The sequence below is a fragment of the Pongo abelii genome, chromosome 2 (assembly GCF_028885655.2).
Source record: "Pongo abelii isolate AG06213 chromosome 2, NHGRI_mPonAbe1-v2.0_pri, whole genome shotgun sequence".
In the NCBI taxonomy this organism is placed as follows: domain Eukaryota; kingdom Metazoa; phylum Chordata; class Mammalia; order Primates; family Hominidae; genus Pongo; species Pongo abelii.
The window spans coordinates 3,048,763-3,120,851 of record NC_085928.1 but is presented as its reverse complement, the minus strand read 5'-3'; positions in this window follow the sequence as shown (position 1 = coordinate 3,120,851).

The window sequence follows — 72,089 nt, the reverse complement described above, 5'->3', positions numbered from 1 at the left end:
TCAATTTTTTAATAAAACTCTTGAAGAAATGATAACATTAAATATTAATAAACTTACATGTTTAACTCATTTTTTAAAAAATATAGGTATAAATAAATACATGAATTACATAGACAGCCTTTTCTGAACATGTGTATAATGAATAAGTTGTTAATCTAAATGCCTTATCTGAAATTCTGTTTCTCACATTGAAGAACTACATACAAATCGGCATAAACATTATAAGACAATATAGGTATCTTTAAATTAATCAGATATTCTCAATAGAAATTTTAGACTTGTAAGTTTAAATAATTGCTTGGCCTTTTTGATATAAGCTTATGTGGTTGTACAGATAAGTGCATAAAGGAAAGATGAATTAAATGTTTTGGCTGACAGAAAAGGGAAAAAGAAGATAGGGGAGAGAAAAGAGAGAAGTTATGTAAATTCCCCCAAAACCTATTTATAATTCAGATCCATTGACATGTACCACTGTATTTTTTCAGGCTTGTTCAAAATGTGAACAAATAAGGGACTTACAAACTCTTTCCTTTATTCATAATCACATGCTATAGTTTAATAAATATATCAATTGAGTTCAGGATTTCTTATGAAGTGTTTAATAACTCACAACAGGTGTTATTTATACTTTTTATTATAGCTTTATTTCCTTATTTGGAGCCTGGCTATAAATACTGATGTTTTGAATACAGTGATGGAAAGTTCTCTGCTAGGTATCAGGAAACTTCACTTACTGGCTTGGATTTCCCACTTAACAGAGATAAGGAAGCTATGGCAAGTTACGTATTTCTGACCTCAACCATAAAATCTGGAGATTGCTCTAAATTGAAGTTGTGTCTCGTTACCAGGTCATAGGATACATTTGGTAACTCTCAATCAAATATGTTTTAATCAAATAAAAAGAACACAAAATATCAGCATGTACCTATATGGAAAGTCTATTTTGTTCATATAACTTTTAAATTTTTTTACATGTACACATTTTCTACTAGTGGTTTATTGTCAAATTTGAAAAGCATGCATAAGTAATTTGTCAAACAATAAACAGGGTTTCATTAGTAGAATATCACAGAAACTTTCATGCAATCTTACCAGAGAGAGATCAGAAGGAAATTAATCTCAATCTCTATTTATTCAATGATCCATCCAATCATCTACTCTGCAATTGTTATGATGAGTGCGTTTCTGTCATGTTTTCTTTTAGCATGTAGTGAATACTGTAGTGAATACATGTAGTGAATACAGTAGTGAATAAAATAATGTCTTTGTTCTTATGCAATGCGTGTTGTAAAATATACTGTCGGGCAGGGCACAGTGGCTCACTCCTGTAATCCCAGCACTTTGGGAGGCCGAGGTGGATCACCTGAGGTTGGGAGTTCAAGGCCAGGCTGACCAACATGGAGAAACCCTGTCTCTACTAAAAATACAAAATTAGCCAGGTATAGTGGCACGCACCTGTAATCCCAGCTACTTGGAAGGCTGAGGCAGGAGAATCAGTTGAACCCAAGGAGCTGGAGGTTGCAGTGAGCCGAGATCGCACCATTGCACTCCAGCCTAAGCAACAAGAAAGAAACTCCATCTCAAAGAAAAAGAAATACACTGTTTATTTATCTATTTGGTACTTAATGTATTCATATGCTTACATAATTCATTAATTGTTTTAAATAATGCCAACATATTTTTGACAATCTACTGTTTTCATTTTCATGTTATTTTTTGTAAACTTAATATTTCTGATTTTAAATGTTTGTACAATTAGTATTCATTTCTTCTAAAATTTCTTCTTTTGCTCCAATCCTGTTTACAATAGCATTTCTATTTAATTATATTTTATATTTTATATTCTACAATCTTTGGAACCAAATAGACCTCAAATAGTTAAGACATAACTCACACAGAACTGCACAACAACATGGAAACTAAACAACCTGCTCCTGAATGATTACTGGGTAAGTAGCAAAATTAAGGCAGAAATAAATAAGTTTTTTTTAAATCAACGAGAACAAACACACAATGTACCAGAATCTCTGGGACACAGCTAAAGCAGTATTTAGAGGGAAATTTATAGCACTAAATGCCCACAAGAGAAAGTGGGAAAGATCTAAAATCGACACCCAAATATCAAAATTAAAAGTACTAGAGAAGCAAGAGCAAACAAATTCAATGCTAGCAGAAGACAAGAAATAACTAAGGTCAGAGCAGAACTGAAGGGGATAAAGACACACACACAAAGAAACTTCAAAAAAAATCAGGTGCTGGAGAGGATGTGGAGAAATAGGAACACTTTTACACTGTTGGTGGGAATATAAACTAGTTCAACCATTGTGGAAGTCAGTGTGGTGATTCCTCAGGGATCTAGAACTAGAAATACCATTTGACCCAGCCATCCCATTACTGGGTATATACCCAAAGGACTATAAATCATGCTGCTATAAAGACACATGCACACATATGTTTATTGCAGCACTATTCACAATAGCAAAGACTTGGAACCAACCCAAATGTCCATCAATGATAGACTGGATTAAGAAAATGCCATAAAAAATGCCATAAAAAATGATGAGTTCATGTCCTTTGTAGGGACATGGATGAAACTGGAAATATCATTCTCAGTAAACTATCACAAGGACAAAAAACCAAACACCTCATGTTCTCCCTCATAGGTGGGAATTGAACAATGAGAACACATGGACACAGGAAGGGGAACATCACACTCTGGGGACTGTTGTGGGGTGGGGGTAGGGGGGAGGGATAGCATTAGGAGATATACCTAATGCTAAATGATGAGTTAATGGGTGCAGCACACCAGCATGGCACATGTATACATATGTAACTAACCTGCACATTGTGCACATGTACCCTAAAACTTAAAGTATAATAATAATAAAATAAAAAAGAAGACATACAAGTGGCCAATCAACTCGTGAAAAATATACTCATCATCACTAATCATCAGAAAGATGCAAATCAAAATTATGATGAGATACTATCTCTTACCAGTCAGAATGGCTACTATTAAAATGTCAAAAAATAACAGATGCTGGCGAGGTTTTGGAGAAAAGAGAACGCTTGTATGCTGTTGGTGGAATGTAATTTAGTTCAGTCCCTGTAGAAAGCAGGTTTTAGAATTTTCAAAGAACTATAAATGAACTACCAGTTGATCCAGCAGTACCACTACTGGGTATATACCCAAAAGAAAATAAATCATTCTACCATAAAGACACATGCACTCTATGTTCATTGCGATGCTATTCATAGTAGCAAAGACAAGGAGTCAGCTCAGGTGCCCATCAATGGTGGATTGGCCATTGGAAAGAAAATATGATACATATACTTCATGTAATATTATGCAGCCATGTAAAAGAATACAATCATATTCTATGTAACAGCATGGATGCAGCTGGAGGCCACAATACTAAGCAAATTAATGAAGGAACAGAAAACCAAATACCGCGTATTCTCACTTATAAGTGAAAGCTAAGCATTGAGCACAACTGGACATACACGGGGGAACAATAGACACTGGAGACTATTAGAGAGGAGAGGAAGGAAGTCGGATGTGTTTTGTCAAGCTATCTACTGGGCCCTATGCTCACTACCTGGGTGATAGGATCTGTACCCCAAACCTCAGCATAATACAATATTCTTATGTAACAAACCTGTACACGTACCCCCTGTATCTAAAATATACCGAAAATTAAAAAAAAAAATCAATGAATCCAAGAGCTGGTTTTTTGAAAAGATTAACAAAATAGATAGACCACTAGTCAGACAAATAAAGAAGAAAAGGAGAAGAATCAAATAGATACAATAAAAAATGATAAAGGGGAGATCACAACCGATCCCACAGAAATACAAACTACCATCAGAGAATACTAAAAACACCTCTACGCAAATAAACTAGAAAATCTAGAAGAAATGGATGAGTTCCTGGACACATACACCCTCCCAAGACTAAACAAGGAAGAAGTCGAATACCTGAATAGGCCAACAACAAGTTCTGAAATTGAGGCAGTAATTAATAGCCTACCAACCAAGAAAGCCAAGGACCAGATGGATTCACGGCCGAATTCTACCAGAGGTACAAAGAGGAGCTGGTACCATTCCTTCTGAAAGTATTCCAAAAAATAGAAAAAGAGAGAATCCTCCCTAACTCATTTTATGAGACCAGCATCATCCTGATACCAAAACCTGGCAGAGACACAACAAGAAAAGAAAATTTCAGGCCAGTATCTTTGATGAGAATCAAAGTGAAAATCCTCAATAAAATACTGGCAAATGAATCCAGCAGCACATTAAAAAGCTTATCCACCACGATCAATTCGGCTTCATCCTCGGGATGCAAGGCTGGTTCAGCATAGGCAAAACAATAAACATAATCCATCACATAAACAGAACCAATGACAAAAAACACATGATTATAAGAATAGATGCAGAAAAGACCTTCGATAGAATTCAACACTGCTTTATGCTAAAAACTCTAATAAACTAGGTATTGTTGGAACGTGTCTCAAAATAATAAGAGCTATTTATGACAAACCCACAGCCAATATCATACTGAATAGGAAAAAGCTGGAAGCATTCCCTTTGAAAACTGGCACAAGACAAGGATTCCCTCTCTCACTGCTCCTATTCAACATAGTATTGAAAGTTATGGCCAGGGCAATCAGGCAAGAGAAAGAAATAAACACATTCAAATAGGAGGAAAGGGAGTCAAATTGTCTCTGTTTGCAGATGACATGATTGTATATTTAGAAAATGCCATCGTCTCAGTCCAAAACATCCTTAAGCTGATAAGCAATTTCAGCAAAGTCTCAGGATACAAAATCAATGTGCAACAATCACAAGCATTCCTATACACCAATGATAGACAAACAGAGAGCCAAATCATGAGCAAACTCCCATTCACAATTGCTACAAAGAGAATAAAATACTTACGAATACAACTTAAAGGGATGTGAAGGACCTCTTCAAGGAGAACTACAAAGCACTGCTCAGGGAAATAAGAGAGGGCACAAACAAATTGAAAAACATTCCATGCTCATGGAAAGGAATAATTAATGTTGTGAAATATTGGTCCATAATGCCCAAAGTAATTTATAGATTCAATGCCATCCCAATCAAGCTGCCATTGACTTTCTTCACAGAATTAGAAAAACTACTTTAAATTTCATATGGAACCGAAAAACAGCTTGTATAGCCAAGACAATCTTAAGCAAAAAGATCAAAGCTGGATGCATCACGTTACCTGACTTCAAACTATACTACAAGTCTACAGTAACCAAAACAACATGGCACTAATACCAAAATAGATATATAGACCAATGGAACAGAACAGAGGCCTCAGAAATAACACCACACATCTACAACCATCTGATCTTTGACAAACCTTTAAAAAACAAGCAATGGGGAAAGGATTCCCTATTTAATATATGGTACTGGGAAAACTGGCTAGCCATATGCAGAAAACTGAAACTGGACCCCTTCCTTACACCTTATGCAAAAATTAACTCTAGATGGATTAAAGACTTAAATGTAAGACCTACAACCATAAAAACCCTAGAAGAAAACCTAGGTAATACCATTCAGGACATAGGTATGGGCAAAGACTTCATGACTAAAACACCAAAAGCAATGGCAACAAAAGCCAAAATTGACAAATGGGATCTAATTAAATAAACAGCTTCTGTGCAGCAAAAGAAACTACCATCAGAGTGAACAGACAACCAACAGAATGGGAGAAAATTTTTGCAACCTACCCATCTGACAAAGAGCTAATATCCAGAATCTACAAAGAACTCACACAAATTTACAAGAAAAAAACAAACAACCCCATCAAAAAGTGGGCAAAGGATATGAACAACCACTTCTCAAAAGAAGACATTTATGTGGCCAACAAACATGAAAAAAAGCTCATCATCACTGGTCATTAGAGAAATGCAAACCAAAACCACAATGAGATACCATCTCACGCTGATTAGAATGGCAATTATGAGAAAGTCAGGAAACAACAGATGCTGGAGAGGATGTGGAGAAACAGGAACACTTTTACACTGTTGGTGGGAGTATAAATTATTTCAACCATTGTGGAAGACAGTGTGGCGATTCCTCAAGGATCTAGAACCAGAAATACCATTTGACCCAACAATCCCATTACTGGGTATATATCCAAAGGATTATAAATCATCCCACTATAAAGATATATGTGGCCAGGCACAGTGGCTCATGCCTGTAATCCCAGTACTTTGCAAGGCCAGGGTGGGCGGATCACCTGAAGTCGGGAGTTTGAGACCAGCCTGACCAACCTGGAGGAACTGTGTTTCTACCAAAAATACAAAAAAAAAAAAAAAAAAAATAGCTGAGTGTGGTGGTGCATGCCTGTAATCCCAGCTACTCCAGAGGCTGAGGCAGGAGAATCGCTTGAACTCAGGAGGTGGAGGTTGTGGTGAGCCAAGATCATGCCATTGCACTCCAGCCTGGGCAACAATTACAAAACTTCATCTCAAAAAAAAAAAAAAAGACATATGCACATGTGCACATGTATGTTTTTTGAAGCACTATTCACAATAGCAAAGACTTGGAACCAACTCAAATGCCCATCAATTGATAAACTAGATAAAGAAACTGTGGCACATATACACCATGGAAAACTATGCAGCCATAAAAAAGCATGAGTTCAGGTCCTTTGCTGGGACAGGTATGAAGCTGGAAACCATCACTGTCAGCAAACTAACAAGGGAACAGAAAACCAAACACTGCATGTTCTCATTCATAAACGGGAGTTGAATAATCAGAACACATGGACACATGGAGGGGAACACCACACACTGGGGCTTGTAAGTGGGTGGGGGTAGGGGAGGGATAGCATTAGGAGAAATACCTAATGTAGGTGATGGGTTGATGGGTGCAGCAAACCACCACGGCACGTGTATACCTGTGTAACAAACCTGCACGTTCTGCACATGTATCCCAGAACTTAAATTATAATAAAAATAAAATCATGAATTCAGTTATTTTTTCTCTTTATTTCTTCAAAATATTATATAGTTTTGATAAATTTCATTTTGCCTACATTGCATACATTTGGATTTGTACTCATTTTACTATTTTAATTTTCCATAAGAAAATCTGATTGCTCTGAGATAGCTTAGAACTTGAATAGCTATCATGTGGGGGGAAAAGACATAAAATATACATTTTCTTCTGTTTCTTTCATGCTTTCAATTTTGCTATTCATTTACTTTTCACATTTTTACAAAAATATGAATTATTGTGCCATTATATGAGCTATCTTACAGAAAAGATGGCTAAATATAGTAACTGATTCACAAAAGGAACCAAATGAATGCTTTCTAATTGAATAAATAGAATAAAATTAAATATTATTCATATATGGCTGTCATTGAACACTTGATTTAATTTGAATAATCTTATAGACTAAGAATATCACAATAATCTTTGTTTTATTATTTGTTTAACTTTTCTCTTTAAAGTTTAGTTTCAAAAATATTTCAGATATTCATCTATAAATTGTATATAGGACCAAAAGAATGAAGTTACCCAGATATACTTAGTAGGTCAAACTAAGAAGTTTTTGTGACAACAACATTTATCTACAAATCTGAAAGAGCTGCCTCTGAAAGTAGTCTATTCTCTAATAATCTATGTCTTATAACAGAGTGAATGTCAGTTGATCAAGAATATGTAGTTGTAAAAGTTCCATCATTGAGTACAAGATTGAACTAGATGCACATAAAAGAACTTCCCAACATGGCTTATGAATTAAATATTTCACCAAATTAACTGAAATTATCTTATGTATGGACATAATGGATCTCTACAGAATAGTCTTTTATAAGGCAACCTTCTGTTTAAGCCACACTACACGATGTTGAAGAGAGAGCATGAATTGAAAATAGAAAGCAAAGGAGGAAACATGAAGTAGGTATTTTTACTAGCATTTGGTGGCTGAGCAATCCCCAAGAAAGCCTAGGTACGAATTATGGATCCGTATTTTTCTCAGATGACTGTTAAAAAATCATATAACTATAATAAATTTAGTGCTAACAATTGATACAATTTGGGGAAATATTAAAACTAAACACAAGCTAACTATTTTATCTGAGGCATCAAAATAATTAGTTACAATTCTGGAGCTCACCACGGCCCTGATAAGTTCATTTACAATCAATAAGTTGCCTTCAGCATGTAGCATGAATACGGATATCAAACCATAGCATTAAGTTCTTTAGTAAATGCTAAGGTGCCAAGCTCAAATATGGTAAAACTTTATAAAAGGCTGAAGTACCTTGAAAGAAATGACTGGAACTCATTAACCTGAAACATTTACCTTTTGATGGAAAGATATTTCAAGAAATTGTTTTCATTACCCGCAAGCTGTCAAATCATTCAGGGAAGGAAAGTCACAATTTGGCTCAAGGAATTTCTAAATAATTTCAATAAAATATTCAAAGTACTGGTTTATATGTCCACAACAAAACTATATTTATTATAATTCATGGGTTTCTAACTATAAATTTTCCTACTGTAATTTTACATATTGCCTTTATTATCCCTTCCTCGGTAGATAAATATGTTTTGAAAATTAAATAATGGCTGTATATCATGGAATTTTTCTGTGCAAACATACTTCTTGGTATATACAAAGATTTTCTCAAAAGTACCAAAGCATGGAGAATTTAAAGGGAATCCTTTTCCAGATCTTCAACTTACATATGTGCTTTATCCTTAACAATATCTGCCTGGGAAGGACCTGGATGAACAGCAGTTTCTCACCACTGCCTATAAAAATCACAAGCCAATCACGCGTTACCTTTCACCCAAACCAAATTTTACTGTCACTTTGTGCTGGAAAGGCCTGCTAAGGGACACATGATTTTATTCTTTATAAAGATAAGTGATGAATATGTTCTAAAATTACGTCACGGTGATGGTTGCTCAACTCTGTAAATATACTAACAACCAGTGAATTGTATAATTTAAATGGATGAAGTTTGTGATATATAAGCTATATCTCAATAAAACTGTTAACAATGAACAAATAACAGCATTAACAAATACAAACATATGAACAAACAAAAAGCCCAGGATACCTAACAGAGGGAAAATCAAGAAGTTCTAAGAAAACGAATGACTCCAATGATTAGGTGAAAACTACATTAGCAGATCAGGTAATTTTATTTTTATTATTATTGGAAGTCATTGAATTGCTAGGTGAAATTGTTATAAACAATTTTAACGATAGATCACTGTGTATTTTTTAGCATATTACTCAGAAGAAATTCAAAGTATCAAATGGAATTATTGTTTAAAAAACTAAAAATACAAAAGCTTCCTTTAACAACCGTCTTTTTTATTTGAATGTAGTTTTATTCGCAATTTAAAGCCAATCTATCTCATTAAGAAATATCTCTTCACTTAGAATTTACTTTTTGTACTTCATAATTATTCATCAACATGTATAATATATTTAGGTTACTTTGATAAATTGTATGCAAAATAATTCCAAAATTAACTAAATAATGAAGAAAAAATATGTAATTTTTCAACTTAGAATGTAGTTTCAGGGAAATAAGGAGGTATACACAATTTAGAGAGGAGATACATACAAAATTTTAAGACTCCTTGTTTTTTACCATTGAGACATTTTCACTATGTCCTCAGAATCCTGTTGTCTGTTAATGACTTTAAGTTTTAATGCTCATAAGAACTTACCTCATTAAATAATATATCCAGAAAAATAAGGCATATTGTAATTATTCTTTGTGTATTATTAGAACTAGTATAGCCATTAGCCCTGAAGGAGTATTTTTTCAATAATGTCCAGAGAAGTAATTTATAATTTATGTTGGTTTTTCAATCCTCTATTGTACATGTTCTTTTGGTTCTTTCATTTATTATTTAAAATGCTATATATATCCAACCTAGTTTTCCCTTTTTAAAGTCATCAGAACAATTTAAAACAATGTGTCAGAAAATAGTAATTTTTCTTGTAATCTGATTTTCTCATTCTGATTTTCAGGTTTAAAAGGAAGAGATTTTTAAGAAAATCATAGTTGGCATGCAATTTTCCAAATGTCATCAACTTTTTCTTTTTACATACATCTTTAATAGGCTCTTTCCCTTTTTCATACATATTTTACTGCAAAAATGTTTTCCATCAATATTAAAATATGAATTATTTCCAGATTGGTGTACATAGCTTTCTAAGTGTTATTAAATTCAATTCATTATATAGTAGTTTAATGGCATAGTTCATTCATTTCTATTTTAATATAAATTTCCTTCCTTTACCACTGGCCGTTGATTACCCTTGTTTACCTACATTCATATTGAAGAATGCAGACAAGTCTTTAGGGTTTTTTTGTGCTATAATTTTTTAGAAGTTTTAGGAACATACAACAATGAATGAGAAAACTCTTAATTAAATTTTGAGTCAGTATTGAGTATTTAATGGTTACTGAATTTATTGTATTTTTATGAAAGGTATGGGTCAAAATTTGAATATTTTTATGTCACTGCTTTTAATGCCTTCAAAATAAAAAAAAGTTATCATTTGCATTTTACTTTTGGCTTAATATCAAAAGTATAAAGTATTTAAATTCAGAATAAAATTAGTTGTATTATAAAGATGAATTCTTATTTAATATTTTCAAGTAATAGGTTTCCAAAATCCCAAAGATATTTTTAATCAATAAGAAATATTAGAAAAAGATGTGAGTGTATGGCAGCCTAATTATATTCAGAATTCTGAAAAAAAATACTTCCCAAAGTTAATAATTAAAATAATAAGTTGAGATCAATCTTAATTTATCTGAGCTTATCTCTTGAAGTTAAGGGAGGTAGAGAGAGATTGGCCATCTTCAGAGATTGCATGCCTAGTTTGGTGCTTTTCATTAATAAACTATTAGTCTTGAATTTGTCACATGTACCTGACGGCAAATGAGACAAGGAGCAAAGGAGACTTAAAAGATAAACAGCTCTGGAATGGAACCACTACTTATACTCTTTTACACTGCCTATTCCCTTCAATGTTATTTCTCCTGGATTATACATTTATTATTCATTTTTCCCTTTACAACTTGATTTTATACCACCAATCCAACTTAGAACATCATTTTTCTCCCTTCATGCTTTAGTTTCCTAATTGATTATGGTCTACGTTCTTCCACTATGCTGCTTTACTAAGTTGAGGTGAGCGTTCTGCCTGTAGCAGTCTCAGGAGCTCCGCGTTCAGAGTAAATCTCTCCCCAGCTCCAGCCAACCCCACTAGCATTATGTAGACTTAAACTTTCATATTTGGGTAAATGTGCCTGTGGGTAAGGTACCATTAATTTAACCACTGAGGGAGCCAACTTCGTGCTAAGAAATGTTCTGTACACTGACGAACAAATTTTAGTTTCAGAACACAACTTCAAAGGCAAGGATGAAGATAGTTTTTCCTTAATCTTTGCTGTTCCCAGGGACTAGCATGAAGAATAGAATCAAAGATTGATGACAGACTAAAACATTTTTCTGTTTTACTTAGTGGAGTTGAAAAATGTGTTATCATTATTGTTTAGTAAATTACTTCTTTACAACTTAACCTATTTATACAATTGAGACAATATGGCTGACTTCCATAATATTACACTTTTCAGTTTTGAAAAACCATCAAAAATGACAATTTTGTTATTATAGAAAGTAAAAACCTGGGTTCCATTCAATGCCTTTTCAGAACTTAAGCTGAATTCCACATTAATTGACATTATGTAAAAAAATGTAAAGAATGATCTCAATTTTATAATAAAGAAAACTTCAAGGTACCGCATTTTAGAAAAAAAAAAAATCCACCCTTAATACCACAAATGAAGTTCAGGATTGTGGCCCCAGGGTATAAAAAGCTGGAAAGTGTTGCTCCCAGCTTACAATAAAAAAGATGCTGTTTCACTGTTCTCTGGGTAGTCAAGTTCTGCTGCTGGATAGAATATTGCATGACTACAAGCAGGGGACAAAGGCCGAAAACCACCACCCAGGGAAGACACCAATGCACAATTAGAGAACAGAAAGAACATCCAAGAGTTACATTTTCTACTTACAGCAAGAGGGGAGAGAGACTTTGCACGAAATTCAGCCTTTTGCATTAGGTCGGACTCCATGGTCATGCAGTAGGATTCTTCCCCAGCAGTCAAAAGTTGTGTGACTACATTATCTCACTTTTTTCAATGGGAGGACCTCAACTCCTCCCCTGTAAGGCCTGAACTATAGAAAGCTGGGTGTGGGTCTGAGGGCCACTGAACCCATGCCTAAGCAGAACAAATTACACCACATTGAGCCCGAAACAGGGAAAGTTATTCCCATACAAGGCAAAAAGCCCAGCATGGACTGCGAAGGCTCTATATCTCCCAGTTAGGAAATGTTTCACACCTGAGGCTCACCCTCATAAGCGGGAGAGGCGGAGTGGACAGGCGCACCACCTGCCTTTATCAACAGATGTGGACCAACTTTAAATTCATAATGTTTTTCAAATATATTGAAGAGCTAGGATTGTAGAACCCCTAAATGGCCAAATGGTGCAAAATCTAAAGAAAAAAAATTTATCTGCAGGAAGAAAGGCAATATGAGCAAGCACTCACTTGGGGTATATACAGCCTAACTGAAGTAGCTAACAAGAGTTTACTGGAAGAGCTGACATTTGGTGAAATGCAAGTATGTTACAGATGGGCACTTTGTCTAGGAACTCTACTGCAGGCCCAAAGAAAATAATAGGAAAAGCCCTAAGAAGTGTCCATGATGTTGGCATGGGGTCTCTAACAGCTGTGCCTGTGGCAGAAAACAAAGGCTTCACCTGACTCTATTTCCCTTGTCTCCATTGTGGAATAAAATACTTGCAAAAGAAGGGAGGCAGCATGTATTCCTGCCTTTAGGATATTGATGGGAACTCATTATAGCTGGGGAGATGGGAACACCATAGGGACAATAAAAGTTTACTCTTAGGGCAGGGTGAGGGTTATGTCCTGAGCTCCACAACCAGTGGGGGGTGAATAGAGAAGGACATATCTCTTGAGAAACGGGACAAATTGCCTGCCTAAGGCTAAGGTTTAATCAAAACAACTGAAGCTGTGCACCCATCACCTGCACCATTCCCATACCAAACCAACAAATTTGAATATTCTAGCAAAAATATTGAGATGCATTTCCAAAAGTATGATTCATAAAAAACTATATGTTAAATTTATTTAAATTTAAAAATAATAATTTGTGTGAAAGACAATATTGGGAGAATAAAAAGGAAAGTCAAAGACAGAGAGAAAATATTTGTCCAATCCATTTGTGATAAAGAACTTGCACTCTGGAAACATAAATAATTATCAAACTCAACAAGATACATACAAAAAATAAAACCCAGCCACCAGATCTGGACAGAAACATCACTAAAAATATATAAACAAATGGCGAATAAATATATGAAAGTATATTCAATATAATTATTACAAAATTACAATTTTACGTTACAATGAGATACCATTGTACACCTGTTATAATATCTAAAATTAAAGAAAATTGACAATAGCTAATACTGGAGAGAATGCACAGCAAATGGAACTCTCGTATATTGCTGCTGTCCATGGAAGATGCTACAGACACGTTGGAAAACATTTTGGCTTTTTTGTTTTGTTTTGTTTTGTTTTGAGGTGGAGTATCGCCCTGTCACCTAGGCTAGAGTGCAGTGGCGTGATCTCGGCTCACTGCAACCTCCGCCTTCCAGGTCCAAGCGAGTCTCCTACCTCAGCCTCCCAGGTAGCTGGGATTACAAGCGTGCCATCACGTCTGGATAATTTTTGTATTTTTAGTAGAGAGGGGGTTTCGCCATGTTGGCCAGGCCGGTCTCAAACTCCCGACCTCAGGTGATTCGCCTGCCTCGGCCTCCCAAAGTGTGAGCCACTGCGCCTGGCTTTTTTTTTTTTTTTTTTTTTTTTTTTGAGACACAGTCTTGTTCTGTCTCCCGGGCTGGAGTGCAGTGGCGCGATCTTGGCTCACCGCAAGCTCTGCCTCCCGGGTTCAGGCAATTTCCCTGCCTCAGCCTCCCGAGTAGCTGGTACTACAGGTGCCCGCCACCACGCCCGGCTAATTTTTGTATTTTTAGTAGAGACGGGGTTTCACCGTGTTAACTAGGAAGGTCTCGATCTCCTGACCTCGCGATCTGCCCGCCTCGACCTCCCAAAGTGCTGGGATTACAGGCGTGAGCCACCGCGCCTGGCCTGGTGGACTCCTGTAAAGTTAAATATACAGCAGTACCTACCTGCGACTCAGTGACTCTGCTTATAGGTATCCTCGCTAGAGAAAAGAACACATATATTCACACAAAAACTGTATGCGAATGTTTTTAGCAGTTAACCCATAAGCACCCAAATTGGGAGCAGCCCACTCATATCCTTTAATAAATGAATAAACTATTGACGCAGACAAAAACATAGAAAAAATTTATATGTTTTGCTAAATGAAAGAAGTCAAATCCCAGGGCTACCTATGGCATGATTCTATTTATATGACGCTTTGGAAAAGACAAATTGTGGGCAGGAAAATAGATCGATTTCTTAGGGTTGGGGAGAGGGTTTATCTATTAAACGGTCACAGGAGTAAGAAGAATTTCTTCTTTTTTGTGCATAGAAATTGTTCTGTGTGGAAATGTGGTGTTGGACACATGACTCTGCATTTGTCAAAAGATATAGAACTGTACAAAACAATGCCATATGTAATTTTTTTCAAACATCAAGCAGACAAGGGGGCATAGGGAAGGCAAATCGCATGTTAATGTAAGGGGAAGCTGAGTCGGGGGTATTTGGTAATCTGTAATGGAAGGTATTGGGCAGTGGTGTGATTCTTATATACTATGAAGGTTAATGAGAAAGATTTGTGTGTGTATTTGTATGTGTGATTATTACTTCTGAAGTCATGAAGATACAGTTAATTTTCTTGAGAAATATAGTTCATATTTTTCTTAACAAAATTCTGAAAGCAGAAAGAATAACAGAAAACATTGCCTACACTTCTTTTTATGCATTTTTAATGATATTTATGAGAGTCAAACTAAATGAAGATATCGTTGCTGAAGACATTTCTAAATCCTAGAAAAGAATGAATAAAAAGAAATTTTTTTACAAATTATACATATAGCAATAGTACATATGTACAACTTGTATGTGTAGTACTAATGTACAGTAGGACAGAGAGCTATTAATAACTAAATCCCTGAGAAGAATTAGTATACAATGGAATAATATTAACTCCAGAAGGGTATTGGTATGAGAATTTTTAAGGAAGCTTATAGAAAAATTAAACAAACCGTGCAATCTGAAGCCATAAAAACAGCTGTATTGTGAACTCTCTATTTGTTAGATTTGACTGTTTGACACATTATGTTACTATCTATGTTAACAAATCACATATAAGAGCCAAATGAGTTATAAATTCCAACAAAGACAAATGAATAAAAATCTCAAATGTGTGTGTTTTCAACAGGAATTCAGAACTTTTATTTTAATTAACACCGTTCAAGTCACAAAATCCTTAGCTATGGGTTTTGCTGACATTAATTCAGCTTATTATTTTAAAGCATTTCTACATATGTTAATTTGACTTTATGAGTCACATTTCATAATGCATTTAGACATGCCAGCCCAGGCATACCTTTCCTAATTCACACTTCACTCATTTGATAGCATTTGTCTTTTAGCCTTCTGACTGTAATAACTTATCATGTGTAAATAAATGCCACATGATTCACATTTTATTCTCTCATTGATTAATTATCTAAATACAATGGAAAAGGACAAAGTGTTGAAAGCAACAATATATTAATTTACCACAAAACATTTGGATGATTCATTCTCCATGAACTGATATTCTCAAATTCTCTGATAGGCCACTAATAAAATACTTCAATATTACATTTCAAATAATAAAATTGAATGTGAAATGTTTCATGTAAGAAAACTGAATACAATAAAAAATTTAATTTATTCAGTGGATGGCACCATCCATAGTTGAAATCCAGAAATACTGAGAGCAGAATTCAGAGGGTTATCTTTATAGATAAATCCAGCAAATCTTCAAGGTATTAGATAAGAATGGTAACATTTATAGAGCACTTAAGTTCTCATAGACATGCAATATTTTCCTTCCTCAGAGCTAAATTAAGGCATGAATCTTTTTGTCATCTCTTACATTAGATACAATAAAGACTGAGACACATACCCAGGGTCTCAAGCTGGGTAAATGGCACAAACAGGACATGAGCAAAGAGTCTGAATATATATCTCACTCTTTTCTACCATGCTGTATTTTATCTACCCAATCAAAATGAGCAATGAAGCAGTGGGCTGTGATGTGGACATTACTGCAAAACTATGAATTATGTTGCTTTTATAATCATGCTGAGAAAGTTCCTTCTCACACCAAGGTTATATGTACTTTATTTTCTTCTACAAATTTAATTGTTTTGTTTATCAATTAAAATTTTTATTTTCAATTCATTTTGGTAGAAGATATAAGGAAGAATATGCATTTTTAGTGGAATACTAAAATCATTTATGGATTATTGACTTCTTAGGGAAGATCTTGAAAAAACCAAGATAAATACTGAAGATTGTATGAATTCAGATAGTAATATTTGGTTCAAATTTTATGAAATATTCCAAAGGGCTTTATTTATTAAACTCAAAAAGATCTTATTCATTAAAGAACCTGCTTAACTGCCTCAATAGTTTTAGAAGTAGTCAGCAAGTAATTATTCCACTTGTTTCTAATTTATTAGTAACATTCTTTTAATTAATAATAAATCTTTTATTATTGGTCTAAAACAATTGATCTGGTTGTCATAGATGTGTGAAGCTTCCCTGTTCACCTAGCAATTTAGAACTTGAATAATAAATTGTGTTTTTGGCATTAAATCCTTTTATAAATATATTAACACTTTTATATCAAATGACATCACACAGAAGGTATAGAAAAAGTGTTCATTATGGAAATAAAATGTAAATAAACTACATTTATTCATTTAAATTTCATGCTATTGTAGAAAACATGTTTTTGGGGGAAAGACACTCTCAAAACCAATAAGATCATTGAGGTGAATAAAGTTAATGTGATCTAGTTCAACTTCCCTTGAGATATTAATTCAAGTTAACTGGGTGGGAGCCTGATCATAACTGTAGTCATGCATTGCTTAACAATGAGAATACATTCTGACAAATGCATCATTAGGTAATTTTGTCTTTGTCCATGAGTTTACTTTCAAAAATCTAGACAATATTACCCACTACAAAACAAAGTGATACCTTACAGCCTTTGCTCCTAGTCTACAAATCTGTACATCGTGTTACCCTATTGAATACTATAGAAACACAGAAACATAGAAAAAGTACAATAAAAATATGGTATTGGCCTTATCAGACAACCATCGTATATATGGTTTGTTCTTGACCTAAACATCATTATGTGGCACATGACTATATGTTTTAAAGGATCCTATGTGATTCTAATACGCTTAAAACAGAAGAACCTTTGTTTTTGTTTTTTTGTTTTTTCTTTTGTTTTTTTGAGACAGAGTCTTACTCTGTCTTCCAGGCTGGAGTGCAGTGGCGCAATCTCGGCTCACCGCAAGCTCCGCCTCCTGGGTTCAAGCCATTCTGCTGCCTCAGCCTCCCGAGTAGCTGGGACCATAGGCGCCTGCCACCACGCCCAGCTAATGTTTTTGTATTTTTAGTAGACATGGGGGTTTCAGGATGGTCTCGATCTCCTGACCTCGTGATCCCCCCCGTCTCGGCCTCCCAAAGTGCTGGGATTACAGGTGTGAGCCACCGCGCCTGGCCAGAACCTTTTTTTAAAGAATGAAAAACTATGTTGTTGCCCATTTTAATGTGTAGCTAATGTGAATTGATAATAATTAATAAAATATATGTATAATATTAAAATGGAGAATTACAAATTATGTCATCATACTTTAAAATGATCAGTAGTTGTGTACTGCATCACATTTTAATATCAATAGATAAATATATAATTCAAATAGAGAGTAATTTCAGATGTTTCACAGGCATTTTTTCATAAAGGTACTCTTTAAATATTTTCATAAAATATCGTTCTTCTCATACAAATGTTTTTTACAAATGGAGTTGACATTCACTGGAGAGAGTTACTACACACGAATCATTTAAAATACTTTAGTTGAAGTCATCATACATTTAACTGAGGCAGAATTTGTCTTAATATTGGGCTTGTTATTTAGATAAATGGGGGAACATCGGCTTTTAAATCGAAACGATAATGACAAAGTGGTCTGTTATTTAGTCATTAAGTGTAGTTACTAAGCTGTCCTCAGAATAAATTCTAAAATACAATAATTTTTTAAAAGAACTAGATTCTGCAATGTCTCTAAAGAGAAAGTGAATCTAGGAAATAAACTACTGTGTATCAGAAGCTATTTTCAGCTCTATGACATTAGCAAATTGTGTTTTATTTAAGTCATTTGTAATTGTGGCTTGTTAAACTAGTATACTTCTGTTCAGTGTTCTAGTCACCATAGTTTATAAAATCATGAAGATAAGAAAACAATAAAACCATGATAACTCTGAGATTACTTTATGAAAATTCTTAACAAACTAAGCAGCAGAGTTTGTTGTTGTTGTTGTTGAGACAGAATCACTCTCTGCCACCCAGGCTGGAGTGCAGTGGTGTGATCTTGGCTTACTGCAACCTCTGCCTCCCAGGTTCAAGCAATTCTCCTGTCTCAGGCTCCCAAGTAGCTGGGATTGCAGGTACACACCCCCATGCCCAGCTAATTTTTATATTTTTATTAGAAATGGAGTTACACCATACTGGTCAGGCTGGACTCAAACTCCTGACCTCAGGTGATCCACCTGCCTCGGCCTCCCAAAGTGCTGGGATAACAGGCATGAGCCACTGTGCCCAGCCTATGGAGCAGATTTTTATACATTAAAGATTATTAAGAAGGCAACTAATATTATTGTAGAATTCTGAGTGTTATTTGAATTTTTAGGTTGTGATTAAGATAAAAGGCCAAAAACTTACACTGATGAAAGCTGTTTAGGGATTTAATGTGAACATACACTAACACACAAATTATTTTCTTCATGCTTATGGAATCACTCTGTATATTTGAAGACTGTATAGTTTCAAGAAAGCAGTATCATAAGATCACATGTTGGTAGGTCAGTAGCTCTCACTTTTATCTTGATCGTGTTTTAATCATTTTCTCCACTGTTGCAAACAAGTTAATTTGCAAATCAATCTCATGTAACACAAAAATAGCTTTAGTTGTAATAGTAAGTAGGTTGTCAGCATTTGAGGTACTAGGGGGGAAAATCATGCTTTAAGTCTATTGGAATTATTCAAAATTTATGAGTCTTATAAGGTAAAATAGAGAAATATGAATAAAATTTTATCATAACAATTGTTATCGTAAAATTTACTTTAAAAATAATTGTAAATACAGGCAGAATATAACTTGTATCCTTGAGAAAAAAATTGGATATTGTTCCTTCTAGTGAAGTCACTTGATATCAGCTAATGTTTCAATCATCAACTTCATCATCCATTAAATGATCATAATAAGCATACCTATTTCACAGAGTTATGAGATTTTACATACATATATGTAATTATTCATCATAATAGTAAAAAAGTCAATATCTTCACTTGTCCTAGTCTATCAGATAGAATACAAATTAGATGTCTACTATGTTATCCAGCATTATCTAATTTTAAGTACATGTAACTCACTAAGATAAATAAAACCATCAGATAAATAACATCTATTAGGCAATATAGCTTTATGAAAGGTATTTCTTTAATAATAGTAATACTTGAAGGTCAAAATTACTCCTTGATCCATGGGCTGCACAATGGGTGTTGTCTTAGTTGCCATGAAAAGCGCATTTATCTCTTGTACCTCTTCATCAGAGTTCTTGGATGACATTGTACATTGTCAATAAGCAGTAATATTTTGAAACAAATATATTTTTCTGAGCAGTAGATCCCAACAGTCGGCTTAAATTGTTCAGTAAAACATGCTGCAAACAGATATACTATCATTCAGGCTTTGTTTTTCCATTTATAAGGCATAGGCAGAGTAGATTTACAATAACTTTTTCTCTGCAAATGTATGCATTATTCAGACAGGGGTATTTCAGCTTCTTTCCGTTATTGTATTGCTGCCTATTTCATCCTTCAGATGTCAATCTTTGCTTTACATCCTGAAGTGATGTAAAGCATTTGGATTTTGGTGCATTTATATTTATAATTCTTGTTTCTTCTTGCTGAATTGACACTTTTACAGTGTTATACTGAGCTTCTTTGTCTCATGACAATCTTTAACTTACAATCTATTTTGCCTGATATAAATGTATTTTATTAGGTATCAGTTCTGCTCCTGCACCTTTTGATTACTATTTCCATGAAATATATATTTCAATCTCTTCACTTTCAACCTATTTTCATCCTCAAATATAAGATTAGTCTCTTAGACGCAGCATATTGTTGGGTCTTTTTAAAACTTCATTTAAGTACAAGCACTGTATATCTTTGACTACTGAGATTAAATTATTTATATTTAAAGTAATTATTGATAGGAAAGAACTTACTATCGCTATTAGTCATTGGTTTCTGTCTGATTTATAATTTTCCTGTTCTCTCTTCTCTTGCCGTCTTTATTTGTGGTTTAATGATTTTTTATAGTGATATGTTTTTATTCCTCTCTCTCTCTCTCTCTTTATTTTTAATTTTTATTTTTATTTTGAAGAGACGGGGGTTTGTTAAGTTGCCTAGGCTGGTCTTGAACTCCTGGCCTCAAGAAATCCTTCTGCTTCAGTGTCCCAAAGCACTAGGATTACAGGTATGAACAATCATGCTGGCCCAATTCTTCTGTCTTCAGCTTTTGTGCATCTATTAACAGAATTTTGTGTGTGTACGTGGTTGCTGTAAGGCTTGTATCAGACTTGCTATCACTATAATAGTCTATTCGAAGCTGAAACAACTTTGATTACATACAAAAGCTCTATACTTTTCATCTCTCCCCACACTTGGTGTCACGGTTTATTTCTTTTTTTCAATTTGCATCCATTAAGATTTGTGGTTATGGTTATTTTTAATACTTTTGTCTTTTAATTTTTATACTAGAGTTAAAATTAATTTACACACCACCATTAAAGTGTTACAATATTCAATGCGTGTTTACATAGTTACCTTTACCAGTAATATTTATATTTTCATATGCTATTGTGCTACTGTTTAAAATTTATTCATTTAAAATTGAAGAATTCCCTAGTATTTCTTGTAAAGCAGGTATAGTAGTGAAAAACTCTCTCATTTTTGTTTATCTAGGGAAGTCTTCATTTGTCCTTCATTTTTGAAGGACAAGTTTTTCAGGTATTCTTGGTTGACAGCATTTTTTCTTCCAGTACTTCCAATATATAATCCCACTCCCTCTTGTCCTTCAAGATTTACACTGAAAAATCTGCTGATAGTTATATAAAAATTCCCTAGTATGTGGTGAGTTGCTCTTCTCTGGCTGCTTTCAAAATCCTTTCTTTGTCTTTGATGTTTGACTGATTATAATGAATCGCAGTGTAGGCTTCTTTAGGTTGACTTCTTTAGGTTGACATTTGGTGACTGTGGCTTCTTGTATTTGTATGCTTATTTTCCTACACATATTTGGGAAGTTTTCAACCACTACTTCCTTTTCTTGAGACAGGGTCTTTCCCTGTTGCCCAGGCTGGAGTGCAATGGTGCAATCTTGGTTCACTGCAACCTCCATCTCCTGGGTTCAAGTGATTCTCCTGCCTCAACCTCCCAAGTAGCTGGGATTGCAAGCATGTGACACCAAGCCAGGCTAAGTTTTGTCTAAGTTTTGTATTTTTTGTAGAGACGGGGTTTCACCATGTTGGCCAGGCTGGTCTCGAACTCCTGACTTCAAGTGATCTGCCCTGCTTGACCTCCCAAAGTGCTGGGATTACAGGTGTGAGCAACTGCGCCCAGCATCAGCCATTATTTCTTTAAATAGACTTTATGTATTTTGTTAGTCTCTTGTCTTTATGAAACATTCATTGTATATACATATTATCTCTCCTGTTAGGGTCCCATAAGTCCCATAGGCTTTCTTCATTCTTCTTTTCCCATTTGACTGGATAATTTTATACGACTTGTGTTTGAGTTTACTTATTCTGCTTTATTGAGTCTGCCACTGAAGCTGTCTATCAGATTTTCAGTTCAGCCATTGTATCCTTCAGCTCTATAATTAAGTTCTCTCTTTTTTAAAATTGTTTCTGTTTCTTTGTGGAAATTTTAATTTTGCATTGTTTTCCTCATTTCATTTAGTTGCTTCTCTATATCCTCTTGTAGATATCTAAGCTTCTATAAGAATTATTTTGAATTCTTATTTAGACAATTCAAATATCTTTATTTCTTTTGAGTCACTTACTGGTGTTGTATTAATTTCCTTCAGTGGTGTCATAATTATTGATTCTTCAAGGTCCTTGTATTCTTACATTGATGTTCGTGTACTTGAGGAAGTGGTCATTTCTTCAGTTTTTCTTTACGGTTTAGTTTTAGCAGACAAAAATCTCCACTAGTCAGCCCAGGCTGGGATTTTGGGTAAGCCATCTGGTAGCACCAAGGGTGGGAAGGGTTGCTGGTGAGACTACTGGCTAATGTCTATGATCAGTGAAGATCATAGATCTTCCAGCTAGACTCTGAAATTGGGTGGAACTCCTTGCAAGATTTCACAGTTGCAGAGAGCGGAGCTAGTGGCTGGGCTCTATGATCAGAGAGAACCTCTGACTGGGCTCTAGCTGCGTGAATTCATTAGCTGTGCTTTGGCTTCGGCAGGGCTCATGACTTGGGTTCAAAGTGGAGTAGTACTGTTGACTGGGCTCTGCCAGTGATAAAGAATGCTGATTGAGCTCATTGTCCTGTTGAAGCTGCAAGCTGGACTACTAAGTTGGGCTGGGCAAGGCTGCTAGCTATTTTCTGCCATTGGAAGAGGCTGCTGCTCTGGCTGTCTGGTCACATAGAGCTGATGGCTGGGTTTCTTGGTGGGACAGGGCCACAAGTTGCACTCCCTAGTTGGGCAGGGGTGTTTTGGGGGTCATCTCATTCTGTCAAGGCCACCTTCAAAGTACCTGGTAAAGTGAGGCCACAATGTGGGGCTATCATCAAAATAATACACACGGGCCATTGTGAGCCCCTGCGCCTTTTTCTATTCCCTTTTTCCCCACATGGTCTACTTGTGCCAATTCCCACGCTGTTCTATATGAGGCATGAGAGAAGTGGGCCTCTCAGGCAGTGCCCACAAATGCTAGGAAAGTTGGATGTGTGTCTCACTGTCTCTTTTCCACCGGGTAAATTGTGGGCCAAGAGGATTTTTCTTGCTGTTATGTTGTGCTGGGAAGAGTACTGCAGACCAAGTGACAAAGTGAAACTGTTTATCTTATCCTTATTAAGGTGGTTTCTTTTGTTTTTTGTGCTCTACTGGAATGCTGAAATCTCTCCTCTAGGTTCTGGGATTCTCACGAAAGCATTCTCATCGATGAATAATTAGTACTTTTTTGTTTTTTTCCCCTGTGAGGGACCTAGGACTGGGGACTTCCTATTCTGTCATCTGGCTGACATCACTTTTCTACTCCTGGAGCTTCTGTTAATTTATTGACAACACCCATCAGCAATTCTGCAAATAAAGGGAGATAATCAGAAAAAAAGACAGGACAAATTCTGTAGAATCACATTTGTTGTTTATGGGATTTGGTGTTTAGGCATTAATTATAAGGGTCTGAGGATCTATGGCCAACTCTCTGCAAATAACTACAAGATTAGCATGTAAAAGAGAGAAAACAAAAATTATGCATGATTACTATTGTTTGAAATAATCTCAGATGTAAATTTACAGTCAAAATAAAGTAGCATTTGGAACACAACAAAAGAAGGAATATATAAACAGCCTTGGAAAATTGTGTGGTTTCTCTCAATAGCAATCTTTGAGAAGAGTCTGAATAAACACTCAGAGGAGGATTTGGAGATTAATAAAATAAAATAAGAAATGAGTTATTGAGTGTCTTTCAAACTCTTAGATTTTATTATCCAATTAGTTCACTTTAGTCATCAACATATAATTTCTTTTATAACCCAATATTCTACAAAATGTTTATAGTATATTAACATATAATAGTAATATTTTACAAAACATTAAAGTATCTAGGAGCATAAAATATTTAAATTTTGAAATTGCATATCATATAAGAAAGTCTAGTGTTACTGACTTGTTATATGATCAATATGTAATATAAACACACAGACACATACACATATCTCATAGACACACAGTATAGACTCACAAACATACACGCATAGCACACAGACACATTGCACACACACTGCATAAACATACACATTTCTGGGGCAAAATGCTGAACTCAAATGATATAAATGTTTCCAAATATGAAATTCAAATAGAGGCAGAATTTTTAAAATTCTGGTTAATGTTTTCTATAATGGCTGCATGACAGTCAAATACATTTTTTTTTCTAGGATCAAATTTTTAATGCAGGACACACAAACATATGAAATATCAATTAAAATGTAGAAAAACATGAGATTTCATTTGTACTGCAAGGCTTCTTTTATAGTATAATATAGGCCACAGGAATACTATATTAAAAAGAAATAATATTATTAATTTTACTATTAAAAATGAACATGAAAGTATATTTCTTATAATATAGAGCTATATAGTATTGGATCCTGTTAAATACCAAGTGACAATTTAATTATTTATTCTCACAAAAGTATTACAATACATCTCATAATTATGTAACTCTAGAAATGACTATAATTCATAATAGATGTATTTATGATTATAATGAAAAAATCTACTCAGATAATTATAAGCTGTCTCTCAATGGATGTATACTTATTTACATACATCTATTTTTATCCATCTATCTAGAGAGAGATACACTACACACAACAAATAAAATATTTAGAAATATATGCATACATTTTTATGCAAATATACAAATAATTAACTGTGATAAATCATAGTTTTTTCTAGTTATAGACACATGAGTACATGTGCATGTGTGCATAAATATAAATAGATATGTGAAAGATACAATACATAAATATGCATAATTTATGCATACATACATAAATACAAATAGATATATGAACAAATACATTAAACATATATAACATTAAGTATTTATTCATATGTATTCATTTGTTTCCATTATTTAAATACTTATCCACCTAAATGTATTTGTAAGTGTATAACTCAAATATTCTGGATAACCCAGATTGATACTTTGCATTAAATTGATAGAAGATAGAATCCAGTAAATGTTTATTTATTCAGATATAGTCTGATAAATATATATTTAACACTTTTAATGTTATATATAATATATATTTCATACTTCTGAATTAAGATTAAATAAATTGCATAAAAGGCAGATTACTTTTCTTGGGCAAATATACACTTACTATGTTCAAAGGAAATAAAAAATCTAAAACTTAACTCATTTGGAATTTATTACATATAAAATAAACTTTAAAAATAAAAATGAAAAAATCAAGAAATTGAGATAAATTAGAATGTCACACATAAACTCATTTTATTAAATTATATTTCTTACAATTAAGAGTAACCATTTCTCAGCAAATTAATTACTCCTATTGAGTTTTCACTGTTGTTAAATTTGCAGATGATTATTAGGTAGGGAGGTAGGTATATAAACAGCTAATTTATGAAACTCTTCACATAAACCTTACAAATACTGTTGTTAAAGATGACTTTGAAATAAAAACCACTGTACATATCTATGTATAGAAAACGTTAACTCTCCCTTAATTTGTTACTTTTGCATTCTATTTTTGCAAAGAAGTCTCTTTCTTTGGAAAACTTTTAGTTTTAAAAATTTTCCTGAAAAGTGATGTTTTCAATAAATCAAAACTCTTTGGCACTGAAACACATAAAAATATATCTTTTCACAGATTTCACTCTTCTGTTAAATAGATGGAAACTCATAGTTTAACCCATACATATGATCTTTTCAAATTAAATTTTTCTTTCTTCACTGAGATTAATAAAAACCAATTTAAACGTATTGAAGCATCTGGGGCTTTATTAGTTTTCTACATTGAATTACATTAAAATGAATATTTTTTCTTGCCTAAGTTATTTCAGTCTCTGTTGATATTAGTGATATAAGACATTGAGTTTTCAATATAATTTTCTGATATTTAATAATGGTTGATTTATAGAAAATCTATCTTACAAATCTTTGCCAGTTGGTAGTTTGCCCAGTGGAGAATTTACAACCACAGGTTTATCTCTAAAGACCGGCAATCTGTAATTTGTATGGTTATAACTTGATTAATAATATTCAAACAATGGTAGATCTGGTCTAACGACCACCAGCCTATGGTTTTGTGACCACCTTTCCCCTCATTGTCACAGTGATGTTTTCCACTTCTGCCTCTTTTTTCATTCTCAAACGCAGTAGCTTCAAATATGCCTGTCTCTTTCAGGTATTAAGGCATGTGCTAATATTATTTACATATCTACTATGTGAATCTCTAAGTCTCTCTCTATTTTGCCACATTCTTAACAAAATCTATGCTTACAACACATCTTATCCCACACCTGGTCCTCAGTTTTTGCTTTGATTTTCCTTTTTGCATTGCCTGTCACTTTGAACTTGATTCTTAGTACTAGATTACCGTCTTTGTTCTACACTTTTCTGACCCCCCATCCCCTTGAATAAATATCTCTCAATCTAGCCAAGTCCTTCTGAATGGCAGTCGCAGAAAATGACCACAGATGATGCTCTTGGCCAACATACACCAACGTCTCAAATAAGATGCTAACCTTATTTTTGCTGCTCACCTGCTACTTCTTGTTCAATTCAGCTCTAATTTCTTCTTTTATCCAGCTGGTAGCCCCTACTGTATTTTCACTTCTCAACACAGCATACACTAAATTGTATCTGACATTTTCCTCATTCTCTTCTCCCCCAACCTTTCAAGATTATTCTAGTCTTGAAGGTGCAGCTCAAATTATAACTCTTCCATAAATCTTCCCAATGACTAGCTTAGAATTAATATTTCCATTTCTTTACTTACATAAGTCTGTTCCTTGTACATCTATCACAATTTACTCTCTAATATACTCCTGTATATGTGTCTCTTTCACTGGATTATAAGCCAAGAAAAATATTTAACTGCTGGTGTCATCAATAAATTATATATATATTAGTGCTTTGCGTACAGAAGGACTCAGTGAATTTAAGGTATATATTTACAGTCATGCACCACACAGCAATGTTTCAGACAATGACAGACCACATATGGGACCATGGTCCTATAAGATTATAATACCATGTTTTTATTGTATCATTTCTATGTTTAGATATACAAATATAGTTGTGTTATATTGTCTGCAGTATTTAGTACTAACATACTGAACATACTGAACAGATTTGTAGCCTAGGAGCAGTATGTTATACCATATAGCCTAGGTCTTTAGTAGGCCATACTATCTAAGTTTATACACTCTATGATGTTACACAACCACCTAATTATTCATTTCTCAGAGTATAACCCCATGATTAAGCAATACATGACTATACTGTATTTGAAGAAAGACCTCAGATGCAGAGGGTTAAGTTAATCATAATCTTCAGTTGCTCATTGTGTATTATTTTCATTGGTGCATTCAGGGGTCTCTTTCAGTTAAACATATTGATTCATTCATTTTCTCCTATGACCACCATCTGTCTACGTTTATCTAACATGTAGGAAACCATTTTAATGTGTTTAATCCATATCTTTTCATGTAAATATATTCTTATACATTGTGTTGTCTAAGTAAGTGTATATAGTATGTATGTACATATGTGTATGAATATGTGTATGTGTATATATGCATTACAATATACATGCATATATCTGTGTATGTATATTAGAGAGAGAGAGAATGTGTAGTGTTTTCATTATCCATATCAACCACATTAGACTGCATTGTTTCTTTCCACTGTCCTAGTAATGAATATTCATGTTGCCTCCAACTTTGTACTTTCTGCACCATTCTAAACAAAGCTATAATAAACATCTTTATACATGTCCATTTCGAGAAATATGTAAACAATTCCTAGGACATTCAGCCAGAACTTGAATATCTGAGTCATCTGTATACGGGATATTGCTTTCTGAATAACTAGTATAGTCATTTGGAATCGCATTCCAATCAGATAGACGGAAGGATTACTATGCCCTTACATTACTGTTAACACTTAGAATTTTCTAGAGTTTTATTTTTTTTCAGTTTAATATGTGTAATTAGTCCTTGTTATTTTAATTTTTTTTTCTGTCCACCAATTGTTTTAGTTTCCTAGGGCTATTAAAAAAAACGATTGCAAACTGGGTAGTTTAAACAGTATACATTTATTTCTTCATTGTTCTTTAGTCCAAAAGTACAAAACTGAGATGTCAATAGGGCCACACTTCCTCTGAACTCATGACGAAAGCAAACTTCCTTGATTCTTCCAGCTTCTGGTGGCTCAAGCATTCCTTGGTTTGTGGCTACGTAACTCTAATCTCTGCCCCCTTCACGTGGCTTTTTCCTCTTTGTTCGTGTATCTTCGCCTCTTTTATAAAAATGCTTGTCATTGGATTTAGAGGTCACCCAGCTATCCAAGATAATCTTATCTCAAGATCCTGAATTTATTTATATCTGCAAAACCCTTATAGTAAGGTCACATTAATAGATTCCAGGGGTTAGGATATAGATATAGCTTTTGAAGGCCCGCCAGTCATTCCACTACAGCAATGACTTTCAGTCATCGTGTCATATTCTTGTCGGTGTTTTTAGTTTTTAGATTTAAAAATTCCCTGTTTGTATCTTTTATTATTTTTTCTTTTGAGTGGCTGTTTTTTTCTTGTGAGTTTTTAATAGTTTCTTAACATTCTAGAAACTAATTTATTTTTTGTTTCAGCTTGTGAAAACATCACCTCACATTCATTCAATTGTTTATCAATGTAGTCAATAACATTCTTCAGCTAAAAATGCTTAATTTTAATGTAATAGACTTTTTAAGGATAAAAAAAATCCTTGATTAATGCCCAGCTTTCCAGTGCTCTGGATCCTGCTAAAATATTATATTGAATGGCAAAACAAAAATCTATTCATAGTGAATTTTATATTCTGTTTCCAATGAAGCAGCAAGACAGTTTTGGAGAATCTTCCAAAATCTCCCTTAGTATCACACCACGATGGCAATAGTTTATGAGATAATTCCGCTTCTAATACATGCACCCACACTATAAATACAGTGAGAAGAAACTTTGTTGTTTTAGTGATAAGTTGTCACCAATTACCTCTTTAATACAGATTATGATGCTGGATGATAAATATTAGATAATGGCATTTTCCATTTCTGCTTAGAGATATAAATAGAAAAGTGTAGATATTTACATGTTATTCCAGTGACTCACACACATTATTTAATGCTACATTATTCTTATAAACAATATTTGTATAAAACAAAAATGTGATGTTGGATAATTTGAAGGTTTAACATTAATTATTTGATTTAGGGACAATGTGAACCCGTTCTTAGAAAACGTGAATTACTTTTCTCAATCGAAGAGAAAACAGAATATTTTGAAATCTGAAAAACAAGTAAAATAAGTTTTTATTAAGAACACTTTTTATTCTTAAAGTTTTACTAATTTAATTTAAATATTTAATTAAATATTGTCTAAACTACCACTTCGAAATTGTAATACTTTAAAACCATTAGATTTACGTTATCTGTTAGTAAAATATGCACGGTAAGTCATCAAATAGATTCCACTATAAATTTTAAAAGGCTATTTCCTAGATGTTAATATTACACTCAGCAGCGCATAAGTCTCAGCGATAATGAACTTACAATGTAATGCGTGAAGTGGATGCTAAAAAAGTAATTTAAGTGGTTTGGAGTGATTTAAAAGTCATTTTCATATATTAGTTTGTAAGATAGAAATACTTTATATTTGGGGAATTTTTATAATTTTATGCCGTGAATGTTCAGTCTCTTAATGTGGAATGCTGATAATGGTCATGTTTGATCAATGGCCTTTAAGATATTTTTACTGAAAATAAAATAGTCATTACTAATAATGGCTTTATTGCCATTAACACATATCATGTTATAATACAATTGACGTACTTATATTAGAATGATATACTATTTTTTCCTTTTAAGGAATTTAGAGTGCCTTGTCTTTTAGAAAGGTAGTTTTCTTTTGAAACATATTGCACTGTATAAGAAGATTCTGAATTAAAGGTCTGTTTAAGTTTAATATAGTAGAAAAAAATAAAAACAAAGAAAAGAAGTTTGCTTGAAATATATAATTATAAAACTTTCTATTTATATTGATTTGTTACTCTAAATCAGATAGGCCAAGCACTTGTACCACCACTTATAAAGATGTCTATCTTTTGATCTGGAATCCAATTGGGAATATTTTTATGTAATTAAATTTTGGTTCTACTTGGAGTTGTAATTATTCATTTTGGAACTGAAATACTTAAAGACATTTTCAGCTCTCTTTTCTGATCTGCTGACTAAAAGACCAGGAGTCAAATGTTCACACATTTGTTCTGTTTGTTCTGTTGTTCAACTGGAAAACAATATTTAACAATTTCTATCCGTACTGTGGCCTCCATCCTCTGTTTCCAGATATATATAACTCTGTTTACTATTTAAGTTAACATTGAAGCAATCAAATTCAAAAATGTACACATCACATGCTGAGAAATTATGTCCTCTAAATTGTACAAACATGTGTCAAGGAGAAATCCTGGAAAAGTTTTGAGGAGCCTTCTCTGAGAATTGAGTTTTACCATAGTCTTCAAATTGTACCTTTGTTAGAATATACATTTATAATCTCTTTTGAGTGCACTATGCTAAATTATGGTTTTGTCTACATCAAAGTGAAGTAAGGTCTTCAACCTCTTTCCTATTCAAAGGTAAGACCTCAGGTACTCTATAATAAATTTCTCCCTGCCATGAATTACCCCAACTCCATTACAACATACTCTTATACCATTATCTTTAGCAAACTAATGCAGGAGCAGAAAACCACATACTGTATGTTATCACCTATAAGTGGGAGTTAAATGATAAGAATACATAGATACAAAGAAGGAATAACAGATACTGGGGCCTACCTGAGGGTGGAGGGTGGGAGGTGGGAGAGGAGCAAGAAAAATAACTGTTGGGTACTAGGCTTAGTACCTGGGTAATGAAACAACCTGAACAACAAACCCCCCATGACATGAGTTTACCTATATAACAAACATGCACATGTGCCCCTAAACCAGAAATAAAAGTTTAAAATAAAACAAAAACACATTTCTTTAGACACTAGCAAGTCAAGAATTTTTTCCCCAAACACTGTCTTCTACTCTTTAATGCAGGCTTGGATGGGGTTTGTTTGTTTTTTATTCAAATGTTTCATTGAAGTTTTGTACTTATTTAGCCAATCATTTAATTTGATAAAGTCAAATATAAGAGAATTTGTTATTCATAGTGTTGAAGATCATCATAATGGAATAAACAATAATTCAATTCTAGGTATTCTGTGTAAATGTGAAAGTTCTGAAAAAAAACATTAAATCCATAAGGAGATAGATAATGCTATAACTTGAAGTATAAATAATCTTTTTGTTAAAACATATGTAAAAACTTAATATTGGAAGGTGATTTTAAGTAAGCAGGCAGACCTCGTAAATCATTATACCCTAGGGCTTTTCTAAGACCCATGGATTGGAGCTATTCCCAAAGTATTAACTACATGTTCCAAGCAGGATAGGTATAGAAATGAAAAGCTTCATAGCATTTTCGCATATTAATTTTATGTCTATTGAATCTAAGAATTTTTTTAAAGATTGGGTTTGTAAAACTTTTTTTACAGTGTTAGCTAAAAAATTATTTTGTAATGTCTCAGGAAACAATGTAAATAATTAGATCTATCAAATAAAGATATTCCTCCTCAATTTGCTTATAGAAGTATTTTGTTAACTTGTAAAAGGGTAATATAATAGTGTCGATCTATAAAAACTAAAATAATAGCAAACAATTAAATGAAGTATACCTTGGAGAGTATGAGAAGTCAAGTGAAATTAGCTATCTGTAAAATTTTGCATTTTTGACTTATGTTCAGAGCTATTAAATCCAAATCCTTTATGTGAATATGCCATTTCGATAAAGAACACTTACTTTTCCTTGGGTTGCCAATACTAATTACTAGTACATATTTTGGAAAACTAACCTCGAATTTGAAGTATGCAAGAACTACATGGTGAAAATTTTACTTAGAACATCTAAAGAAGAAAATACTTTGAATACATTATTCTTTTTATCAAGACAGTAGCATAAGTTAAATGTAAATTCAATTGAGGCTGCATCAACAATAAATAACATTACAAAGTAGCTAATGAAAAATTTCACAGTCATGTCTGTTTTTCCAAAATCTATGTTATAACATTAATAAAACCTCACAACATAATGATTTTATTCAAGTATGTTTATCCAGCAGCACTTTCTGAGGTAAATAGTAAGTGGAATATTTTTTGAAACATGAATATTACTTAGAGAAATGCTTTTGTTTCTGACCTCAATGTCAGAAGAAAAGTCATCACTTTAGAAAAATAAAATATCCAGCCTACTACAATATTACATTTAATCTTTATAGGTGTGGGTTACACATTGATGGATTTAACCAACTGCAGTTCAAAAATACTTAAATAAGATATAACAACACAAAAATTAGAAATACAAATAAAAACCAATATAGTATAACAACTATTTATGTAGGATTTACATTATATTAGGTATTATAAGTAATCTAGTGATTTAAAATGTACAGGAGGATGTACATGGGTGATATTATGCATGTATACACATATATAATATTTTGTCATATTTAAGTAGGCAATATTTATCAATTTTAAAAATTAATAAAATTATGTAAATATATGGTCAAATGCCTAAAACTGAATCATTACATTACCAACTAGTGACAGTTCCATCTATGCCAAATTATTTATGTACTCAGAGTCTTAAATTTTAATTTACTTTCAAAGTCCTGAATTCCTTCTAAGTTTACGAAGTTCCTGGAAAAAAAAAATCATATTGATAAGAGAAATAGAGACACATACACACAAAGAGAAGGAGAGAGAGAAGAAAGAGAAAGAAAAAGAACTAATACTTCATAATTACTTTTGACTTCTTATTTCTCTACTATATCATTTTAAATCATTAACTCTACCAAGCTGTATAATTTGGTGACTGTAAAATACAGTGATTTGCAAGAAAAGAGCCACAGACAAAGCAGTCATCAAAGGTATGCACTTTAAGTACAAGAGAGACACTTTAAACATAAAAATATAGATTGAAAATATAACTGTGGAAAAAGATATAGTAGACAAACAATAATCCACAGAGGCTGGAGTGGTTATATTAGCATCAGATAAATCAACTTCAGGACAGAGATTATCAGAGATAAGTAGAATATTTTATAATTATAAAAGTACCAATTTTTTAGGAACACTAACAATTATATATATGTATCTATCTAATAATAAATAATGCTTGGATAAAATCATTATAGATATATGAAATACAATTTAACAAAATAAAAGAAGAAAAAGGCAAATTCACAATCATACGAACAGTATTATTAACCACCTTGATCTAATTGACATTTATAGAACAGAACATCCAACAGTTATAGAATTCACACTTTTCAAGTGCACACATTGTTCATTCGCCAAGTTTGTCTTTACATGTTGCCATAAAGGAAATGTTAAAAGTCTGGCATATCCTCTTACCAACAAAGAATTAAATTAGAAAACAAAAACTGCAGGATGTTTACAAAAATCTCATATATTTGGAAATTAAACAATCTACTCATAAGTAAGCCAAGAAAAAAATTAGAAGAAAGGAAGAAAAAGAGAAAGAAAAAAAGAAAGGCAGGAGGGCAGGCAGTAAGGAACGAAAGTAGACCATATTTAGAAAAAACAATTAAAATATATCATGTGCATAAAGGAACGCAAATCTCATACTTCTGGGAAGACAGGATTTATCATGCATATTCCATACTGCTATCACCTTATTTTAACTTCAGGGTCCTCAAATGACCATTCTTTTTTTTTTAATGGATGAAAATAGAAAAATCATGGGAAAAAAATAACTTGATGTCCTTGTTCTTTCTAGTAAAGGTTGGGAACATGTTAATACAATTTAAATAAGACCCTCTTGTCATGATGTACAGAATCCAGCTTCAGTCAGAGTTATCTTTATCAGTAATGAACAATCAAAGTCTCAATGGCTTGCAACAACAATTTCACTCTTGAGTTGCATGCTGCAGGTTGGCTACTCCACAGGTTTTCTTATTGTGGGGTCCACGATCAAGGAGATGCTTCTTTTGGGAATGCCACTCTTGTGGCAGAAGGAAAATAGCAGAATCTGCCAAAAATTATGCAATGCCATTTAAAACATCTGTCTGGAGTTGGCTCACAGTCACTTTTGCTCACACCCCCTACCCCAAACCCTTCCTTCCAACACAGGAGGGAATCTCCAGTTTCATCCCAGAGGAAGAAGCATTTTAAAATATTGAAGTTAAGAAGATAATTTGAATGTTCATTGTATCCGACAAATATATTCTTTTAATATGGGGTCATTTATTAAAGTCCTTCACATATCAAAACTGTGTGACAAGTTCAATAAATTCATAGTGGGCCGGGCGCGGTGGCTCATGCCTGTAATCCTAGCACTTTGGGAGGCCGAGGCGGGCGGATCACGAGGTCAGGAGATCGAGACCATCCTGGCTAACACGGTGAAACACCGTCTCTACTAAAAATAAAAAAAACTAGCCGGGCATGGTGGCAGGTACCTGTAGTCCCAGCTACTCGCGAGGTTGAGGCAGGAGAATGGCGTGAACCCAGGAGGCGGAGCTTGCAGTGAGCCCAGATCACTCCACTGCACTCCAGCCTGGGCGACAGAGCAAGACTCTGTCTCAAAAAATAAATAAATAATTAAATAAATAAAAAATAAATTCATAGTAAGATTATAGTAGTTAAAATAGATAATATTACATTTTGTGCATTCCATAGAAGAACATAAATACTCATGAACATTTTGCCAACTCTGTTTCCATTTCTGGGAAACTGGTGTTGGATGTTGCTATGATAATGAATGAGCTAGAAATAAATACTGCAATTATCAAAACTCAAAAGCAACCTTTATAATATGTTGGTTCCACAACAATTCACTTTTGATATATTATTTTGTTTTAGGAAAAAACAACTGTGTAAACAAATGTCTACGTATTATGGAATTGACATTCAAACTAAACCATTGCCAGATACTCAGGGCCCTTTTTCTGTCTTCCAGATTATAATCAATCTTAAATTCCAACTTCCCTGTGGATACAGTAGTCTTCTCTTTAGCTTAAATTCTATTTATCTTGCTTTTCTTTCTTCTTCTGAAACTAAAGATAAGATAAATGCTAGATTTTTTTTTTTTTTAACAAAGCAAATCAAGCACACCAGCAAATAGAAACAGAACTTCCATGTGATACCTAATATAGGAGTTACCATGATTCTAGTCAAATTTTGGACAACTTCAAGAACTTTCCATTTCTCTACTTGAAAGTAATTCTAGCTGTTGCCTGAAACTTATTACAAGTTCTACAAATTTTAGTTCAGTTTGTTTTGATTAATCAGTTTCTCTGTGCCAATTACTGTGCTAAACACAAGAAATTAAAAGCTGAGTAACTCTGTTCCCTCAAGGGATTACTCTCTATCAGAAATGAATGAACATGCAAAAATAATTCTAATACAATACATGTGATATAAAATTACATAAGAGTAAAGTGTCAGAATACAGAAAGTATATTAAATTTATGGATCATTTCCATGGTTGTGTGCCATTATTATCCAGAAAACAAAACTTACTATGAGACAAGATGCAAGCTCTTTGTTGTTGTCTAGTTACAGTTAATTAAAAACATAAAACCATCAAGTTTCAATGTTATGAGAGATCTTAAGACATTTTCCATTTTAACTTGTTTTTAAGAAACATGAGGTCAAGATTTTACTGTGCTTCCACATTTTTATGTTTTTTCCTCAATCAATGTTTTAAAGGTTTTTTTTTTTTGCTTTTTTTCCATTTTCTTTACTTTTTATTGTGATATAGGAACTATAGTGTGGATCATATTTGTGCTAAATTTACACTTTTGCATTTTCTTATTCTTTTCTGTGTTTACTCAAATGTGCTAAAATATTATAACATCTTTAGGAACACTAACATTTTAGTGTACAAAGAAGCCATAATCAGAAAGGTGGGCTTTTTTTTTAATCTTTAAAAAAAAAACCTGAAAGCATTAATCTTATATTCTACCTTCTGAAGGACTTATTATTTACTTAACAACTGAGCTGCTAATAGTCTTCCTTAAAAGTAAGTTTGGTACTTCATTAATTTTTAATGGCCCAAAATGGTTCTTTAATTGGTGATGGTTTCCTCTGGTCAGCACCAAATCTAACTTATGCAATGCATTCTATTAGTGTTATTTAAACATGTTGGAGTAAATGAGGAACAGTGAATTGAATAATTAACTTACTGTTTAGCTCCTGGAAGCTAACACAGATAATATAAAGAGCTACATTATCTTTTCTTGAAGAAGAGAAATAAAAAGAGGAGAAATAAAATAAAAATTTTGTCAGTAATAGAAAATGACAGCGTAATATTTTGTGACAAGGAAACTAAATGGCAGATTTAAAAGATTAATACCTCCCAAAATGATTATGATAGATGTTTTTCAATGTCTTGTAAACTTGGAAACATTTCATTTTTATACGTGGTATGCACTATACTTATGTTTAATAATGTTTTTAATAATAGTAGGTTGGTGCAAACGTAATTGTGGTTTTTATATTGTTTAAATTTGCTGCTTGATATTGGAATACATTCTTAACTAAATGTATGTATGTTATACATCATTTAAATGTGTACTTCTTACTTTTTTTTTTTGCTAATGACTTATTACCTGCTGTTTATTTTATATTTATTTTAGACTATGGAAATGTTAGACAAAAAGCAAATCTGAGCAATTTTCTTTTCAAAGTGGGCTGTAAAGCAGCAGAGACAACTCGCAACATTAACAACGCATTTGGCCGATGAACTACTAATGAATGTACAGTGCAGTGGTGATTCAAGAAGTTTTGCTAAGGAGACGAGAGCCTTGAAGATGAGGAGTACAGTGGCCAGCCATTGGATGTTGACAGCGACCGATTGAGAGCAATCATCAAACCTGATCCTTTTATAACTAAGTGAGAGGTTGCAAAAGAACTCAACATTGATCATTCTATGGTTATTCAACATTTGAGCAAATGAGAAATGTCAAAAAGCTCAATAAGTGGGTGCATCATGAGCAAATTTTTTTTTAATTGTTGTTTTGAAGTGTTTTCTTCTTTTATTCTGCACAACAATGAAATATTTCTTGTTTGGATTGTGATGTGTGACAAAGAGTATATTTTATATGACAACCAGCAATGACCAGCTCAGTGGGTGGACCAAGAAGAAACTCCAAAGCACTTTCCAAAGCCAAACTTGCATCAAGAAAGGTCATGGTCACTGTTTGGTGGTCTGCTGCTGGTCTGATCCACTACAGCTTTCTGAAGCTCGGCAAAATCATTACAACTGAGAAGTATGCTCAGCAAAATGTTGAGATACACCAAAAACTGCAATGTGTGCAGCCAGCATTGGTCAACAGAAAGGGCCCAATTCTTCTCCACAATACGCCTGACTGCATGTCATGCAACCAATGCTTCAAAAGTTGAATGAATTGGCCTATGACGTTTTGCCTCATCTGCCATGTTCACCTGACCCCTTGCCAACCAACTAACACTTCTTCAAGCATCTTGACAACTTTTTGCAGGGAAAATGGTTCCACAACCAACAGGATACAGAAAATGGTTTCCAAGAGTTTGTCAAACTCCAAAGCACAGATTTTTATGTTACAAGAATAAACAAATTTATTTCTCATTGGCAAAAATGTGTTTATTATAGTGGTTCCTATTTTGATTAATAAAGATGTGTTTGAGCCTAGTTATAATGACTTAAATTTATGGTCTTAAACCACAATTACTTTTGAACCAACCTAATGTTTTTATTACTTTGAACATCTAGTTAAAAAATAATTATAGTGCAAATATGATCAGCAATGTACAAGGTTTCTGTTAATAAAGTTTGTTCACTGTCTCTCATGTTTGACACACTAAAGAATAAAAAGGATATTCTCCTTTTGTCAATAGCTTTTCTAAATTTATGCTTTTATGAGCTATTCTACTCTACTAGATAAATTAAGTGAATTTCTACCTCTTTTAGTCTTCAAAATTATAATATATGCAGTGATCTGTATAGCTTTCTACATTGTACCAGAATTACTATGATATGTATAGAAATACTCTGAAATAGTCATTGTGTTTTTCTTTCCTATAAGCAACCCCTTTCCTTTTAACATTTTATAATAAGGGTATTATTGTTATTCTGGTTTGGATCATTTTTCTTGTCTGCTGTCCACATTGTAAGGGTTTTAGAACCCTGTATCTATGCTCACTAAATGCTAATGGAAGATCTAGTCATTTTAGTAATCAAAATCATTCCACACATATTCAAAATGCCCTCTGTTAGAAGAAAAGCTTTAGACAAGTTAATTTTATCAGAGTTTAATTGAGCAAAGATTAATTTGTGTATCTGGGCAGCCCCCAAAACCAGAACAGGTTTAGAGAGACCCCAAGGCTACAACATGGTCAGATTAGTATTTATGGACTTAAAAGACAAGTGATGTATATGTCAACTGCAAAATGATGAGGTTTATAAATTTGGAAAGGAGAGCTTCATTTCTTATAAAGGGTTACACCTTGCAGGGTCACCATTCTGAAAGCATAGCCTCCTTCCAGAAGCCAGAAAGACACTTTGAGGGATAGGCAAGGGGAACAGAAATGTATGCAGAATGGTGTGGCCAAATATACATATTCAATAAGCTATAGGAGGAACCATGAATATTTATAAAAGGGGAAACATATGCATGTGCAATTGAGCTTCATGCCCCTCCATGGGATCCATGTTCAAAAAATTTTGGTGTTAGAGTTTCAGGATCTTTGGGGTGTCACTATTCTGGCTGGAAACATGTGGCTGGTGGCGCCTTTGTCCAAATTTTCTTGGGCCCATTAGGCTCATTCTACCCACTCAGCCTGGCAGGTTGTGCACAACTCACACTACCGGCCTGTATCCCATTCCTCTAAGGGAGACTGCAAATCAGGCGTGGAGCGACGAGAAGTGTGTGAACGAGCATGGGTCTGGCCACTGTGCAGTCAGACATGCTGGCTGCTGCCGTGGGGTGGGCAGCTCTAGGTGCTGGCATAAGTGTCTGCGAGGAGCTGAATCAAGTGCACCACAAGCAGCTTCCCCATCTGTCACAGGGGAATGTGGTGGTGCCTGGAAGCTTGGAGATGCCAGGAACTGCAGGGCCCTAAGATGCATGTTTCAACCATTTGTGTTATAGCTCTTTTAGCCCTGCCATTTGACAGGTCCCAAGTTCTTGTCCTCTGACCAGGAAGAATGTGACCCACAGACAATCAGAAGGTGAGCAAGACAAAGAGGAGCTTTACTGAGCAATAGAACAGCTCAGAGGAGACCCACAATGGGTAGCTCCAATAGCTTCTTTCTGCAGCCAGTGCGTCCCATTGAGTGTTCAGCTCCTAGCAGAGAGGAGGCCCTGGAGTGTGTTGCTCGTCTTTGCAGGCAGGTCATCCCATCATCTTACCAGCTCTCAGCAGAAAGGAGGCCCTGGAGTGGGTAGCTCCTCTCTACAGGCAGGTCATCCTGATGTCTCTGCAGCTCTCAGAAGAGAGGAGGCCCTTGAATGGTTGCCCTTCTCTGCAGGCAGGTTGTCCCACCATCTTCCCAGCTGTCAGCAGAGAGGAGGCTCTGGAGTGGGTACTTGTTCTCTGCAGCTAGTCATCCCAATGTCTGCTCTGCTCTGGCTGAGCCCAGGGCTTTTATGGGCCTTGGAAGGAGGAAGTGTGTGCTGATTGTTCCATGTGCAGCCATGGGCAGGCTGGAAAAGGCACCACAAATTCTGATACTGGTCTGTGGGACTGGCAGCCTGACCCCCAGCTTTCAGGCCCTCCCTGGCCTGAAGGTGGGGCCTTAGCTGGAACCTGCTGCCTTCCACCCAGGAGTTGGTCTGCCTCTTGCCACTATCCATGGTGCCCAGGCTGCTCACACTAAGGGGTACCTGGAGGCCAGCACTGAGCTGCCCTCAGTCCCCTTTTGGCTTCCCTCGCACCATGCTGTCGGCACCCAAAGTCTGGAGGGGACCAAGGTGGCAGGGGACTGGTGTGTCTGCACTGCCCCAAGCATATGCCCCACCCAGCTGGACTGCAACAATGCTCAGCTTTGGCCCCACATTGCTCTCAGATCGGAGCAGGTGCCAACAGCAGGGAGAAGTCAGGTAGTGGTATCAGGCACTTCCAAGCCTGCAAGGGTAGAGGGGAGACTTCCTCAGACCCCAAGAGCACATGGAGGCCCAGATCCACAACCCTGACTTGGGCAGTTGCAGCTGTGCCCAGCTCCCTCTGGTTCCATGGAGCATGCAGCCCTGACTGCACCCCCTTGCTGCCTGAGACAGGGGCTCCAGGTACTTGCTAGGCCTAAGATGGCATGTGGAGCAGGGGTGACATCGCTATGATCTCCCCCATTTGCCCCAGCGCTCAGAGGCAGCCCGGAGTAGACTGGATTGCCCATAAAGAGAGTAGATTAGGACCTGGAGAAAGAGCTAACCCAGAGTGGCCCTTGGAATGAAAAGAGCCAGTATTGACAAGGACACTGGGCTCCAGGATTCTGGAACAGCATTGTAACTGCCCAATGGGTTCATCTTGCCCTCTGCTTAGGCAGAGCTGATTTATCAAGACAGGGAAATTGAAATCGAGAAAGAGTGATTTGCACAGAGCTGGCTGTGTGGGAAACCAGAGTTTTATTATTACTCAAATCAGTCACCCTGAGCATTTGGGGATCAGAGTTTTTAAGGTCAATTTTGTGGGCCAGTGAGCTGGGAGTGCTGATTGGTCAGGTCAGAGATGAAATCATAGGGAGTTGAAGCTGCCTTCTTGTGTTGAGTCAGTTCCTGGGTGGGGCCCAGAAGATCAGATGAGCCAGTTTCTTGATCTGGATGGTGCCAGCTGATCCACCAAGTACAGGGTCCGCAAAAAGTCTCAAGCACTGATCTCAGGACCAATTTAGGAAGGGTCAGAATCTTGTAGGCTCCAGCTGTGTGACTCCTACCCATAATTTCTAATCTTGTGGCTAATTTGTTAGTCCTACAAAGGCAGTCTAGTTCCCAGGCAAGAAGGAGTTTGTTTTGGGAAAGGGCTGTTAAACTATAAACTATAAATTAAGTTCCTCCCAAGTTAGTTCAGCCTACACCCAGGAATGAATAAGAACAGCTTAGAGGCTAGAAGCAAGATGGAGTTGGTTAGGTCATATCTCAGTTACAATTTTGCAGTGGCAGTTTTAGCATTCCTGAGCACATATCAGCAGATTATCTTTTCCTGTTAGAGTGAACATACCCACAGCCTTTGCTGAGAAGACACATGTGTTGTTCTTTCTTCTGACTGAGGTAGGACGTCTATCAATGCCTCCCTTTACAGCTCACGGAGCTCTTTCAACCAGTGCTCTGTCTACCTATGTCCCTAGAACAGCTAAACTCGGTGACCTATGTGGCAACCACACTCCCTGTCAACTTCCTCAAACACACATAAGTATGTCTGAAACAGTGACTGGGGTTCTTATCATCAGGAAGGATGAGAGTAGTGTAACAAACAATGCTTGTCACAGGAAAGTAATGGACACAGGTAAAAGACTTTCAATTATGTAGGCATAATATGTCTTTCACATATTTTGAGGTTTTGTGTAACTCAGAAATGTCTACAGTAGAAGACTTAAATGACTATTAAACGAATATGTAACATAATTAATGCATGAACTAATAAGAGCCAGTAACATAAAAAAGAAGAGTCATCCATTTGACAATGAACATACATCTATATCTATCAAGAAAAAAAGGATACAGCTCCATATTTTGTTAATTTTGCCATTTTGATTGTTTTTCTTATAAGAAACCCTTAGATAAAACAGAAAGGGGAAAATGCCTTGATTTTTAAATTATAGATTTCACAAACAAGAGAGATCATTAAAATCAATCTCTTCTTTGCTCTTTCTTTCAATAGTTCTTTTTTTTTTCTTACTTCTGGTACCCAAGCATATAAACAATTGCTTGTACCATTCAATATATTTCTTTCTTTCTTTTTTTTTTTTTTTTTTCTGAGATGGAGTTTCACTCTGTCATGCAGGCTGGAGTTCAGTGGCACTATCTCAGCTCACTGCAACCTCCACCTCCGGGAGTTCAAGCGAGTCTTCTGCCTCAGCCTCCCTAGTAGCTGGGACTACAGGCAATGCCACCAAGTCCGGCTAATTTTGTATTTTTTAGTAGAGATGGGGTCTCACCATATTGGCCAGGTGAGAACTCCTGACCTTGTGATCTGCCCGCCTTGGCCTCCCAAAGTGCTAGGATTACAGGCATGAGCCACCGCACCCAGCACTATTCAATATATTTCTATTTTAGTAACAGTAGTTCAGCCAAGGCCCTAGCTAACTTTAATGGAATTTGGAAAGTTAGTTTTCTAAATTTATCAGTTCAACAACACAAAAAAAGAGAAATTTCTTACAATATATTGCAGCTTCACATTTCTTGCATTCTCCAAATCCATCTATCCATCATGGTTTGTGACTAGTAACTTTAGATCTATTTTTTGTCTAAAGGTATGCAGACTGATCCTGACATGGCAGTAAGCCTGAACAATGCATACGTTATTCAAGTTTGTATTAATTATATGGCAAATTTTGTTTCCAGTTTCTCTCCATATAATTTATAATATATTCTTAATTCATACTAGTTAAACACATATTTAAATTGCCTTTGCACTTTATGTATAAAATTATAGATAATTTTACTTGATCCTGAAATCTTATCACTTGGCTCTAATGCTGACCCTCTCAGGGACCGAGTAGAGTTAGTGGCCAAGAGCGATAGCACAATATAGTTACTGAAAACGTGACCCTGAACACCCTTTTACCAATTCAATACTTGTCCAGTGATTTCTGTACTAGAAGATCTGTGACTGCAGTTGGTGTGAACATTATTTTACTCTAACGACATGGGTCAATCTTTATAGAGTATCAACTATCATTTTAGATTATTTCCACTAAGGTAATATTTAATGTTAAACATAAATTATTAACACTAATTAAGCAGTAAATGTATAGCACATTTGCATGTGTGGAATGATGAAAGTTTATATCCACTTTGCCAGTAAAACAACGTTGACCTGCGTTTGTGAAATCTTTTCCTTTAGTGTTCAGACACCATATTCTGCTAAAACAGCTTCTACGTTTATGGAAGATACTTTTCAGTCAATTTTGTTTCCTATTTATTTTTCTTTTGCTCTTTAAGTCCTCAGAATGCAAGTATTTTCTTTCCTCTTTATCACCTATCTCATCTTGGTAAATAAAAAAAAAATTGTGGAATCAAATAACACTCTTGTAGCTATTGCAACCTACAACTCCCAACTCCTTCCTAAGTTGTAGAAAAGTATTTTGAAATGATCATTGGCTAGCTCTATATCCTGAGTCCATCAACAACTTAAATTCACTTTATGCATACCTGAACCTCTCTCCTCATAGCAAACTTATATAGTCAGTTCATATGATTAATACAAATTTTTTTATGCAAACTGGAAGCATATGTTTCAGCAATACAACTGAATTATATTAAGCCTATGAGGTATGAAATGTTTAGGTTCTGTGAGCATTCCATGTCCTTTCGCATGCATGCTTTTCTACAATGCTGCTTGCTCTGCATGATCCTACATGCCTTGTTCTACTTACTCTATATTTTACTATATGTGGCTTAAAATAAATGTCTATGACATTTGTGTCACACTGTGATGAAAGTCATTTTTTGATGTCTTCACATTTTGGTTCATCATAGATCCATTCTCTGATATCCCATATGAATTCCTTTATCATTTTTGGAGAATATAAAAGTCAATTCGCCTTAAAAAAATCTAAAGAAATTGGAAAATGGGCACAGTGTAAAGAATCACTACCTAATAAAGATAAATATCCTTTGTAAAAACTGCATAGAAGCCTATCATTTTTATCTATTAAGGCAGCTCAAAGATTATTATCTCTTTTCAGATCTTATGAAACTGTATAATGCGAATTTAAAAGTATTTGTTACTGCAAGGTGTCTGTTGGTCTTAAATACCACTAATAATATATATTATAACGAGTTATTCTATCAAGAAATGGTAATTTCATATATATCTTGACTATTTACATTGAAACATATTATTTGCTGATTGTAAAGGAAAACTATTTCCCATGCAGAAAATTGGAAGTTATAGAAAGGCACAAATTAGACCATAATCACATTTTATTACACTATCCTGAAATAAACATTTCTTAACACTGGGTCTATATCTTTCTAATAACATAATAATTTTATTGTAAAATTTTAATAATGTACCTACAATAAAGTAATATCTACATGTTTAAAATAAGACAAAGGTGATTTGAGTATGAAAAATAATATTTATTTTGCCTACAATCATATTACATATCATAAAAAGTACAAAAAATGTAAAGGGATCAGTGTAAATACAAGCACCAAAACCATTTTTTAAAATACATTTTCATATACTTTGCATTGCTTAACCAACTTTAATTTGGTGATATCTTTTTCATCATCCTCAGAGCAAGCAAATGATCCCAGAAAGAGAGAAACACATTCAACAAACAAAACCAAAGCCCAGTGGAATTAGGTTGTCTCTAAAGAAATAATATCCAAGACAAAAAAAAATTAATGTCAACAAATAATTTGTTTGTATATCATCATTTTAAATATGGTTATGTTTGAGAAGGCTGCCTACATCTTGCGGATTGGAAAGAACAAGACACAATGCCCTCCAGTAAGGCAAGGGCTTATTTGCAAAAATTTTGTCTGAGAACTGGAAGAATCTGCACAGAAGGATCCTACATATGGCTACTCATCCCAGGATCAAAAGAACATTAATAGCTGGGTAAGACTTAGGACTTACAGACACAATATTGCGGTTAAGAGCATAGATGCAGAGAACCCATAGGATCAGTAATAATCTGAAGTTAGTTAGAAGAAATGGTGATGCAGGAGTAGGGTAGAGTAACCATGTATTTCTTTATCGCTTGTTGATAGAGCTAGAAAGGAGATCAGGTGCCAGACATGAAGATTTCTGGGCAGGGCTTTCATTTTCCAGAAAGAGCAGGGAATTTTAATGGTCAGCAATGACAAAGAAACCAGGAAGAGACAACGTAAACTGTAAATTAGGCCAGAATAATGGTCAGAGAAGGTAGTATTTATTTATAGAAGATTTTATTCTGGAAGTCAGTATGGTTTGAGGAATGACCATTGAGCTTGGAGTTAGATACATCTGAGTTTTAATCCTGACAGTTGGTGAATTTCTGTAATCCTCAAGCTCCTTATGTACAACACAGGATAATTTATGTAGAGTAATTATTGTAGTTTTCTGAATAATATAATAATACAAAGAAGATTTACTTCTTTCAATCTTCATTTTCTCTGTCTAAGGGTCTAAAAACCAAATATAAGTGCATTATCTCAGGTTTTTGATTGGGAAAGAAGATTAGGGAAGAGTATAGTTCAATTAAAAAAATCCCAAAACCAGTAGCTGAACCACTGTATTCACATTCTGAAACATTAAAATTACCCTAAGTAATTTTAATGAGGCAACCAGGGCAACTAATTTTGTCATGATTCTTTAAAAAATCAGAGCAGAGGCCGGGCGCGGTGACTCATGCCTGTAATCCCAGCACTATGGGAGGCTGAGGCGGGCGGATCACGAGGTCAGGAGATCGAGACCATCCTGGCTAACACAGTGAAACCCTGTCTCTACTAAAAATACAAAAAAAAATTAGTCGGGTGTGGTGGGGGCGCCTGTAGCCCCAGCTACTCGGGAGGCTAAGGTGGGAGAATGTCATGAACCCGGGAGGCGGAGCTTGCAGTGAGCCGAGATCGCGCCACTGCACTCCAGCCTGGGTGACACAGGAAGACTTCATCTCAAAAAATAAATAAATAAAAAAATAAAAAAATTTAAAAAAGACAACAACAACAACAAAAATCACAGCAGAATAGAATCCATAAAAATTATCTGTTGAAAATGTGCATTTGTGAGGAACAGAGTAAGGGCAAAAAACAGCAAAAAAAGCAAGATCTAAAGGAAATTCATAGGTTTATTTTAGAATATGAGGGAATAAAGAGATAATGCACTTTGTATGTCCAGCTTCTTTGTTTAACTGAAAAGGCTGAGAAATGAGATGATTTTTCTAAGGTATAAAACGTAACAATAAATATGGAATTAAAAATTGTATTTGTTGGTTCCTACTTCAAATATTCAGTGCAATATACAAAGACAACTCCTTAGTTTTCCAAGAAGAAAAATAAATTCTGAATTAGTATAAAAATTGTAATTACAGACAAAATTATTCTGTGTTGAGATGTGACGTTTTCATGGAAGTTTTCTAATATTTTTGAGAAAAGTTTTAAGGGAGGATAAACTTCAAATAATATTAATGTATTTAAATATCATTATATAGAAGGAATTAATAATATTTCCTACCACTGTTTATTTTTAAATTAGCATATTACAATTTTTATTCAGTATGCTAAATTTTTTTATTATTTTGAGACTGAGTTACCACATTAAGAAGAATTTATGAAAAAGGAAAAGCAATGATACAACTAAGTAGAGTATCTTATTATTAGTTATTATTTACACTGTTATGGGCTGAATGTTTGTATTCCCCCGAAATGCATGTGCTGAAGCAATAACCATCAGTGTGGTTATATTTGGAGATCAGACCTTTAAAGAGGTAATTAAGCTTAAATTAGGTCAGAAATGTGAGGCCCTGATTTTATGGAAATAGCATCCTTATAAGAGACACCTGAGAGCTTGCCTGCTCTCTCCCTCCATGCTCAGAGGAAAGGCCATGTGAGGACAAACTGGCTGTCTGCAAGCCAAGAAGAAAGCCTCCACCGGACACCAGACCTTGTCAGTACTTGATCTTGGACTTCCCCACGTCTAGAACTGTAAGAAATAAATTTCAGTTAAGTCTATGGTATTTTGTTACGACAGCCCAAATTGACTAATACAGCAAAACAAGACAAAGCAAAAGAGTTGTTTGCTATATACAGCTAGAATTACTTCTCATATCCAAAATCAGTTTCTGCCCTTTCTTAATACTCCAAATTATATCTTGCTGTCCTTCAATTTAATTTGATTAACCCAACTCATTTTTAACTGTATTTTTTCATTTACTGATCCATCCATCCATTCATCATTCATGCATTTTACTCCACCTAAGATCTCTCCTTTTAGATACAGTAAATTTTAAAAAATACAAATTTTACATCATCAGTTGTTTTAGTAAATACATCTATGTATTAACATCTGTCTACCTGATCAAATCAAAGAAGTTAATTTCCACCTACTTTTCCTTTAGCCCCCACTTACTCATAATCACTTATTTTTAATATTATGCAAATAATACGGCAGAAAATTGAGCATGAGAAAGTAAAATTCCAGATATATTTGTTTTCTCTACCATCAGCTGAAACATTTTATTCACGTTGTCTATAAGTAAATACTACAGTAATATTTTTACAAAAAAAGTAAAATTATTTTAATACCTCTACATGCTACTAGAATATGTTTTCTTAAATAATAATTACATTATTTTAAATTAGTACAGGTTTTTAAAGGAACAAAAGCTATCCAAATCACTATATAAAATTATTCCTAAAATATATAAAGAAAATAATATTTATGGTTAACTAGACATTTAATTAGGTACGTAAATGAGTGTTAAGCCTAACCTACTAAATTGAGGAAGAATTTAATTTGATTAAATGTATTTTAAGTGTTTTATTTATACTTTTATTGACTCATATAGAAACGTTGTGTGATATTGGCTACTAATATTATGTATTTGTGCACTTATTTAAATATTTATGAAATACTTGGTGCGTTTACTATGTGCCAGATATTATGTGAAATACATGAATGACAAAGGTGAAAATAGTGGATTATAGCCCTTGCTCTGATTTTTTACATGTGTCTGTTCTTAACTGGACACTGTGATATTCAAGAACAGAAAATGAATGCTAACAATTTTTTCATGCAGTCCCTTCAGAATAGTTCCTAATACCTGGCAAATAATTAATAAATATACAATAACCAAATAGATACATGTATTAATAAATAAAATAATGAATTAATGTCAATTAATGACACTCAACCTATGATAAATGCTATAAATTTGTAATAAGTTACAATTAACATTGTACATAAAGATAATTGAGGAAAGCATGAATAAAGCTGATAAGGAGTGTCATTTTAGAGTTTAAAAGAAACCGTGCTTCAGTCTTGTCTGCTTCCCTCGAGTGCACATGTTCTCAGTAAGACTGAACACACCAACTTAGAAGGAGTCAATATTCATTGACCATTTTCTTCTATTTCCTGGAATTCTCCTTTGTGACTTCTGCTTGCCCTCCAATCAATTTGTTGGATGCCTGAGAACAATTGTATTTGGGAACTTTAAGAAGGGACTTTAACCTGGTAGCATCCTAGTTCTGACAATGTCCAAAATACTTTTTGCTTTTATCTATTTGATGTTCCTTTTCCCTTCTGATAATAAAGCTTCTCCAACTCTTAATGTATGTGGTTTATGTTAGGTTAGGTTAGGTACATGCCCAGACTTGGCCCATCAGAGTCACAGGCCCCTGATATAATGATTAAATCTCTATTAAATCTCTATGTGATCTCTTGAATAATACAATTGTATGTGAGTTTTATGTCGAGCTTGTAGAAAAAAAGACACACACTCTCGACAGAGTTGTTTACCTGTTAGAATATAAGTTTGTTTCTACCACTGCCTAGAAACAGCCTTCTTGAGAATTAGATCAAAGGGTTTGAAAGCAGAGTAGGAGAAGCAGAGCTAAGAGATGTAAAGGAATATTGCCCCAATAATACATGTTATATTTTAGATCCAGCTGTGTTTGAAGCCAGCTTTACAATGGACTTCCTTGTTACATAGGGTAAATAATTTTTTCCTTCTTATTAAAATTGCAGTGCAAGTTAGAAGCCTGTCCTTCACCATTCCTGGGTAAAAACTAATTGATGTGAACCATATGACTCCAAATTTCTGTCAACAAAAAGAGTCAAATTCAACAAAAAATTTGAAGAGATTTATTCTGAGCCAAATATGAGTGACCAATGGCCTGTGACAGAGCCCTCAGGAGATCCTGAAAACAAGTGCCCAAGGTGGTTGGACTAAAACTTGGTTTTATACATTTCAGGGAGACATAAGACATCAATCAATACATGTAAGATGTACATTGGTTCTGTCTAAAGACAAGACAACTAGAAGTGGGGGCTTCCAGGTCATAGGTGGATTCAAAGATTTTTCTGATTGGCAATTTGTTGAAAGAGTTATATCTAAAGACCTGAAATCAATGGAAAGCAATGTCTGGGTTAGGATAAGGGGTTGTGGAGACCAAGGTTTTATCATGCAGATGAAGTCTCCAGGTAGCAGGCTTCAGAGAGAATAGACTGTAAATGTTTCTTATAAGACTTAAAGAGTCTCTTCTACCAGTCTTAAGGTATCCGTGTTGATGTTAATGATGGTCAGCTGTGAGGTATGACCTCTACTTCTCATCACGGCCTGAACTAGTTTTTCAAGTTAATGAAAATGCCCTTGGCTGAGAGGAGGGACCCATTCAGATGACTGGGGGACTTAGAATTTTATTTTTGGTTTACATTTCCTAATAGAGAATGCAGAACTGTGTAAGTTCAAATAGTTGTTTTTATAGACTGTGCCAATGCAAACATTAATAATGTTATTTGAATGTGAGTTTGGTAAAAATAATTTATAAAAACTTTAAAATTAGAAATTGAAGAGACAAATTTTCAATGCTTATGTCTCCATATACAGGTAAGGAAGTAAGTTCACTTATATTTCATTCTATCAAAATATCTACTGTTTATATATATATAAACTGTATATATACATATAATCTGTGTGTGTATATATATATATGTAGTTATGGCACATTGTATGGTGTGAACACAGATTTAAGTCTGGTCATCTATATAAATATAACACATATACACACATATATATGACTCATAACTCTCTTTAAAATGACTGAATTCTTTTACCTTTTCATAATAATAATTAAATTTTATTCATGCCATATACTAGATATCATAATTTACGCCAACCTTTTCATAACTCTCAATTTCCAAATGTAATGTTTCTACTTTTAGGGTATTTTGTAGTAATAATAAAGCTAACAACTCACCTCTCTACCTCTCAGACACTGAAAACACACACACAGACACACACAACACATACATGCATGCACAAACACAGCCCCAAACCACTCACATCAGTAACTGAGAAAAAAATGTTAAATCAGCTTGGGTTTTACATGTGTTTATCTCAAATACTTTCTGTTCTTCATGACACAATTTTTTAAATGTTGGCTTACACATACACAGACACACACACACACACACACACATACATATACACACAAAATCCAAAAAATCAATTGCTGAATTCATTTATTCATTTTACAGTTTTCTTAGGTCAAGTTCTCATGAGGGAACTTCAAGGGGCATCAGCAAGATGCTGTAATGCAATTTTTGCCCCAGGGTCTGTTGCCGACAGAATCTGTCTGGCAAAGGAGTCAGGCTCCAGGGGAACTTAAGTCTAAAGCATGGTTAGCTGTCTGCTCTTCTACTAGAACAGGACAGTCCTTCTAAGAGGAGTAGTAAATGAGGCCCTTGGAAGTGAAAGCACATGGAAGAGGACTTAGAAATAGTAAGAGGAAACATGATGGATATGGGCAGAATGCTGAAAATGCCCCACTACAACAGTAAAATTAAAAATCTCGAACATCTTTCTTTATTGAATAAGCTACATTGAAATGTAGAAGCACAAGCCAAGTATACTAATAAAAAATAATAAATTCCATAAGACATTAAAAAATATTTAGTTAGATAAAACAAATTTTAATCAACTGAGAAAGCACACTGATATAACATAAACAGTTTTCTTGAATTTGAATGTAAAGAATTATTTGCATGTACATTTAATTACTTAAATGGTACCAGATTGTTAATGAACATATTTACACCCTTTTTTTTTTTTTTGAGATGGAGTATCGCTCTTATTGCCCAGGCTGGAATGCAGTGGCACAATCTCAGATCACTGCAACCTCCGTCTTCCCAGGTTCAAGCAATTCTGCTGCCTCAGCCTCCTGAGTAGCTGGGATTACAGGAGCCTGCTACCATGCCCAGCTAATTTTTTTTGTATTTTTAGTAGAGAAGGGGTTTTACCATGTTGGCCGGGTTGGTCTCAAACTCCTGGCCTCACGATTTGCCCGCCTCAGCCTCCCAAAGTGCTGAGATTAAAGGCATGAGCCACCGTGCCCCACCTACACTGTTTTCTAATGGCTAATAATTGCTATTAAGCAAGCCATTTGCTGCTGTTACTTTATCATTTTATCTTCACTCCTTCTCCATCTTTTTCTTTCTCATTCCCCTTGTCTGTTCCATTATTTTCCCCTTCTCCCTTTTCTTCTTAATTCTTCTCCTACTTTTACTTCTTTCTTTTCTTTCTACATTAAATTATTAACTACTACTATCAGAGCTACTGTTACCAGAAAGGGGTCCTGATTCAGACCCCAGAGAGGGTTCTTGGATCTCACGCAAGAAAGAATTTGGGCAAGTCCATAGAGTAAAGTGAAAGCAAGTTTACTAAGAAAGTAAAGGAATAAAAGAATGGGTACTCTATAGACAGAACAGCAGCATGGGCTGCTTGACTGAGTATACTTAAAGCTATTTCTGGATCATATGCTAACAAGGGGTGGATTACTCATGAGTTTTCTGGGAAGGGGGTGGGGATTTCCTGGAACTGAGGATTAGATCATCTAGGGTAACTTCCAGATGTTGTCATGGCATTTAAGCTCTCATAGTACTGGTGGGAGTGTCTTTTAGCTGCTAGTGAATTATAATAAGCATGTAATGAGCAGTGAGGATGACCAGAGGCCACCTTCATCACCATCTTGGTTTTGCTGGGTTTTGGCCGCTTCTTTACTGCATACTATTTTATCAGCAGGCTCTTTGTGACCTGTATCTTGTGCTGACATCCTATCTCATCCTGTGACTAAGAATGCCTAACCTCTTGGGAATGTAGCCCAACATGTCTCAGCCTCATTTTACCCAACCCCTATGCAAGATGGAGTCACTCTAGTTCTAATGCCTCTGACATCACAAACACAGACACCACCATCACTACAATCAGCATTTAACAAAAAATTATCAGGTATTAATTAAAAATATTTTTACTATAATTTACACATTGTTTTTGTTTGTAGAATATAGTTCATAAACAGTGATTGCTATATATACATTTTTTCTTACATATATATGTATTATACATATGTAAGAAAAATACCAAGAGTTATGATGTAATTATTGCTGGCATGGATGCATACACATTCACCTATGAACTCAAATTTGAGGACCGATAGAAATAGAAAGATGTATGAGGTGAATGTGAGGAAAGTTTGGTGTGTTTTGTTTTGTTTTGTTTTTAGAAAGGGTCTCATTCTGTTGCCCAAGCTGGAGTTCAGTGGCACAGTCATGGTTCACTGTAGCCTCAAAGGCCTGGGCTCAAGTGATCTTCCCACCTCAGCATCCCAAGTAGCTGGGACTATAAGCATACACCACCATGCCTAGCTAATTTTTAAATTTCCTATAGAGACAAGGTCTCACTATGTTTGCCCATATGTTGTGATATGGTTTGGCTATGCCTCCACTCAAATCTCATTTTGAATTGTAACTCCCACAGTTTCCACAAGTCGTGGGAGGTGATTGAATTGTGGGGGCAGGTCTTTACTTCACTGTTCTCATGACAGTTGATAAGTCTCACGAGATCTGATGGTTTTAAAAATGGAAGTTTCTCTGCACAAGCTCTCTCTTTGCCTGCCACCATCCATGTAAGACGTGACTTGCTCCTCCTTGCCTTCCACCATGATTGTGAAGCCTCCCCAGTCATGTGGAACTGTAAATCCATTAAACCTCTTTTTCTTCCTAGTCTTGGGTATGTCTTTATCAGCAGGTGAAAACAGTCTGATACTCCCAGTATGATCTTGAACTCTTGGACTCAAACAAGCTTACTACCTCAGTTTCTTAAAGGGCTAGGATTGCAGATGTGAGCTCCTGTGCCCAGCTGGAAGTTACTTTTAATGTTATATTTATTAATATGGATCAATAAGGTCTAAGAGTACTGCGACATTTGGAGGTAGAGAGATTTGCTTTAGGTTTGACACAAACTAATTTTAATATGACGATATATGACAATTATGCTTACATGTTGACATTGAGGCAGTGGCTCAAACGCTTTGAAAATATAAATTACTAAATAAATAACAGTGAAAATTAACAAGAAATCAATCAATAAAAGGTCAAGTATATTGTTTTTTAAAAAAAATATGAGTAAACACACTGATAACCTTAAGGTTTATGTGTGAGCTTCTTGTTAGTTGTAAATTAAGGGAACACAAACTCAGATATCAAACTAAACTGCTGTAGGCTTAATTAGTTATTTAAGATCAGATCAGGCCCTGCATTGACAAGTCCTTCCCTTGCCTTTTATAATGAGTTCATCTGGTAGATTTCACATGCATTCTTATTAGTTCCAATAAGACGATAGAGAATAGGAAGGTCCTAAATGCTTCATTTTCTAAATGTGACTAAATTTTTTAATGTTCTAAAAGTGGATGCTGTGATTAGTATAAAATTTATTTTATCATTCTTAAATATTTTGGTACCGTTATATTGTTCTGTAGCTACAGATTTATTTGGCTGTTGTACTGTAATGTGTTAAAGGAACTTCTGAATCAAAATAATAATGATGCATAAAGACAAACAATTTTCAGTTATGCAAAATTATGCAATTATTTTATGTCTAAAAAATAAGTTGCTTGTCTTTAGTTGCAATATGGTCCTTTATAGTTAACTGATTGAAACTGAAATAAGCAAATAGACTGAAGCATAATTTGAAAAGCACTACAATTTGTCTGCATTTGCTTTTGATTTTAGCCATGGATAACTAGATTTCAAAGAAAATGTATGTTTTATATATACCTGTCTTTCAGTGTATAATACAGATTTTCTATCAAATTTCCAGGTGGATGATTTATTTTTCATTTATGAGTGAGAGTCACAACAAACAAATACATCAGATAATTGACCTATGGCTGTTTTTAAAATCCAACACTTGACCTGCATTTATTTTATGCTGTATGCTGGACAAAGATGCATCACCTGGATGATCTGTAGAGAAAGAGAAGGCAGAAAGCTTTTTGGCAATAGTAACTGGTGAATGCACTAGGCTTTTAACTATTATCCTATTGAAGATGAACTGGTTCTTTATATTTTTTTATTTCGTTTAAAACTTCAAAGCAATTTGAACTACAGTGAGAAAGTCATATCAATTTGTAATCTAAAAGCCCTTACCCAGCTGCCTTCTGAGTGATATTTTAACATCTCCAGCAATAGAGAGTACTCGATAACATAACTTGTGGCTCTCTGCAGACATAAAATCAGAGAGCTGTTTAATGATCACATTTGCCCAACAAGTGTGAGAGAATTCATTGGTTTAATGACAATCATTTGATGTTATTTTTAAAAATAGTGAAGAAATTATACATAACAAAAGAAAAAGAAATATTATGTGTCAGTTTATGCATTTCTGACTACATGGATGCCATGTTTGTCCAGAATCAAGTTTGGGGAAGGTCATTAATAAAGAGGAATTACCTAATTCTCTGCAATTTCACAAGAGAGAAGGTAGGCCCACAAAACTGAATCTCTCACTATGCTATTCTGGTAAAGAGAACAATATGTTAAACATAAAAGAGACTCAGTAAACATCTGTTGACTGAATGTATGATTGCACAAAGCCTTAGATGTATATAGACAACGGAGAGGAGGGAATCCCATACTTCTTGGTTAGAATAGTGGTCTTGAAACTTCTCAGGTCCATTTGACTTGAACAAATTAAATAATCTGAGCCTCAATTCCTAATTTTTTAATATGGGCTGAGGAGGCCTATAAGGGGGGATGTTGCTGGGAATGATACAGCTCCGATGAGTGGAGAACACCAGGTTCTTTCTCTGGAGTCGAATTAGAAAAAGTGACACCAACACAGGTGGAGTAGTTTTAAAGAGCAGGGAGTTTAGTAGGCAAGAAAGAAAGGGGAAGCAAGAAGTTCCCCTGTACAGAGACAGAGGGAGGGGGCCTCCAAAGCTGAGAGACGGACCTCAAGTGCAGTGGACACCAACCAGGTATATTTACAGAGGCTGGAGGAGGCGGTGTCTGATTTGCATAGGGTTCAGGGGACTGGTTTGACCAGGCATGTCATTCACATAGCCTGTGAAAAAGCTGGTCTTCTTTCCTAGCCTTTTAATATGCAAATGCAGGGCACCATGGTGTTCCACATACCTGGGGATATGTGGGGGTAGTCATGCTGCCAGGATCCTGTGGCGAAAGGGCAAGAAGGCTGTGGAAATCGCCATGTTTGGGTGAACTCAGCTTTTAACTGCTGGTATTTGCATATCAAAGGTTGCCAGCCTGGCTCTAAGAGCTGGGGCTTTACAAGAAACTTTTCTGGAGATGCTTTAAAAAATGAAAATTTCCAAAGGACCCCTTTTCCTTTCTATCTGCCTAAAATAATTTTTTAATAACTCCTAACACAGGAAGATTAACCGACAGGAGACACAGAGCACTTAGATTAATTGCTTAGAAATAGCTTCCTTCCTTGTTAGGGTTTCAGCTTTTTTAAATTGAATTTTTCATCTTTGTTAGTATGCATTTTATAAGCACTTTTGAATCTGCTTACCGTATGATAAAAATATAGAGTGCTCTAAAGTAGCCTAAAATGCTCTAAAATAGATTATAAAATATTGTAAAAGCATATATTTGCTTTATTTTGAGGATTTTTATTTTCTTTGCTTTCTATGATTTGTTGAAAAAAAGAAACTTTTGAAAGAAAATTATTATGTTCTGACCTTTACAGAGGGAAGGTATATTATTCCATCACAAAGACAGTCATATTTCTGCTTATTTATTTTTTAGAAGAAATGTAATTCTCCTAAGAGGTTCTCCTTATTATTTTTATCCTAAAATCTACTTGCATCCAAATTTCTAATTGAGAAATAAAATAAATGTTCATTTTTCCTGGATCCAGTGGCGATTCAATTTAAAAAAATCGCTGTTTAATATGAATTATTATTTAATTGATTTTATGGAAAAAAGAAACAACTGTACAATTATAAATGGAACCATAAGAGTGAAGATATATTATTTAACACATTTCTGGCATAATAAATGTATAGACTGATCAACAGCACCAGTGAATTTTTCCAAAGCACACTGTAAGAGAGCTTTCAAATACAAATATCTGTATGTGGTAGAGATCTTTTAAACTTTTACCAAGCATCATTTCTGTAAGAATAACATTCTCTAGGATGGTCAGAACTCTCTTGTAAAATCTAGACGAAAAGAATACAAATACCTGTGAGAAAATTACCCAGGCAGGGAAAAAATATATATCCATTACAAAGAAATGGAAAACAAAAGAAAAGGGAACAGATTTCGACATGTATCTCGATGGAAATGAAATTTAAATTTTAAATGCAACTACCTCAAGTAGTCCTTTTTAGGTTTAAAATCATTGCCATTATAAAGAAAAGACTAGGAACCAAAACACCACTTCATGTGCAAGTCAGTAGTCTAATGGCCATTATCGACTGTAACTTTGGATCTTCAAATTCAAAACCCTAATTTTTCAGTTAGAGGAAGGTTTTTCTCAGGGACATGTAGACAGAAGGCAGAAGAAATATGTAAATCATTTTCACATAACCATTTTTTGTTACATACCTCAAAAAAGAAAACCATACACATTTTCTCATAGAAAGGAGAGGTGGAAACTTCTTTGGTTTATAACCTATAGTAATTCATTGCTTGAATCATTAATTCATTTGAAATCTCTTTTTCAAGCACTGTGATTGATAGTCAGAAGAAGTTTAATACTCAGCAAAAGAAATACAATTTCTCCCTCCGTGGAAGGATGGAGACATAAACATAAATAAACACATTAAAACAAAAGTTATTATGAGTGTGTTGTGTGTGTGTATTATGAGTGATGTTGTGTGTTTATAAAAGAAAAGCAGAATACGCTATAGAATGTATATTTGCATAGAGGAATGCAATTTCAAGTGAAATATAAGGAAAAAGGCTTATCAAAAGGAAACATTTAAGTTAATCCTTAAGACTAAGTTGAATTTCTTTCAGGGAAGAGCACGGGTGTGAGGAAAAGTCCTAAGCAAAGAAAGAATTAGTAGAACTTGTGTTATTTGCCTTTCCCCTTCCCCCACCTTCTGTGTTGGAGGCTGAGATAATCACAGCCTTCTTGTCCATGGCATTGTCATTACTAATCCTCACAAAGTTGCTCTCTTGTTTTATTTATTTATTCCTTTATTTGGATTTCTGACTCCAAAACTCTTCATTATATACAGATATTGTAATGGGATTAATGTCCCCTCTTTTGTTTATATGTTTTATTTTAAGGTATGCTTGATGTTTTTTAAGCATATCTTCTCAACTTGCATAAATTATATTTATCTTATATTACACAAACTAATTTGTCACTCTTGTTTACTGTTTTTTCCACTTGGCATTTTATTTTATGATCCATATTGCTTGGTGAAATTGTAGTCTGATACTCTTTATTGCTCTATAGGACTCAGTGGTATCCTTAATATTTTGCTTTTCCTTCCCCAGTGTTAGATATAGTAAACTCCAATTTTCTCTTCAAAGAATCAGTATGTTGGTATGTTCAGCTCTCTTATTCTTTGATTCTCCATTTTAAAGTTTAACTTCCTGGTTCTCTTCACCACCTTACCTCTAGTTTCAGTAAACAACTTTCCTGCCAGTTCTAATCAGTAGTTCACATCTGTTCCCCTGGTCACCTGCTTTGACCTGAGTCACCCCTGGTCACCTGCTCTGACCTGAATCATCCTGAGTCACCTGTTCTGTAACCACTCTTCCTGCCAAACTACTCACACTGCCACTCCAGTTTGTACCCCTGCTCTCCTTAAAGTAGTCAATTGGCATTAGCTTAGACTGTGCGGTCCAACCCTAGCCAATAGGGGAATGACAGAACAGTAGTGGCTACCTGCGTCAGGAATAAGAACCCCTTCCCCTCCCTTGTCCAGGTGTGCTCTCGCCATTACTCCATCTGAGAGTCACACCCTTCTATAGAAGCGAAAACTGCCTTGCTGAGAAAATTAAATTTATGTTCAAGTGCTATTTCTCTGTGACACCGAGGAACAAGCATTTGTTTCTAACACCCAGCAGTACACGTCTTGATTTTCTTTATGCTTTGATAAAGTTCTCCACTTCTCTCTTCCTAATTTTCTATGCTGCATAACGTATTACTACAAACATTACAGCACACATATTTATGGTCTCACGGTTTCTAAATATCTGAAGTCTAGGTACCGCAAGACTGGATTTGCTGCTCAGGGTCTCACTAGACTAAAATTAAGATCTTGACCAGGGGTTCCATTCTCATCTGGGGCTCTGGGTATTCCTTCAACCTCCTAGGTTGTTGGTTGAATTCATTTATTTGTGGTTTTAGGGCTGAGGTTCACAATTTCCTTGCAGCTTTCAAGCACCACGAGTTAATTTCAGCTGTTAGAGATTGGCTGTCTCCCATAGCTGATGTTCATAACATGAATAGGTGATTTATTCCAGGCCAGCCGAAATGGGTCCTCTGACTTCTCTTTCACCAAATGGAGAAAACTCTCTGCTTCTAAAGGGTTCATGTGATTAAGGTGTAACTACCTAGATTGTTTTCTTGTCTTCAGGTCAGCTGTGCCAGGTAATGTAATGTAATGTAATCAAGGTAATAACTCCATCTATTAATAATTCACAGTCCCAGGAATTATGCAGGTATGAACACAAGAAGAGAGAGGAATTTGGGGGACTGTTAGAATTTTGCCTAATAATTGATCCCATTTGAATTTTTTATTTTTTATTTTTTTGAGATGGAGTTTTGCTCTTGTTGCCCAGGCTGGAGTGCAATGGCACAATCTGAGCTCAGCACAACCTCCGCCTCCTGGGTTCAAGCGATTCTCCTGCCTCAGTCTCCTAGGTAGCTGGGATTACAGGCACCCGCCTCTATGCCTGGCTAATTTTGTATTTTTTTTTTAATGGAGATGGGGTTTCTCCATGTTGGTCAGGCTCGTCGCAAACTCCCAACCTCACGTGACCTGCCTGCCTCAGCCTCCCAAAGTGCTGGGATTACAGGTGTGAGCCACCGTGCCCGGCCTGAAAATTCTTTGGTATATATGAGTAAAAGAGAAATCGAAGAACCAAATGGTATGTAAATTCCAGATTTGCCTAAGTGCTAATTAGCAGGTTTGAGAATGACTTAGTGAACAGAGCATAATGAATGAACAAGAGACTATAAAAGACCAGGCTGGAGAAAATGCAAGAAGCAAACTACCTAGGATATTTTATGATCATATTAAAGACTGTAATAATCACTTATTTTCAATTGCTTATATGGAATTAATTTTAGTTCATCCTATAACCCACTTATTTATGTATTCATTCATTCTGTTATCAGACTTTTGGTAACACTAGTTAACGACTGCAAATAGTGCTATTATTTTCTCCCTAGCCACTGTCAATTTCCTTACAATTTAATGTTGACAAATGTAATGAAAGTTGTGTTACATCAGCTTTCCCTTCCTTCTCTTCTTTTCCTTTTCTCAAACTCCTGAAAAAAAAAGAAAATAAGAACATATTTTTTGACTGTACTAAAGCTTATCAATTTCTTCATTTTCTCCTAACCAACTATTTATGTTCTTTTTGTTGTATCCCCATAATCTTTACCTAAGAAAAATTGAAAGTTGTTTAAAATATCCAGATTTAAGTGGACCTTCTGCACAAATTCTGCCAAAATATGAGGGACAACAAACAAGAAAGAATGTATTCAACTACTTGTGAATATTTTGTCTAGTACTGTAGTCTAATCATTATTTTATGTATTTTTATGTGTATGTGTGTTGTTTTGTTTTGTTTATTTTTCTTTAGACCATGAGAAATGAGATAGATGGGGAATTTAATTTGTAAACAGTTTAGAGTAATACAACACAATTTACTTACAAGTTTCCAAATTTCTTATGAAGAACCAAAGGAAGCATTGTTCATAAAAGTATGTTTAACAAAAGAGTATTGCAAAGATAAATATATTTTATAGATGTTACATGTATTTGAATCATTTCTGGTATTTACAATACTGTAAGTCTATATTTAAATTTATTGATATTCTCAACTTGTCCTTCGATTCTCATGGTTTTACACAATTAATGACTAGTTGAAAAGAAACCACCTCTTGTTCCCATCCTGACTCTATGCTCCTTGGTAGCTCTTCTCGTAGTCTTCACACACTGTGTCATTAGTCCTGTGTTGAGACAGGTGGCGTATCGGTGGCATCTATTTCATTGACAAGTATTTTGCTATTCTAGTATCAAGCTTCTTGATCCTGAAACACAATTCTATAATAATCAGAGCTTTATATTTTCATTTTCCCTGCCATCTTATTCAATACTTTCCCAATTTAGCTTCTTATACCTTTTGATAAAAACTTATTGGATAGGTTCCTGTTAAGAGTTCAACTGAGCTGGAGACAGCTGAGCTGCCAAGCATTGGAGTACCTGATTAAGAGAACAAGTCAAAACAAAAACAATTGTCAAGTCTTTAATCACTTACTGCAAGAAACTAAACTGGAGATAGTACCATCTCCCTTCCCCACCTCCCACACCCTGCAGTCATCCGATTTTCCCTATGGCATGTTTCTAATCAAGGATTAGGCAGATCAGCACAAAGACATAAGGAGCCTCTCACTGCAAAAGGAGCCCTGAAGAAAAGGTTTGTGTGATATTTCAGACCTAGGGGCCAGGGGAAGAGGAGGCAAAGGCAGACAGACTAGGAGTAGAAAAGTACTAAGTCCTGAGGCAGAGGAGCCTGATAAGGCCTCTGCCAAAAGCCTCCTTTCCCCAGTAGAGAGGCCTCCAAATGAAGGCTCCTGGGTTACAAATGCAGATATGGACAAGAGTATGAATAGCCAGAGGAATCTGAGTCCTTGACTGAAGCTGAGATTGTAATGCACTAGTATGGAGAGGGCAGGGCAGCTTCCTCCATGAAGCCTGCCAGAGAAAGCCTTCGTAATCACTTATGATTCAGCCTGAAAAATCACACATAGGTTTTTATCCAGAAGCCAGACACCCCAATGCTTTGATACTATGTTGTCCAAACTTCTATAAGTCCTAAATCTTAATAAGTCCCTGAATTTGCCAATCCACTACTCCTGACACATTTTAGACTCATACATATTGACTGAAGTTTGGTACATGGTATACGGTGTTGTTAAATTTCAATGTCTAATACCTCCTCTTTATTGAACTCATTTTTTTCTATCTATACCCAAGCAACTTTAATTTATTTTAAACATATAAATTGATAAAATGTTAGTCTTATTTTGACATATAGAAACAGAAGAACAATATTTCACAAATAACTTTAAAATACAAACAAGTCTTATTTTAGGCAATTTGATATAGTTAACTGGTTTAAATATGTTTTAATCTGTATTATTAATAGTGTCTTATTAGCAATAAAATATATGTATAGCATATATACGAATGATGTTCAATTTATACATGTTCTCATATAATTCCCTGAAATCATGAAGCACTAAGAATACACAATTTTCTATTAAAATAGTTTAATCAGAAATGTCTCTTAATTAACAGATTTTATAAAACAAGTCCTCAGTTTAGTGTACTATTTATTATCATTCAATAAATAACCCACTGGGAAAACTTATTAATAAAAAATTACTTATAGAAATTATAGTTCTACTTGGTCATACTCTTATTTCAAACTCTACTTAAAGGGTTAAAAGCTAGTTAGACGATATTTTTTTATGACAACTTCTAGTAGTCATTCAGAATTTGCTTTTTAGATGTATAAATATTTTATAAATGGAGGCACCAGTGAGTCTGATTATAATGGGCACCTAAAGACAAGATGCAAGTCATAGACTCTTGAATAAAATATATCCCATTTTTAATATCACAAGTGACATTGTTTCAATTCAGAAAATTGTGATCTTGTTGGAGTAATACTTAGTACAGTCTAGACAAAAGATGGAAAAGTTTTGAAAATATTTAAAGTAAAATCATATCAAAGACTAGGTTAAGTTTTTGGAATACTTTTGATTAGTTTCAATCTTTTGGAAAATTTGCTTAATATTTCAAAAGTTTCTTATCAATGAAATATTTTTATTTAGAAATGAGAAATTAAATACATATTTAATATAGTTACAGACTATGAGATGAGAAGTGATATTTTATTTTCTTAAAATAAAGTTATGTGTATTAGGCTCCTTTCAAATGTCTAGATTCAGAGAATGAATTCTATGAAAAGCTATTACTAACTCAACATGTAGCCATCATTTTGCTCTTCACTATTGAAATTTCAAGGCTTCCATGATTTTCTTAGATAAATCTTGATTTTTTATTTTTTCATGAACGTAATAAATGATTGAGTTGATTGAAAATTGAGTTGTATGAAAATATAATTGTAATTTCATAGCCATATGTCCTAAGCACACTCTGCTATCCTTGAAAACTTAGGAAATTAGACTCACACATGAAGAAGAGTCAGAGTGATGTGGAAAGCCTTCGATGAAGCATTAGGTACTACAATTATTTTGAGGCTTGGATACAAAAATGAAGAATCCTAGATTTAAATTAAAGGTATATGTGACAGGGTGCAGTGACTCATGCCTGTAATCCCAGCACTTTGGGAGGCTGAGTTTGGCAGATCACTTGAGGCTGGAAGTTCAAGGCCAAAAGTTCAAGACCAGCCTGGACAGCATGGTGAAAAACCTACCTCTACTAAAATACAAAAATTAGCCTGGCATGGTGGCATGTATCTGAAGTCCCAGCTACCCTGGAGTCTGAAACATGAGAATCACTTGAACCCAGGAGGCAGAGCTTGCAGTGAGTGGAGAGGCGCCACTGCACTCCAGCCCAACAGAGTGAGACCCTCTCACGCACACACACACACACACACACACACACACACAAACAACCACCACTAACAACAAAATAAGTAAATAAGTAATAGGTGTATGTTTTTCCTAGTCTATGTTAATGGAAATATAATTACAATACAATGATACATTTAGATGTTACCAAACAAAATGAGACTTTTCTCACTAACGAGCATAATTCTTTGCCTAAATTGTCAGTTCTTCAGACATATGAATGGCATGAATTACCTTTGCCTTCACAGTCATAGACAGAAACCTTTTTATGTGGCCACACCAATTTGTCTATTTGGGTATGACTGTAAGGACCTAATCAGGCTGATGGAGGATGCACAGCTATCTGGGCTCAGCTTTTGTCCGGGAACTCATACGTGGTTACAATCTACCTCTATGAGAGGTAGAAGGAGAATGTTTTTCCTTTAGAAAATTGGTCTTATAAAATTTTGAGTCATACCTACATCCCTGAAAATTTTGAGCTAGAAAGTTCCACAAAGATCCTCTAATCTCTTGTCATTTTTTTCAAGAATGTAAAATTAATGTTCGGAGAGTTTCAGAACTTGTCAAAATGTATGTGTGATGATTCTTCAAGCAGGTGTGATGGGATTTGTATAGCTAATGAAGCTACAAAGCACTCTCAGAACCTGGATTTCTCCATTCCCTATATATGAATCCTGCTACGACACAATATTGATCAAAATTTTAATATTGCATGGATTTTACAGCATCTCCTGAGATTGTTATTAATAAAGATGTAAATGATACTTTTTATTCTTTTGCTATTTTTTCAACATTATCAGATATTTGCAATAAAGCTGGAAGAAATACTAATATGAAGGGAGTAGGTTTATGTACCTCTCTTCCAGCACTTAATATACTTTTTGTGCATTGCAGAGCATGTTTTTCAGTGAATTATTTTGCTTTTGGTTGTAAAGGACAGAATATGTAAAGGAAGGTGATTATAGGGATTCATTTGGATATTGGTTTAGCCTATAACTTCTAAGCTGTTTCCCAGAACATAGTCTTATCATTTCACCAGTATACTCATTTATACTAATTTATAAGACCTTTTTTTTAATGCATGCTATATAACCAGCACGCTTTCCATTTTACTGCATTACTGCAAAATAATTACTATTGTTCATGATGTTCTTTACCTGACATAGTTCACAGGACAGTGACTATTATGGCAAATAATTAACTACAGGCTTCCTTACCTTTATATTTCAGTCTGTCTATTAATATATATTAAAATATATAATTATAAATACATTAAAAATAACTCTCTACATAGCTATATGCATATATAATTATAAGTAAATGTGTCTGTGTAAAGATACACCATAACACATATTTAATACTTGAGAACAAGATTGACAATTATTTGATTTTTAAATATTCCTCTAATTTGAGTAGCAGTTTTCCACATTAATGAAAATAATTAGTTTCCCCAATTAGTATGAGTCCTAACTACAAATAACTAAATAAATCCTTCAATCAAGCTTAAATCTACATAACATAAAATTATATATGTATGTGTGCGTGTGTGTGTGCGTGCGTGTGTGTGTGCATGTGTGTATGTGTGTGTGTGCGTGCGTGCATGCGTGTGTGTGTGTGTACAGTCATTCCTTGTAGATTGTGGCGAGACTAGTTCCAGAACTTCACCAAAGTCTCCCAAAATCCACATATTCAAGTTTCATAGTTGGCACTGTGGAACACACATAAATACAAAGCTGGCTCTCTTTAAATGTGGGTTTCACATCCATTAAAAACTGTAATTTGCATCTGCATTTGGTTGAAAAAAATCTGTATATAAGTGGACCCGTGCAGTTCAAACCTGCAGTTCAAGGGTCCACTGCATATATATATTTTATATGTGTGTGTGTCTGTGTATGTGTGTGGGTGTACGATTTATAACTGGAGATGATGGATATTACTTCCATGTCTGATCCTTAAGACAATGTTCGTTTCTCCTCTATGCTCCTTTTTTTTTTCTGTCTTCCATTGCACTAATCCATCATGTGCCTGGGTGATGCACGTAATGCCAATGTTTAAAGGGAAGCTGAAGAGAAAATATTTTGCTGAGTTGTTTCATTAAGAAAAATTGCTCCACTGGGCAGGACTACTTATGTCAGGAATTATATTGAAAGAGTAATGGGGTCTTTTGTTCTTAGTAAAGGTAAAATATTTGTATTTCTCGATTTGTGTTAGCTCCAGCTTCACCAGCACAGTTTCTGCAGACTATGGTGGGCACTCAATACATATTTGTGGAGTAAAAAATTGAGCAGTAACCCTGTTTATTAAATATAAGGACCTATATTTATTAAATATAAGAATCCAATGTTAGCTGATGGTAAAAACAATTTTTAAAACATTTAATAATTTAATATATTAACAATTTAATAATAATTAAATTAAAACATTTAATAAAATTTAAAACAATTAATAATTAAATATTAAAATATTTAATAAGTTCATTCTGAGAATTTCTAGATACTTACATCACTAAGTGAAGATAAAAAATCATTACCTAATAACAATGCCTGACAGTTATATATTGCTGCATTGAAAACTCTCTCTGACTTAGTGGGTTAAGATGAAAATTTATTGCTTATTACTTGTCATGGCTTTGGTAGGCTGCCTGGGTGATTCCTGCAGGATTTCCATAGGTTCACTCTTGCAGCTGCAATCAGCAAAAGAGTCAGATGAAATGAAAAGTCCTGTGTTTTTTATTCACGTGTGTGGCAGTTGGTTCTGGCTAGATGTCAGCTGGCATCACTTGGATCCTATCTATATGGCCTTTTATCCTCAAATGATCTAGGTCACTATCCTCGCGTGGTGGTCTCAGGTCAGTATTCCAAATGGATGTCAGCAAAATCAGCAAGATCCATAGAGGAACTGCAAGATTCTAGAACTCACAATGTCTTTTCTGTCACTTGCTATTGGTAAAATGAATTCACAAGTTCTGGCCAAACTCAAAGTATGAATAAATAGATCCCATTTCTTCCAAGAAAGCATTTGAAAGAATTAACGGCCATATTTAATCTATCTCAGTGTGCCCTTTAGCCAACACATGAAAAATACTTACAGTCAACTAAGATTCTTCCAAAAATGGCATTAAGCTCCAAGCCTATATTATTAACATATTTTCTCTGACCGTGATACAGATCAATCCCTTTTGATCAGAATCTTCAGGCATGACTCCTCTGGATCAAAAGCTTTTAAATTATAAAGGAAAGTTTTCCCCCACACATCCAACTTAGTTTGGGGAGATAGGAACAAGCAGTCACAATAGACCCTATCACTCAAAAGGAGGAAGAAGATATGCACATGGATGCCACTGATTAATAAAAGATTTGATATCCAGCCAAAAACCTATTGTCAATTCCACAAACTCTCCTATCTGGCTATGGTTTCCAAATCCATTGTTATCCTGAGCTCTTGGTCCTGCCCTTAGGGTTCCCAGATCTATCCTTTGAGAGACATTTCCTTTTAGATAAGAAATGTACTGTATTTGCAATCATGCAGCTCTGTTAGCTCCCTTCCTGCCTAAAGAAATTTGGAGCCCAGACCATCATTCTCAGCAAACTATCGCAGGGACAAAAAACCAAACACCACATGTTCTCACCCATAGGTGGGAATTGAACAATGAGAACACATGGACACAGGAAGGGGAACATCATACACCGGGGCCTATTTTGGGGTGGGGGGAGGTGGGAGGGATAGCATTAGGAGATATACCTAATGTTAAATGACAAGTTAATGGGTGCAGCACACCAACATGGCGTATGTATACATATGTAACAAACCTGCACGTTGTGCACATGTACCCTAAAACTTAAAGTATAATAAAAAAAAAATAAAACAACAAAAAAAGAAATTTGGAGCCCACATATCTTTTTCCATTTTAAACTGTTATTGACTCTTTTATTTCAGGATGTCAACGTTTTCACTAGAATAACTGTCTTAAAATCTTGGAAGGCTTCTCATGAATATAATCAGGATTCATTCCATACTTAAATAACCACGTCACTAGTTATTTCTAAAATACGCTTCTGTCTCCATTAGGTTTGGTTGAGACTGGATTGATACAAAGCCATTAATGTTCTTGTAAGTCTCCTAAGGAGGACCTAGCACCCTACATATTTCTTAGGTCTTAACAAAGTTCTGGATAGCCACAGTATAATATGATTTTGCTCTAATACCATGTATTTCTTAAAAAAATCTGCTTCATGGAGAAACAGAAAATATGAAATAGCTTTATTTTCCAAGCCCAACACATCCTGGGCCTTCTGTATAACCTCTAAGTTCTGCTCACAAACAGAGTCTCTCCTTCTTTAGGTAATCTCTCTAGAGCTCTCTTGATCCAGATTCATAAGTTCTTTGGGTACTTTTTGCCACCTGCCATGTTATCAGAGACATCATTGCAAATTGCCAGTTGTTCTGCAACCACACAACTTTGTTTCTTCTTTCTCCAGTTTCTATCACTCTCTTTGCTTTTTGGTCACTTACAGGATTTTTTCCCCGCAAGTCCAAGTGTTCCAAAATATCACATTTACACGCTTCTTATTGCCTTTCCAGCCACAATCTGCTATATGGTATCAAAGTCAATGTCCCCTATATTTAGATTTAATGTCCTGCACCCTACTTCTAGGTATTAATTTCTGCATTAGTTATGTATTACTGTACAACAAACTACCTCAAATGTAAGAGCTTCACATTATCATAATTGATATATATGTGAGCTAGAATAATTTTTTTTAAAATCAGTTTTCCCTTGAACATCTCAGGCAGCAGCGTTCAGTGGAATGTGACTGTGCCAGAAGGTTAGTTGAGCAGAAGGCTTGACTGTCATGTATGGGAATTGGTGCTGGGTTCACATAGGCTCTTATCTTCCATTGTGCTTATCCAGCTTTCTTCCGCAGTGATCTGAAGACGGTGTTTCATGAGAACATAGGTGGAAATTGTAAGGCCTCCTGAAGCCTAAACTCCAAAACTAAAAAGAAATAACTTCTATTACACACAGTTAAAACCAGTAACAAAGCCAGACCAGTTTTAACAGACGATAACATAGGCTCGTCAACTGAACAGAAGGAGATACAAAAAATTTGTGGCCATATGCAGTCTACACAGTATTGTGCTATAAATTATAGGTTTTTAAAATTAAATGCATAGTATTATTATCATTTGTATATTGATTAATTATATTACCAAATTCATATTGAATTTTTTTATTGTTCAATGGCATAATAGATGAAGAAATGGAAAAAACAAAGAGCTTATCTGGAATCTGATTTTATTTGGGGAGGGGACTGATGAAAAGAAAAAGTTAAGCAAGTAGGATAAGTTGAAAAATTTTGGAAAAAAACAACGCTGAGATGCTGTGAGTGAGAGTGAAATGGGACACCTGTTTTGGAGAAAAAATAATTCAGGCAAAGGTAAAAAAGGCTAATGCAACAGGGAAAGCTAGAATGTAGTTAATAAGATCAAAGAACAGAAAGACTGGTGAATATGTATATCCAATTTATTAAGAGAGAACATGAGAATACATAGGGGTTACAACATTGATGGGGCCAATACATTAAATTTCTGTAAAACATATTGAAAGTTTTTTGTTTGCTCATTTTATTATTAATCTGTTGAGAAGGCATTGGCAAATTTTAAGCAAAGGAGTTACATAGTTGATTAATGTTTTAAAACAATCATTCTTACTGCTATGTGGAAAATTGAGTTAACTTTGGAAGCAGAAATAACACTTATAAATATTTAAATCACTGTGTATTATGGGGAAAAATGATGACTCTCTGAACTAGGGTGTTACTTGACTTTTTTTAATAGGTAAAGCTGGTGTGATTTTCTAAGGAGTTGAATACGGGAGGTGAGGTAAACTGAGGAATCATAGGTTTAAGGATAGACCAAGGGGATAAAATTCATGTGTTACTAGAATGGGAAAGATGATGTTAGAAACCGATTGGCACAAGGAAATCAATAACTTTATTTTGGCCATGTTAAGATTTTGAAGACTTCTCTCAAGTAAGGAAGTCAAGTGTAATGTTGGCAGTATGAAGTGTGGATTTTATTGGAGAAAGCAGAGCTAGAAAAGTAAATTTATAGGTTATCAGTATGAAGTTGGAGTTTCAAGTCATGAAAGTAAATTAGATTATTTGGAGCTCATACATAAGGACAAACAAACCAAAGACCAAGCCATGGGCATTCCAGATATAAAACCTGAAAAAATGTCTATATAAAATATGCATGACCATGAAATCGATTTATACCCAAAAAGACAAATATGAAATACAATCTAACACAGAAAATTTTTTCATTCTTTATATATTAAATATTTATCCAATTGAGAAAAATTAGTTGCTTATATGTTTTCTCTTCAGTTCTCAGGATTAGTTATACCCACTTGATTGTACTTTTGTTTACTATGTATCAATCAGTAGTAAACATAGTTTACATTCCTAGCATAACATAGATTTATTAAAAAAAATTGGTTTCTGTAACACAAAGCTTCTTCTTTTCTCCAGCAGGAATCTTCAAACTGTGTAAATATTACATCTTATCTAGTAGATGTTCCATCATATTTAGTGTTTCGAATATTTAACTGGACATTTATAGAGAGTTATTGCTAATTGAAAATGCTACTTGAAGCATTTAATTTGAAGGACTACTGATTATTCTGAGTAAAATTCTATCTTTGTATACACATAAAAGCATATTATAAAATATCTTACATTATCAACATTAAGATATCCCTTATTTGAATGAAAGCACCTACATGACCATAACATATTTATGTTAAGATTTATATTTCCACCTTATCTCAAGAAAATTATTTTCAAACAAATATTAAAGCTTTAGTGATTTAATATTATTCCTAATAAAGTTGTATTACAATAAATTTCTACTCAAATATTAAGTAAAAGACAATGTAATAGTATCTCCAATTTACAAAGACAACAAATAATTCAGTACAAAGAACTTTAAATAATGAGATTTAGTTATCCTTTTGTAGAATCTATTATAAGAAATAACCAGGGGTAAAGGAAATAATTTATTTTAGTCTAGCACAAGAGTTACAAGGTATGAACTGCTGGACAAATTTAGCCTGCCGCCTGATTTTGTTTGACCTGAAAGCATAGAATGATTCTGACATTTTTGAAGAGTAGTACAATTTTTTTTTAAATGACCGCTTGTCAGAAGTCTATGTGGCTCACAAAACCTTAAATATTTATTACATGGTCCTTTACAGAAAAAAATTCTGACTCCTGATCTAGTATGTTGGTTCAAGATCAAATACCTTACTAGATATATATATTCTTGGATGAGTTACTAAAAATTTTGTCCCAGGTTCATCATCTGTAAAATGGAGGCTTTAATCGTTCCTACTGTTGTAGTTTCCCCAATGCACCTTAATATAGCAGTTTCTCATTGTCTGAACTAATACCCGGGGTTCTTTGTCCTATGTCCAAGAAAACTAAGGAACGTGGACACAAAGGTGAGGTTGGAGTGCAAGTTTAATAAGCGAAAGAAGAAAGCTGTCTGCAGTGAAGAGGGAAGTCCAAGTGGATTGCCAGATTATAGCTGAATTCAAAAGCTTTTTATAAGAAACTCCTCTCATCTCTGTAGCAGTTTGAGTAACTTCTCTTACCAGTAAAGCTATCTGTGGAACTCCCCTTATCTTATGCAGCTGTGAGTATGTCTCTAGGTAAGCATAAATTACCACTTCTCTTGTTTATATAACTGTGTGTTTGTTTTAGGTAAGCCCCCTCCTCCTTGTGCCAGTTTCCATGGAGCCCACTGTATATATGCCTGAAAAGGGGAGGAAACTTTTTCCTGGTAATTTGCTATACAAAGAACAAAGGGCTTCTGTGCTGGACCTTGTCTGCTTATCTGTGTGCAGGTGCAGCCTGAGTTTTTTCCCAGGTTGTTTAATTTTTCCCAGGTTGTTTTAATTTTTGCTGTGACTTTTCAGGCAGGCTGCTTCTGCAGTCTGTTTTTCCCAAGTGATTCTTCCTTTCCTTCTCTCTCGTTACCACACAGGGTCATTGTGATGACATCCACATTTACATTTGCACATTTCTTCAAATGTAGAAGAAATTGATAAATGTTGGCCCATATTGAACATTTGGTGGCAATATAACCTATAAAGTAAGTCATTTGATCCTCATTGAAGCAATAAATGGCAATCTGATTTTACAAAAAGAGTAACTTTTTAGATATTAATGAGATTCTTTAAAAAACTAGGTAAATATATTAATAAAATTAATAAAAAAATTAAGTTTATGTATGTATCTGTGTATGCATATATTACTATATATTCACATTATATATATGCTCATGCATATATTCACAAATTATTATATTTACATATATAATATATGCTCATATATTGTTATACAGATGCTCATTATATACATAGAACATTGTTTTATTTTATTTTTAATTTTGCAGGGACATAGTAGATGTATATATTTATGATTTACATGAGATATCTTGATACAGTCATATGATATATAA